The sequence below is a fragment of the Phalaenopsis equestris genome, unplaced genomic scaffold, assembly GCF_001263595.1.
Source record: "Phalaenopsis equestris unplaced genomic scaffold, ASM126359v1 Scaffold215229, whole genome shotgun sequence".
Taxonomy (NCBI): domain Eukaryota; kingdom Viridiplantae; phylum Streptophyta; class Magnoliopsida; order Asparagales; family Orchidaceae; genus Phalaenopsis; species Phalaenopsis equestris.
Genome location: NW_018233946.1, coordinates 248,445 through 320,533, shown reverse-complemented (window position 1 = coordinate 320,533; position 72,089 = coordinate 248,445). Strand labels below are relative to the sequence as shown.

General features: G+C 33.2%; 1 protein-coding gene across 1 annotated transcript; it reads right to left on the bottom strand.

Moving 5' to 3' along the window:
• Positions 1-39,120: 39,120 nt before the first annotated feature.
• LOC110037102 lies at positions 39,121-51,128 on the bottom strand. The gene is made up of 4 exons (XM_020741680.1): positions 50,932-51,128; positions 44,201-44,269; positions 41,234-44,097; positions 39,121-41,130 (listed from the first exon to the last, which is right to left on the bottom strand). Exons 2-4 carry the CDS (start codon positions 44,222-44,224, stop codon positions 39,867-39,869), a joined length of 4,152 nt encoding a protein of 1,383 aa, XP_020597339.1. The 5' UTR covers positions 44,225-44,269; positions 50,932-51,128; the 3' UTR covers positions 39,121-39,866.
• Between the last annotated feature and the right edge of the window lie 20,961 nt (positions 51,129-72,089).

Sequence of the window (72,089 nt, the reverse complement as noted above, 5' to 3'; positions counted from 1 at the left end):
TTTTGATTTTTAAATTTTTATTTATTTTTTTAATAATAATAATTAATTAATGGTATATATATTATCTCTAAATTTCCTAATTTATCAAAACTATGTAATTCAACCGTTACCTTCCCCGACAACAGTGCCAAAAACTTGATCCGATTTTTTGTTGCGATAGATTGTGTAAAATTTAATTAAATGTAATCAATTAATATTCGAATTCTATACAAATATATGTATTGTTATCAAGTAATAATGGAATTTCTATTTAAACCTCAAATATCGATCCTACAGGGAATGTTTAAATTAGAAATAACAAATTTGCTAGGAACTAAAAGTCAATTGAAATCACTGTCACTAATTTCAATTATTGAGATGTAATCAAAATTAAATTTCTAAACTATTATCAAATTTAAAACAGTAAATACTAATATATTAACTATGTTTATGTAATGGAGATTCTTATGCAAAAAAAAACATCCTTCCCACTACAATGAGGCTATGATAAAATGAGATGAGATAAATGTTCATAATATGTATTGCGCCAAATAAGAGCAATTTTAATTCTCTACCCTGATACAATGCATATAAAATCATTGGCTAATCTCAGTGTTTAGCCCCTAAATCCGTGGTTAGGCTAGGAGGATACCAGCTCTCACTCCAAAGCTCCCACTTCCCTTCACCTGAAGGTTAGCTCTCACTTTGGTTTTTAAACACCAAGACTGAATTGAAGATTTTAGTCTGTCACCCTAAAGGTTCTCTAGTTCTACACCCAACAAAGAATATTTCCCTATTTATTTGCACTTAATTCTATAAATGATATCTCCTTAAATGAATCAAATGTGATCCTTACTATGTAATAGAACTCATATTCCATTTCCTGGATCATATGTTTCACCACACATTTTAAAAATTCAATTGGTCATATCGAAATGTAAATTAAGTTCGGAGTTAAAAAATCATCACAATTTATTTTACAATTTATTATTGGCACATTCATATAATCTCTTCGTTTCACCATATCTCAGAGTAGGGAGAAAGATAGAGGGAACTACTCAGATTTCATGAGAAAGAAATAACAAAACACAAATTTCATATATAAAGGAAAATTTATACAACACTGATAAACAAAAAATACTTATCTGAAAACTCTTTCTCAAAGCAAATCCTTTGTAGCCTTTCCTTAGAAATAAAGGAAAAAGATATCTCTCACTTTTCTCCTTCTCTAACACTCTTACAGAAAGTTTCACAATAAATCTCACCATAAAAACTCTAAACTAAGAAAGAAAAATCATTAATTGACTCCAATATAGAAGTTGAATGGAATGATGTGGTGTGAAAAATGAAAGTAGAGGAGTGAAAAATGTAGAGGAGCCCTTTTCTGATGAAATTCGGCCCCAAATAGAGCCCAAGGTCGGTTCTCCAAGAGGTGCCTCCAAAAACTCTTCAAACAATCATCCAAATGCATCGAACCTTCTAGAAATGAGGTCTGCACTACCTTTGGCGCCATCAGTGCTGGTCTGACGCTGTCGGCGCTGAGTAAAAAATCATCACGTTAATTTGTTCTGGATTATCAGCACTGTCGGCGCTGAGCATTTCTTCAAAAACATCATTTTGACTCCAAATTTTATAATTTTTGCTTTCTTTTTTCTTTAAGCTCTAAAAATCAAAAACCTATAAGAAAACATCAAAATACCTTCCATTAAAGTGCAATATCATCAAAAATAGGTATGAAATATGGTTCTAAAAATACATATATTTTTGGTGTATCAATCTACAACTGTTCTCAATTCATGAAGTAGGCATCCACTAAGACACCGCTTATTATGCTCCTCCAAAGAAGATTGTCTTTTCCTGAGAAATTGTGCTAAATAAGATTGAAGATTCAAAGGGATCAAATGAACGAGATCAAGGCCAGGGATGTCAGAAAGGAAGAGCCAAAATGATTGTTGAATGGATGAGGCTGACCATCAACATCGACGTGGAAGGAAGCACTGATGAAGCTAGGTTTGATGAAGAAACAATGACAATAAATCAAAAGAATTTATAGTCGAGATCTTCTTGGAGGATATGGAGCAAAGTGAATATCAATCAATATATGATCAAATCAACTAATACGTGTAAGCCACGACCTAAACTGTGATTCACTCCCATAAGGTCGAGAGTTTAGAGGTCAAGGAAGTTCAGAGTGTTGGTTTGAAAAAGATCAAATTTTACCATGATTCTCCTCCTTCTAGTTCTGAAACTCATGTAAATTTAGAAGAGGATGATGCTAATGAATTAATAAAATTACCATTTAGATACTTTTCTCCATTTGTACCAAAATTAATTCTACAGCGTTATGTCTCAAAACAAATGTAAACTACAACTCTTTGAGAAGTTATATAACGTTAAAGGTTGAACTCTCAACTCGAAAGAGGGTCTCAGATTCAAAATTTTACATGGTTGTTACTAGCGGATTGGAAAAAGGATTGTCATGATGTGGAAGATGATTTTAAAGATTCTCCGATAGATGATACTACACTAGAGTTTGAAGAGGAAATTAAGTTGATAGTTGACGAATTAAAAGAAGTTAATCTCGGGACTGAGGAGCATCCCTGACCTAACTTCATAAGTTCTTTATTCAGCAAGAAAGATTCTATGGATTTGACTGAGTTACTGTCAGAATTCAAGGATTGCTTTGCTTGGAGCTATGACAAAATGTCAGGATTATCTTCAGAAGTTGTAGTTCACAAGCTTAGAGTGGACAAGAGTATGACTAAAGTGAAACAAGCTCCCAGAAGAATGTGCCTAAGAATGTGCCTCTCGAAATAGAACAACAAGTCATTATCGAGGTGAAGAAATTAATAGATGCTAACTTTAAGGGAGAAAAATAGTACCCCACATGGTTGGATAATGTTGTGCCACTTAAGAAGAAAAATGGACAAATTCAAGTGTGTGTCAGCTTCAGGGACTTTAATAAAGCATGTCCAAAGGATGAGTTCTCATTACCAATACCAGAGTTAATGGTGGACATTACATCGACACACAAGATTTTCTCTTTCATGCATGGATCATTCAGGTACAATAAGATTAAGATGGTTCTAAAAGATGCAACACTATTAGACTTCAAAACACCGATCATAATCTTCTACTAAACAGTAATGTCGTTTAGGTTGAAGAATGTCGGAGCAACTTACCAGGGATCCATGATGAAGATTTGTATGGCCTCATCCACAACCAGACCAGGGATCCATTATGAAGATTTGTGTGGCCTCATCCACAACCAAATGGAGTGCTACGTGGATGACTTGGTCATCAAAAGCAAACAGCGAAAAGACCACCTGTATGATTTGAGGATCGTGTTCAAGTGAATACGACAATATAATCTTAAGATGAACCCCTTAAAATGCACCTTCGGTGTTACCTCCAGAAAATTTCTAAGATTCATTGTCCATCATCGACCCATAGAAGATTAAAGCTAACTTAGAAATGCCACCTCCCATAGCCTTAAAGCAACTATGATCCTTTTAAGGTAAATTGATATACTTAAGACACTTTATATCTAATCTATCAGGAAAGTGTCAGTCCTTTTTGACTTTGTGCTAAAAGAATGTTACATTTTTTTGGGGAGTGCAGTGCAAACGAGATTTTAGAGAAATTAAGAAATACTTAATGACGCCTTCTGTTTTGATAGCCCCTATCCCAGGAAAAACTTTGATACTTTATACTGTGATATTAAACGACTCTCTTGGAGCCCTGTTAGCCCAATTCAATGACGAGGGTAAGGAAAATGCACTCTACTACTTGAGTTGACGTCTAATACTGGTGCAGGTAAAGTATCCTCCTATTGAGATGAATTGTCTAGCTTTAATTTTTGTTGCTTAGAAGCTTAAACATTACATGCTTTCTGATAAGGTTAGCCGCATTTCAAAAGTTAATCTGTTGTAATATTTGATGACTTGAACAACCCTTTCCAGACGCTTAGCGAGATGTTTAATAATCTTATTGCAATTCGAAATAACTTTCGTACCTCTTCGTGCTATCAAGGGACAAATTTTGGTAGATTTCCTTACAGTGCACTCACTAACAGTTGGGTCCCCTCTCAATGGCAACCTACTAAATGAACAAATACTACATGTGAAATTGTCATGTGCCATATGTTGGGAAATGTACTTTGATGGAGCTTCATCAGCTAGAAAAGATATAAGATCACAAACAGTTATACCAGACAAAGCAGGGATTTGTCTGATTTTTGTTACACCAGATTAGGAAATATTGAGATTCTTGTGTCACATAATAGAGTTGTGCACCAACAATGAGGCTGATTATGAAGTTCGATCACAGGACTAGAATCAGCAATACCAATGGACAAAACAGACATTGTCATATATGGTGACTCAAAACTTGTCATCCAGCAAGTTGTCGGATAGTACAAGATTTTTAAGCTGGGACTAGTCAAATATCACCAATACACAATGAAGTTGTTGGAGCCAATTACCAGTGTGATGTTGTACAGGATTCCTCGAAGAGACAATGACCATGTGGATGCTTTAGCCAGACTTGTTAAGGAATTGGCGTGTCCACTGAAGGATTCCATTAATATTGCGGTACACGGACATCAAGTTCTATCATAGATTGACCTTGACAGACTGCACAAGCTTGGAAAAGAAGAGATAACAGCTATGGTAACTAACGATACCGGAAATTGGTGCAAGCCTTTAATTGAATATTTTCAAGCGGGAAAGATACTAGGTAACAAGTTAGCAACACAACAAATAATGAAAAGAGCATTGTCATATGCTTTGATAGACATTGTCCTCTATAGAAGAACCTTCAATAAGATGTGGCTTAGATGTCTGAGTAGAGCAGAAGCACAAAATATTGTCGAAGAGTTACACGCCGGATTGTGTGGTGCTTACTAGTTAGAGCCAAAGATGAAGATGAAGATCAAAAGACTTGAATACTACTGATTGACAATGATGATAGACTATATGGAAATAGCTAAGAAGTGTCATCAGTGCCAAGTGCATGGAGTGGTCATGCACCAACCTCCAAATGCGCTACATCCGACGGTTGCGTCGTGGCCATTCGACTATTGCGGCACGGTTATAGTAGGACTTATAGACCTCCATCTTCTAAAGGACATAAATTTATTCTCACGACTGTGAATTACTTTTCTAAGTGGGTAGAAACAATGTCATTACGAGAAGTTATAGCGTATCATTTTCTTCAGTTTTTTAGAAATAAGATCTTTTACCATTTTGGTGTGTCACGTAGAATAATTTCAGATAATGGATCAGCCTTTAAGAGTACCAAGATTAATAATTTTGTCAGATGATATGGGATAGGTTGAAGGTATCTTACAATCTACTACCCTAGGGTGAACGACCTAGCCTAAGCTTTTAATAAGCACTCATGCAAATTTTATGGAAAACACTGGACGATAATAAAAAAGGATGGCACAAGAAATTGTTAGAGACTTTGTGGGCATACACGACAACGTTCAACAGTCCTATGTAGTCTACACCATACATGCTTATGTACGAGCCCGAGACATTACTTTCGTTATAGGTTCAACTACCTTCTCTCAGAATCGCCGTCGCTAACAAGATTACATCAGAATACAACGCCAAGCTCAGACTTGAAGAATTGGAGAATCTCAAAGGGAAGCGATTAATGACACAACAAAATTTGAAACTTTACCAGACAAAGATGATCCATGCCCGATGACATCCAAAGTTGGTGACCTCGTGCTTGTTCTAAGGAGACTTATTCTTGTACACTAAAAGATAGGTTGAAAGTTTGAATCAACTTAGGAGGGATCGTTCATGGTAGAGAAATATTACTCCGGAGGATCTTACCAGATAGTGAATTCTCAAGGTGAGAGGCCTATGTTGACAATCAATGGACAATATTTAAGGAAATACTACGCAGCTTAACATTATCCAAGAGGAACTCCGAAAGCAATACTTGTTCTAAGAATAACTAAGTGGCCAGTGTATGTGACTGGGTCCAAAGAAAATTTGTAATAAAATTTTGTAAAATAAGATAAATTTTAATGGAATAAAATTTGCACGTTTAAGTTCCCTAATTAAATTTTAAATTTTGCAAAATCAAATTAAATAAGATGCTTTCATATGAATAATTTAAAATCCACTTGCTAATAAACTGCTATTGTTCTTTTTCAGTTTGAGTTTCAACACATTGATATTTTTCTTGTCTTCTGTAGGAAAATGTTAAAACAAAAACTGATCTTCCCTTTTAAAAATGGCTTGAATCTCGTACTATATGAGAAGAAAGTGACACAGGGTGTCATTATATATTTCGACTTGGATTATGGACAAGTAAATGTGGCATACAAAGGTCCCTTAATGAGCATAGTCAGCCTCAGAGAAATAAAAGGGTTACAGTTGTTACTAAGAAAAAAAAGCTAAAGAAGTCTCATCACTGAAGAGAAAGAGGTCTGAAAAAGTTTTAGATACATAAGACCCGATGAAAAGGGTCAGTCATCTACAATACATGATTACGACACCGACAGGGGACTTGGTCGGTGCTACTTCAGATAGAGTCCCAGATGCTCCATTAAGACGGACAAAACGTAGAAAAGCTAATTTATGTAAACACCAGGCCTTGGATGGACAAGAGAGAAGTCCTGCCAAAGAGGCAACTAAGGGGCTCACTCTGATTCATGAAGAAGAAGTTCATGACTAGACTTTGAGAGAGACTTCTACTAGTCCCCCAGTTATAGAGGATAAGCTAGAGGTCTCCGTAGAGCCTACATCTTTGGAGATCCTCGAAGAATTTTGTGTAGATTCCTGACGTGCAACATAGAGATATTGAGGCAGACATCATCAGCAGGAGCATTCACAGAGTGCCTAGAGTAACATTCTCCACCTAGAGAGTTATGAGAATTTTGAGGAATATACAAAGACCTCCATGATGTTCAGAACTGTGGAACATCCAAATGTCGAGCCATAAATACCACAGTTTGTAGAGCCACAACAACCACGAATTGCTTCAAAAGATGAGTAAAAGGAACAACCTCAACAGTTGCAGAAGATTCCCAGGTATGAGCTGGATATGTTACACAGGGTTCAGAAATAAGAATTTGAGTATTATGTAGAAATCTAAGGAAATTTTGTGAATATCCTGGAAGGACTTGAGTTACACATCAAGGTATTTCAGAAAATGATGAGAAGAAGATTCTTGACTGTGTGTTCAATTTAATGGATAGATATTGAGCCAGATTATTAAAGAAAAAAATATATTCAGAGCCAAAAAAGAGTATGTGAGGAAAGGACAGGATAACCATCCAGCGTGGTTGTTATTACAATTTTGCAAAGGACAGGTAAGAGAACCTCTGGGGAGTTTGAAAAATGATGAGGTGGATCCCATGTCATCCATGATAAAGAGAATGATTAAGAGAAAGGTGGAATTACATATATTACCAACATATTGTATTCCAAACAGTTGCATCATCAATATTTATGAAGAAAGAGACTACATTCCTCCCCCACATTGATGATCATGACTTCATCAGGCCCTTTTGTACAGTTTCATTCATGAGCAAGAGCAACATTCTATTTTTGAAAGAGATACAGATCGTCGTCTCCAGGGAATTTTGAGGGCTTGTAGAGATTCTTTGGCTGGTGGGATCAATGTTAGTTTTAAAAGGAAATGGATCTGATCTGACGAAGCATTGCATCTCAAAAGTTCCACACAGAAGAGCTTCAATTACTCTCCAAAGGATGGATGATAGCAAGGTGTCATATGGATATCAACCTGACCTGGACTTAGACGGACTACATTCTCTCAAGCAGTTAGATAACTATGCCTCTAAGTATATGCAAGGGTACTTTAGTTCCGGATCATGACTTGGAAGGTTAGCTTGGTTACGAAATGATCTTAGAAGACAGGTAGATTTTTTTTCTCTCTACTTTTATACTGTGTCATAGCAGACAACATATGATATACAAGATTCTAGTTTCCACACAAAATGTACTTCTAATGTTTTGGATACATTTCAGTATATGATTAGTTGTACTCATGCTCAAAGCAGAATCAACAAAGTTTGTTTTGGATTTCAGCATGTGTTGTTGAATTGTCTTGTGCTCTTAAATTATAACAAACAAAGAATGATGCAAAGTAAGTCTGATGATAAATGAAATAAAAATTCAATGTTAAAAGAGAATTAAAGAAGATTAAATTTTGAAAATATCCTGATAAAAAGAGAAAGTGATAAAAACGATATAATGAATCTACTCGAAACTCCACACTCTTCATGACACAAACTCCACATGCTTCACAAAATTTTTCACAACTTTCACTCTCACAATATTTCACACTCTACACAAGATTCCACAAGTTCTCTACACTCACATTTTTCTCGGCGTTAGTACTTAACTTCTGATTCCCATCCTTTCTAAGCTTGGCACCTAAATTTTGATCTAGTTCCGGGGTTGGCACCTAAATTCTAATTCCCATATCGAGGTTAGTACCTAAATTTTGATTCCCATCATTTCTGAGGTTGGTACCTAAATTTTGATTCTCATTCCGAGGTTGGTATCTAAATTTCAATTCCCATCTCGAAGTCAGTACCTAAATTCTGATTCTCATTTTTTCTGAGGATGATACCAAAATTTTGATTCTCATTCTGGGGTTAGTACCTAAATTCCAATTCCCATCTTGGGGTAAGTACCAAAATTCTGATTCCCATCCTTTCCGAGGTCGGTACTTAAATTTTGATTCTCATTTCGGGGTTGGTAGCAAAATTTTAGTTCCCATCTCGGGGTCAGCACCTAAATTTTGATTCTCTCAGTTACCTCTTAGGTTGGATGTGAGTCCCTAAGCTTTCCTTTTATGTAGCAAAATTTCAAATCCTTAGGGAAAAATACCCATCTCGGGGTCAGCACCTAAATTTCTGATTCCCATCCTGGGAACAATACTTAAATTTTGATTCTTTTCCCTTTGAGATTGGTGTGAGTCCCCCTTTAATGGAGCAAGGCTTCTGATTCTCTTCATAACACTTTGATATAGGTGTGAGACCTCCTTAAATAGAGCAAGACATCTTATTCTCATCTTTTTATGCTTTTGTTACCTCTTGGATTAAATGTGAGTCCCTCCGCTTTCCTTCCCAATGTAGCACTCCTTTTCCTTGATCGGTATTTTGAGTTAGATGTGACTCCATGTGCTTTCCATATCAAGCTGGTCTCTTTGCTCATTCTTAGTTCCCAAAGTTTTCTTGAAGTAGAAATCAAAATTAAAATTTTAGCTAAAATCAAATCAAAATTAAACAACAAAACAAATCAAATCTTCACCACGACCGTCAGTTTCTCTGATGGATGTCTCTGTAAATTCATAAAATAGCTCTTTTTAAGGGTTAACAAACACAAAATCACTACAAAAATATAAAATTCACTTTTGAGGTTGACGATTTAAAGGTACACTCGCTAATCCCTGGCGAGAGTTCTGGAATCCCCACAAGAAACCCTCTTCACTCTTTCTCCATTCTGCTCTGAGCATGTTGGCTTGGGCGGTTGTGTTGGTTTTTTTGATCTCTTTGGTCAACTCCAATATGTGTGGTGTGCTCGTCCGACGTACCACACCTATTGGCGGTCCGTTTGTTGAACTCACTTTTGTTGAGGTCTAGTCTTTCTTCCTTAGAAGCCTAAGATCAAGCTATAAGACTTTCTTGATTGATTATCTTAGAGCACTAGTGATGGAACACTACGTTATTAGAAATTCTAAACACTTCTTTACTTTTCTTGGAGTTTCACTTGTTTGGTTCTAACTTCTAGCACTTAGTAGGATGAAGCCAAGCATGGGGGAGCTCAAGAAGAGTCCCCATAGGACTGCTTGGCCTTAACGTTAGCTCTGAGAGGTGTGGCCTTAGTCTGTCTTGCACACACACACTTGAACCCCTCACCTTCACTCACAAACTGAACTCTAAACCAAACATGATTAGCCTGGTTCCAGATTATTTTGGAAACTCGTGTGGGTGGTCCCCCAAACTCTTAGCCTCTAGTTAGGATGGCTAGGAACAACACATGGAGGATCCAAAATGTAGGATTTCCTTGGTCTCATGGCTATAAATGGGTAATTTTGTGATTAGCCTCCTCATTAAACCTCAATTTTTCACAAATACCCAATTTTGACTTTTTTCCCTCAAACCTCCAAATTATCAAAATACCCCTGAAACCCTAATTTTTCCAAAATTGCCCAAAATCTCAAATTTTTTTCAAAAATCATCTCAAACCATTTTCAAACCACACGAATTGACCAAAACACCACAAAATTCTTAAAATTACCAAAATACCCTGAAAAATTACCAAACTACCCCCTCATGCCTCAAAATTCCCCAAAATTTTCAAATCCACCCTAAATCTCCCCAATATCAATCTTAACCATTCATTGACCCCAAGTGTCCCCAAATTCACCAGATTTGTCCAAAATTCTCAAATTGCCCCTAAATGGTTAAGGTTATCAAATCAACTTCAATTTCCACAAAACAATTTCCACTCAATTTCCACAAAATTCATTTCAATCTCACCCAATTTCAATTCCAAACTTAATTTCAACATTCCAATCCCAACCTATTCTAGTTTAGAGCCTAAATGAACCAATCTCCAAACCTAGATTTCAATTTTGGGCCAAAATCCCCAATTTGACCATACTCTCATAATTCCACCAAATTGAACCTCATAGCCAATCCAATTTCCCTAATTTTGAATCCTAAAGTCTTTATAACACTCGCTTAGACCAATTTGAACCCTTAACTGACCTAGACCCAAAGTCAAACCTAACCCAAATTCAATCTAAACCAAAACCCCCAAATTTACTCAAAACTCCAAATTCCTCCAAATTGAACTCCATAACCTCTCAATTTCCGCTCAATTGACTTCCAAATCACTCATGAAAATATTCTACACCAAATTGAACTCTCAAGTGGTTTAGATCCAAACTCTAGCCAAGCCCAAACCCAAGTCCAAATATAAACCATGGTCTTGAACCTAAACCCTGAATTCACCTTAAGCCATTTGGTCTAGCACAACCTTATTCACCACAGCCACATTTTGGACCGTAAAAGCCAGCTTAGGTCCACCTAGCCCACCCTAGTGGTGCCATGGACCAAGGATCCATTGAATTAGGGGATTTCTTCCATCTTCCAAAAATTGGCTAAACCAATGGGATCCTTCCCACCAGCCTTCCAAGCTTGAAAGGTTGTCACCATTAACTACACTGAGCTCCCTTACTCAGCTAGCCACTAGCTTGGCCTTGGTCGGTCAACCTTGTGGCCGAAAATCACCATGCCTGAGAGGTCCCAAATGGATCAAAATAAAAATTGGGACTCCCTGTGCTGACTCACTACCATTGGCCAATTGTGTCATTTATCCCTCCACATATGCGCTCTCTCTGCCCCCTGGCTTGTCCTGGTGGCAGTCATGGCTCCCTCTATAAAATGAGCACCCCTCTTGACCAAAGGGAGAGATCATCCAATTCTTTAGGGAGACTCTGTCAAAATCCTTCTGAAGCTTCTTCAAACCGTTTTGAGTTCAATCCCACTATTTTCAGCTATTTATCCCCCCTGCTTGAGCTCAAACCTTTGAAATTAACTTGCTTTTGAGTAAACTTTACATGCATGAAAAATAAATTAAAAATTAAAACATCTAAAGTTTCACGGTTAATCACTTGAATCTAGGTAGGATTGCCCTCTGTAGATTATCAGATTGGTAGCTGACCTGACCCGCAATTATGTAGATATTTATGCTCTCTAATATGCCAAAAACTTGACCCAAATTATATTTAGAGGCTAGTGAGAACAAATGTAATATGATTTAGAAAATATTTTTCTCACTAGTGGTGCTACGCAAGTATATGTATTGTTTCAAGTAATATAAACTTTTCCTTAAAAACTCCAGTATCGATCCCACGAGGAAGTCGAAAATAAGTAAACAATAAAATGAAATACAAGAATTTTGACTTTAAGAAAACTTTACTTAAGATTGCAGCAACTATATAAAGATGAAAATTAAGTTTACTAAATTCTATTATATTCAAGTAAAAGTAAATGTCATGACTTAAACAATATATAAAAAGAGACTTTATGTTTTCCAATAATTCATAATCAGTGTAGGATTTCAAAATTTATTTAGAAACTTAAATGTGATATTGTGACAAATAAGAGCATACTTCTTTCTTTACTTTCGTTCAAATTATGCAAAGAACATCGACAAATCTAAAGTTGGTGTCAACATGAATAGTAGTGTTGGGTAGGTTCTAGTCTCTCACCTATAGATTACCCATTGTACCCTCTCTATAGGACTTACCAGTGACCCTTAGTTCCAATCTCTAGACCTAATTGATAAAAGAATCTAGCATGTCACTCTAGAAACATAAATTTTGCACCCTTTAAATCTTATCTCCCTATCTATTTGCACCCCCTTTAAACAATCACGACTGCTCTTTCCAAGTTAGAATGTGATACTTACAAGTCAAGAAATCTTAGCTCTCTCGGGTCTATAAGTTCCTCAACATGTTTTAACAATATAAGTGGCTAATTTGTAAAGTAAATGAATGACTAGTAAAAATATCATCACAACTTTTAGGAATAAAAGAAGAATAAAAGAAGTTCTAATCAAAATCACATACTAATTTACTTGATATTGCAATGATAAAGAGAAGAAAACTACTCACAAAGTATAGGGATAATAAAACAAAACATATTTATAAAACTCCAATCCAAAGTAAAAAAATTAAGTACAAAGATACAAATACTTATCTGGAATGTTCCCCAAGCACTCCTTTGAAGTTCACTGACTTCTCTAATTCCAACAGCACTTACAAGACTCACAAACTCCAGAAATAACAAAGACTCACAAAGAAAACTTTTCACACACTTAATACACTAGCACACTATGAGATACTATAAATACGATCCCCTAGCCTCTTAGAATTAATCTATATTTACAGAGCTTTAAAAATGACCAAGGGTTGCTTCAGACATCTCTTCAAAATTTGTCCTCATTCAATGAATTTTCTAGAAGATAAGTGATGGTGGGTTTTTGTGTATGCAATGTAAATATCTTTCAATACTACAACACACACACGACAACCCAATTAGTAAATATGCAGATCCATCACAATAATAATCACTTCATTATAAATAATTTTATAATTAAAAATCTTTAAGCTGCCAAGTCTAATAATTATGCAAGTATACATGTCACTCAAGTAATAAATGACTCTAATGGAGTCCTAAGTATCAATCCCATAGGAAGAAGGAAATTCTTATGTTTATAATGTAAAACCCAATATTCAAACTATAAAAACTTAAGTAAGAAAAAAAAAATCTAAAGTAAATTTAATGTATGTTAAATGAAATGTAGATAAATGAACTAAGTTAATTAAGCTATTATATAAACTTCAAAGTTAAACTTACTAAGAATAAACAAAGTTTTGCTACGAATAGTTCAAATTTAAGAAAGCATCATTCCTCTTTACAATGAGTTTATGGTTAGTGAAGTAATTAAAATCATTTAAAATTATATATATAATTATATTGTGCTAAATAGGAGCAATCCTATTCTTTACCATCTGTGGAGTGCATAAAGAACATTGGTCAATTGATCTCGACTTTTACGATATTCCTAAGGTGTATGTGTGGTTATATTCTTAATTTTCTTTATTTATATTTTTTTCTTTACAACGGTTCCAAAAACTTGACTCTGAAGCAAATAAGAGTGCAACAAATATATTTAAATATTGGGACGCTACACAAGTATACGTATCAATATCAATTAATATAGGAATTTTTATTAAGCCTCGAATATCGAACCCATAGAGAGTACTACAAATTTTTAAGAAGAAATTAGATAACAAATTTTACTTTGAAAAATATTTTTACTCAAATTATAAAAGCTATAATAGGAATGGAAGTTCAATTGTTTTTGTTAATTTTTGATAATTAAACATAAAGTAAAGAACTAACTAAATTTAACAAGATTTTTGTAAGATGAAAGCAATATAAATAAAATATCTTTTTCCTTAACATGAATCTGTAACAAGTATATGAATTCTATTGTGGAAGTATTTAATTTGTGTTGTGCGAAAAAGGAGCAATATTATTCTCTACCCTTACTAGAGATGTTATAAAGAACATTGGCTAATTTAAAGTTTGAATAGTCCTGACGATGGGCTAGGTAGGGAAGATGCTAGCTCTCACTCTAGAGTTCTCTCTTCTCCCTCTACCTAAGGGCAAACATCTCATATCAAGACCTAAAATAATAAATTGAATTGGGGGCTTTAACATGTCATCTAAAGTCATTTAACGCTACACCCTTCAAATTTTATTTATCTATTTATTTGCACTCAACCATATGAATTACATTCTCATCCATACAATCTCATGTGATTCTTATCATTAGTTGACTGAGAAAATACCATCTTGGATCTTGCATGTTCTAAAAAAATATTGACATCTTAATTGGTTAAATTGAGAAGTAAATGAAGTAAAAGGATTAAATCATCACAACTTATTCTAGCATTAAAAATTACTACTTCATACAACTTCCATCCAACACTTAATTACTTATCATTTTATGGAAAAATATCAAGAAAAATACTCACAATTCATGTAGAAAATACAACAACACTTAAGTTTAAAAGTAGAAATCATGTAAACACACAAGAAGCCTCAAATTCCTCTCCACCAAACTTTGAAAGTTCCTTTGCATCTCTTCCTTTCTCTTACAATGCTCTCTACTAACAAAACTACAACTCCTTTTCTTCTCTCTAAAAGTATTCTAATTTTTCTATGATGAGATTGACGATAGAAAAAAGTCTCAAGGAGAGAGGGGGCATGGAGGGGCTTTCAATTCAATCTAATTACTTTTATAATTTTTCAAAGAGTGCTTAGATGTCTCATAAAAAATGTGTCCACATTCAATGAATCTTCCAAGAGTTGCCTCCTTTCAATTCCCATTTAAATTTATTTTCATGACCATTAACTATAATCCATGTTTTCACCAAGATTTGCTTCAAACACCCCTTCAAAATTCATCAATATTCATTGAATTTTCAAATAAATACCTCTAGCGTGTAAATGTGAGGTATTCAATACTTAGGTGTGACCTTCTCTGTTCTCCTAGCAATTGAGCGTCAGTCCTGGGCACTTAAGCACCATAGTTCATTTTCACACCTTCTTCATTTTGCCTCCAAATTTGATCCTTTTTACTCTTTTCACCATATTTCATCCATATAAGTGTATTTTAAAAAAAAACACACAAATATCTTCCATTAAATCACAACATCCTTAAAAATAGGTATAAAAATATGTAAATAAATGCTATATTTTTTAGGTGTATCACTAATCCATAGTTTGGTCTCTAAACTCATGGTTAGGTTGAGAGGATACTGGCTCCCACTCCAAAGCTCACACTTCTCCCTCCCCCGAGGCCTAACAATCTCACTTTAGTTTCCAAGCAACTGACCAAATTGAGGATTTTAGACTGTCACCCTAAAATCTCCAATTCTACGCCTATTAAAATATATTTCTCTATTTATTTTCACTCACCCCCATGGACTACATTCTCACCCATGAAATTGAATGTGACTCTTACCTTATTGTAGAAAGCATAGCCCTTTTGAATTTTATGTTTCTCAATAAATTTTAACATTTCAATTGGCTAGATCAAAAAGTAAATGAAGATCAAATTTTGAATCATCACAATTTATTGACATTTAAAACCTTGCACAATAATATTAATTATTCACAAAACTATATCTTATTGTAGGGAGAAGGATAAAAAGCATTACTCAGAATTCATGAGAAGGATACAAAAAAAACATGGATTTTATATATCAAAATAGGTTTACAAAATGAAGAAAGGAATGAACACAACCTATCTCACACTCCTCCTTAAGCAAGTTCATTGAAGTTCCCTTTAAGCACTTTATCTCTTTACATCTTTACAATCACACTTTTTACAATCACACTTAATTCTCTCTTAGAAATACAATGAAGAAGAAATCTCTCACCTTCCCTCTCCTCTTACAACTTTAGAAGAAAATCCTCTCTAAAACCTAACTCTTCTTCAAGACTTCTCATGCCACCACCTTTATAAAACTTCCTCCTCCAAGACTTTTTACTTGAGGCACCTACCTATTGTCTAAAGAAATTCAAAATTCCCTCCTTTTTCTCAAGAGGCACACCTCTTCACATCAAGAGATAAATCCCTTCATCCAAGAGATATCTCTTCATTCAAGAGCCTTCCCAAAGTGTATAGATGCATTGAACTACTCCATGGGGCATTTGAATTACTTGGAGCCTTCTAGATCCTCTAAAAATAGTCAATAATTGTCACAATTCATCTTAATTTGTCTCTAGCGACTCTGATGTATGTTTACTGTAGTTCCATGCTCTTCTTTGGATTTTGGCACCTCTTCTCTGTAAAATTGTGCCTTTGGCGCAGTATGTTGAAAAACTACATTTTGACTCCAAATTTCTTCCTTTTTTGCTCCAAATACCTAAAATCAATATACTTGCAACAAAACATAAAAATACCCTTCTTTAAAGTGCAATATAACCAAATTTAAGCATCAAATGTATACATAAAATTGCACATTTTTTTAGTGTTTCAAAATCCCCCAAACTTAAATATTAATTGTCCTCAAGTGACTCTTTTACTACATAAGAATATGACTTATGGTAGAAATTAACTTATATATTTCTATAATTTGGTTTAATAAATATAATAGTATAACTTAAGAAAAAAATTTAATAACTTAGATCAAAATTAAAAGTATACGAACACATAGGAGTCAAATCAAAGATTTTTGAGTCTCTATTCATTTCAAGAAGAACTATAGTTTGTCATATAAAAAATATTTAGAATGTCCATATGAAAATGAATTTCATGAGAACTTTATTAGTAAGGATGCTAATACTCAAATACAAGTTCAGGAAATGTAATAAAGCCTTTTTCCTAAAGTTGATTAAAGTGAAGTTAATTTTTTATTAGGCATCTCCTCAAGCTTCTTTTCGCATATTTTTCTTTTCTTTTTATTTTCTTCTCTTTTATTTTATTTTCTTTGGGATCAATTTCAATCCTTTCTTTTCTTTTCTTTTTCATGTGAGGATTACTATATATGGATAGCCTTTAATAATTTTGAACTTCATTATCCTTATCTTGAAGTTAAAAACTTCTTACCTTCATTAACTTTATAAATTCATATTAGCTTAAAAAAATTTTCATAGAGGCTCATTCTATTCTTCTTATATGAAACTATAAGATTCTTAATATTTTAATTATACAATTTTCTTACTTTAGATAGAAAAAAGCATAGTCTTATCCTTTCATACTAAATATCTTAATTCTATAATTAACCTTCATTATTAAAGCTTTTTTGCTTAAATTTACTATAATTTTTAAAAACAAAAATATAGTTATCTTAAGTGAGCCCCTAATACCAAGGTCATATTAAATTAATTTTCTAGAAATACAGCTAATTGAGGGAAAATAAAATTTAGTTTGCTTCTTTTTTAAAAAATTTTTTCTTCCCCCAAACCTTGATTTTCTTAATTATAAGTAAATCATTCAGTACAAAAAAAAACGGAAAGAAAATAGTAAATGCATACAAGTAAGACTAACTTGTAGAGGGTTATGAACATGAAACTTGGCTTTGACACATTGCAGGTACTAATTTGGCTTTGACACATTGGACACATTGCAGGTACTAATTTAAAAAGCACAGGCTTTAAAGCATTAAATGAAACATAATATATAAATATGATTTGCTAAGAAAATTTGAATTAAAAACATAAGCAGTAAATAAAAGAAATAAATAATACTGAAATAAAAATCTACAATTTACATCTATACACACAAACAAGTATACACACAAACATACACACAAACAAGTTTAATAATACCACTTACAAAACACATAAATGTCCAAATCATAACAACAACAATAAACCATATCAAACTGCAATGAATGAAAACAGATAATACCCCAATATTTCATCATTCATCATCTTCCTCCTCTTCTTCTTCCTCTTATTATTCTTCTTCTTCTTCAAAATATTCAATTTTTTCTTGAAATAAGGCATAAAATTGGGGCATGTAGGAAATTCTACAGTATGATCACCTCTAAGACATCTAACCATAGCCTCTTGATATGCAATATCATGTCAAACTCTTTTCTGCTAATAATCATCATTATGAGCATTCCTTGATTCGAAACCACATATTTTATTTTGCAATGCTACTATATCTGATTGTTGAATCATTAATTGTTCCTCAATATTTTCAGGTGAAATAGTATTGGAAGTAGATGGTCCTACAGATGATGTAGAAGGTCTATCACTACTTACAGATCTAGATCCAACAAATGATTCAAATTTATGAATTTTGGGTTTTCCAATGGGTTTAAGTGGCTGTAACATTTCTTCATCCTTATCAAACTCAACTCTTGATTGTTCACGTAAGATGAAAATCAGAACAAAATAACCTAAACCACCAGTGGTTCCACTTCTAGCAATACTCTGAGCTTTATGAAGAATGAGAGCACCAATAAAGTAATTCCATGCTTTATATTGCACATTTAACATGGAAGTGAAGAAATTTACCTTGTGATTATTCTTAATTTTCCATAACTCCCTTCCATAAGTAAGATAGGAAATTACCTCATCAAGCGACAAATCAAAAATCATAAATGTAGAATACTCACAATGAAATTTGTTCTGAAACCTATATAGTGCATAAATCCTTTCTTGAGTAAATTCAACATTCCTCCCTCTAAGATAAACATGCTCATCAGAAGTCACCAGAAGATTGACATAAAATTCTTGAATGATAGCAACAATTGTTACTACAGTGAAGTAGCAGAAACTTTCCCAATTCTGAGCAATGATTAGCCTTTCAATAGAACCTCCCAGGTTTTCTAAACTCAAATACACTCTTGATGTGACCAATATAAACCAAATCCAACCTCAATTGGTACATGATTTGAATTTAGATCAAAACCCTAATTTTTGGCCCCATGACTTGGTTCCACCAAATTGAACCCATAGCCCACCCATAGCCCACTAGAACCCATAGCCCACTAAATTGGCCACAATTTGTATTGAAGAACATTCATAACATCCCCATACATCAAAATTGACCTTCAATGGCATTGGTGTGGTCTTCATTTGATTTCAACCTAAGTCCAAAAAGCCCCAAATTTGCCCCAAATTGGCCATGTCTCAAAATCTCACCAAATTAATGGCCTTAGCCCCAAAATTTCCACTTCGGCCCTTCATGAAAAATCTTCACAACATCTCCCTTGATCATTTGAACCATTTAATTTGGACTTAGCCTAAGGCTAGCCCAACGTAGACCATTGTCTAGCCCAACATGCCCAAATTGACTAAATTTCAAAAATTCTTCAAATTGACCGTCCAATTGAACTCAAAATCACTTCAACCCTTCACCAAAAATCTTCATAACAATCATTTACACAATGTTGATCAATCAATTAGGACAATTGACATGGCTAGCCTAGCCCAAACCCAAGCTTTGATCACTTGAACCCTTATTGAACCCATGCACTAAAGATGGCCTAACTACCAAAAAGTCGCCAAATTAATGACTCCACAGCCATTAGTTGGACCCTAGTGACCAACCTAAACCCCATGAAACCACCTAAGTTAAGTCATGGACCAAAGGTCCCCTAAATTAAGGGATTTAATTCCATATTTGATTAAGCCTTGGATATTTTTGCCAAAACAAAGCCTAAACACATTAAATTGCTATGACATATTCCCCCGACTCACCTGACCTCCCTAGCCACCTCCCTTGGCCAGTCGGCCCAGCCTAGCGGCCAGAAAATGACCAAACCAAGAGCCACCCCTATGGGATTAAACCCAATTCAAACCTAGAGGCCACCTCATCCAAATTAAAGTATAGAGCCTCTCTGCTCTCCACCTAGGCATCACATTTCACCCCCCAATTGGCCACGGCAGCAAGCCTAAGGCCATTTTTATAAAAAGCTCCCCTCTAGGGCCATGGGGAGAGAGCTGAAAATTCCTCTAAGTGACTTCCCTAAATTGATCCCAAAGCCTCTTTGAGACCTCCTCAGTGCAACCTAACCACCACATTGCCCTGAATCCTCTTGGTGGAGCCCAATTTTTTAGCTCAAAACCTTGTCGGAGACAGGACAAAGCTTTCCACACCTCTAAACTCCACCAAACTCAAATTAAACTCACCCACACCTTCACAACATTGAAAGAAGCCAAAGCCCCATCGAATCCCCCTTCCATAGAACCTCTAATATAAACTTTGATCAACATCTGAAATCGTCCTTGGTCGAATTATGGTCCAGGGATTTCACCATAGCAAGAGGATTAATCCCTAGCTTCTTTGGACCCCAACGAATGTGTCGAGACTCTCTTATCGAAGCTTCCCTTCTCAAAGACAAGGTATTGAACCTCTCCTCCTCCCGAGCCTACTTGGATTCTCCATTTAATTAGACTTAATTTAATTGCAAGATTACCGTATGAATATGTTCATCTTACTTAGACGAGTCCATAAGATCCAACCCAAAGTGATTTGGTTGAGTTTAGGCTGAGATCTTAGGGTTTTAGTGTGGACGGTCACGAGATCACTCTATGGGGGACGATGATGGGGAGCCGTCCGATCGCACGTGTATAGAATAAACGGAGAAGATCAAGCTGGACATCGTTTCCTTTCATGAACCGCGGGTCGAGTCAGCGACTACATGGATGGTAGCGTCCAACCAGAGCGTGCCACGCGTGCTTTCGGAGCTGCCTAGGGTACAGTCAGCGCCACATGTTTAAATGATCACCGCACGTTTAAATAGATAATAGGGAATTTAAAAAAATCAGAAAATGATCTCTAGCTTTAAAAATTTATATCTTGGTGTAGAAAATCATAAAAATAAAATAAAAATATCATCTTGCACAGTGAACAGAGGAGAACAATGTGGAAATGATTTGGAGTACATTTGATGCATATTTTATTTTTAATTAAATACTAATTTAGATGTTTTAATTCTACATGAATGTAGTAATATCACCATGGCTTGAAATTTTAGTATGTTGTTACCCCTATCTTAGGGAAGATTTCCTGATTTTTCCAAAGTCAGAGGAGGTCTTTAGACAAAGAATCATATTTTTTAAGTTTATGTGCATTATTTTCTTAAATTAATCATGAAAATAAGCATGTTGCTTATAAAAATCCAAGAAAATTTTGAAAGGTTTATGATGACCAGAGAGCCTTTAAGAAAATCTCTCATGAGCCAAGTCATTCAAAATACAACTAATCTTTACAAACTCTAAATCACTAAGATAATTAGTTTTGAGAAATACAAATGACAAAATTACATGATTGTTTATCTCCACTGTTGTTTAGGATCCAAAGAGCTCACCATAAAAATTTTCAAAATATTTGGAGTTCATCTAATAATTTGGAAATTTTCAAAATATTTGGAGTTCATCTAATATCTCAAATTGATTTTTCAAGTTAATTAACATTTTTGGCACTAAAATGATTTTTAATAATTAAAATATAACTTGAAAAAATATAAAGCTTAGTTTTTTAAGTTTTCTGTGATCAGAGGTATTTTCTAAAAATAAAATGGTATTTAAAATAAAAACTTCATTTTTAGCCTATTTTAAATATTTAAATAATTAAAAATCCATAAAAGTCACAAAAATAATAAAATTCATGGAAATTTTCTAAATCACTTCTTAAGCACTTAGAAATAATTAGGAGATTTTTTTTATTTTCTGAAAAAAGATACTGAATTTTAAAGCTTAAAAACAATTTTTTAAAGGCTAAAATGGATTTTCACTAAAAATAATTCAAATAAATCAAATAAAACTCAAAAAATATAAAATTTTCTCCTTTAGGTTTTTTGATCTTAGGATAATTTTTCAAAAATACAAAACTTAATTTTCCCCATTTAAAATATTTTATATTTATTTAAAATATTTTATATTTAGTTTATATTTAGTAAATACCCTAGAAATTAAAATAATTCTTAAAATTCAAATGAAATTTAAAAAATCTTGAAATTTGGTCCAAGTGCTTCTATGGTCTAGATCTACCTCTAGTAAAAATTTCAATAGATTAGGATTTACCTTAATCAAGTTAGGAATTTTCTTTGAAAAACCCTATTTTTGCATGAAAAAAAGTATATAAATTAAATTTAATTTTCAAAAATCACATTTTCTCCTCTGTTGTCTTAATTGACCCATGATCTGATGTCTAAATTGACCCATGAATGAGGTAGAATAAAAATTTTAGAGTCATTTGGATTAAATTTGATAAATTATGAAGTGTTAGAGCCTTAGGGGCAAATGTGTAATTTTGGAAACTTAGCCTTAATTTACAGTTAGGCTTAATTCAAGGAGGGAAATGGGCAACCTCTGATCTTAATTTAGATGTTTGAAACATAAGAGGTTAATTGGTAGAAACCAATCTCACTTTCTTTACTAAAAAGATAAGTTAATAAATTTCTAAATTATTAAAATTTGGAAGTTTATTAAAATAAAATGAACCTAGGACTTAGGGGTATGACCTTTGAAGTCAATAATTAATCAATTTAATACCCCCATTTGATTTTCAAATGAAATTCAAATAATGAATCATGACCATCAAAAGCTGAACCTTTTCAAAACTAATTAATACACTCACCTAGGTCGTAAGGGTTTAGAAGTGACTTAGGATAAATCAAGTTTCATTTAAATAAGGATTAGAAAAGTAAATATCATTGAAAATTAGAACATCTTTCAAACAGTACAAGCCCAATTAGGACAAAAATTTGTCTAAGTGTTCCAATAACACTAACTTCCCTCTTTAAGGGTCTTCACCCACATAATATTCAAATTAAATTACAAATGATAATTACCTTACTCTTAGGGATAATTGAGACATCAATGCTCACTGAGCACTAAGGGTATTTACAGGATGAATTATTAAGCAACATAATAAGTTTAAAAGAACTCAAAATTTTCCACCAAGCAGCGAGAGAGTAGCACGGACCTGCTTCTTTCTTTAGATCTGTTGGATACCTCGGAGATCTACTAAAATTAATATGTTTTGCTTGACAAATCTCATCCTTAATCAAATTAATAAGGACCCACCAAGATATGGTCTAGGGTTAGGTAGGTTGTTAAAAATTTACTTCCCCATTGCATATAAACTGCCTTACATGCCTTTTGAGTTTTAGGTGGTGGAACGAGAAGACTCGCCAGATACGCTTTTATAGTTTTTTTAGCGTTGTTTTTCTTGTTCTTTCATACTGTACTTTTAGACTAGCAAATTTACATGTTGAACAACGACGCCACCCTGCATGAAAACTAAAACTATCAGGATAGCCACAAAACCAAAACTAAAACTAAAATCAACCAAGATAAAATTCACCTCCACAACATTCAAAACATAAAACAACTCAGAATTTAATCACAAACATGACACAAAACTACAATTGCAACTAAATTAAGATGTCTCTATCGGATGATCGGGAATCCCTCGGAGGAGGTAACCTACGATTAATAATCAGGCTTCCCACGGTCTAAATGAAATTGTGGAACTCATTAAGTTGAGTTTAGTAAATTCATTTGGACTAAGTGAATACAAAATAAAATAGTAGTGTTGGAATGAGGGAACCGTGGGATCCTAACCGGTGTTGCTCTAATCAACTTTAACATGCCCCCATAAAGTTTAAAGATTCAACCATAGGGTTCAACCATAGGGTCACCTAATTTGACATTATAACTTGACACACTAGAAAACTCAAACTCGTCGAGGCAAGGAGCTTGGATCTAGCATGATGGGCAGCACGGTCATCTTCAACAACAAAACCTGTCTTCCCCAACTAAACCAATCTTCCTTCCTAAGATATAAACAACAAATCCATATGACCTCGAGGTTGCTTGTTTATGCAACGTAAATCCTCATCTTATCTTTAGGCCTTTGTACAACCCTACTATTCAATATAAGCTCTAACTTGTCTTAGGATTCCGAGGTTGTTGTCTGTCATGAACTAAATCCTCACATCTTCCAGGCTCTTTGTGTGATAGTTTCACACGAATGTAAGCCCTAACTATTAAATTCGGTAGGATGAAACTCCTAAATATTTCTCCTCAGAAATAAAGCAAAACATTAGGATAGCTTGGGAAGTCACCAGGGTTCTCCTTTGGATCCATGACATCCCCTAGTTCTTCCTCCTTTGGACTCTACAACAAAATATTCCAAATTTGAACCAATCCCCTTTTCACACCTCTATGTCTGATCTCATTGAAAAGTCCTACCCTTTAAAACTCCTTGAAGATAGTATTTTTTGATTTTTATCGAGAGTCTTCTTAGGTGACTTTGGTCATTTAAGATGTAATTAACTATAGGGGCTTGCCCTTATAGAAAGCATGTCTGAACCCAGCTTAATATAAACCCTATTTAATTCTTTATATTAAATAGGAGAACTTGTGGGCAAATAAAATAATTTCGCGGACCAAACAGATGTTATATATTCTTTAGTTTATTTGATCGAGCCTCATCCCCAAGTCTTATGTTTATACTTCGGGATAGATACAGGATTTGAGGTACAATGCTCTTTCATTTAAACTATGAAAAATATGGGGACACTTTGATTTCATATTTTTCTAAAACTAAATATATATGTAAATTGAAACGTCCTTCCAAAGCGGGCGACGAGATTTCGATGTCGGTGACCGACAGCTTCTTACGGGCAACTCCTCTAACCAAAAATAGCGCCGACAGTTTTCTTTAAGTTTGAGCTAGATTAGAGTTAAATTAATCCTTGATTTATATTAGGTTAAGGCTTCGATCAAATTTAAAGCAGAATCTCAAATTAGATTAATTCAACTAGGGTTAGGCTAACCCAAAGATTGAGATAACCTAAGTTGGATTAGGTTAACTCAATGGTTTAGTTAATTTATTCTAGATCCAAGTTAAATTAGAATTAGTACAAACCCAAAGTAATTCTAGGTTAGGTTAGATCTAGATTATGCTAGATCTAATAGAAATTCAATTTGAACAAAGTCTAAACTTGATTAGACTTAGGTTAGGTCTAGATTGAACTAGACCCAAAGAAGGTTCAAGTTGAATTATGTCTAAATTAATTTTACTTAGGGCTTAAGCTAAAAGTTAGGCTCAATTTGGGTACCCAAGGATTAGTTTAACTTAGGTTCAATTTGGGTTGAACTTAAGTTTAAGTTGATTTAAGTTCAATTTGGGTTGAACACAAAATTTGGGTTGACTTAAGTTCAATTTAGGTTGAACTTAAGTTTTTAGTTGACTTAGGATTGATTTAGGTTAAACCTAAGGCTTAGGTTGACTAAGGTTCAACTTTGGTTGAACCTAAGGTTTAGTTTGACTTTGGTCCAATTTGTGTTGAACCTAAGGTTTATCTTGATTTAGGTTCACTTTGGGTTGAACCTAAATTTAGGTTGGTTTAGGTTCCATTTTGGGTTTAACCTAAGTTTAGGTTTGTTTAGGTTTAATTTGAGTTGATCCTAAGTTTCAGGTTGAATTAGTTTCAATTTGGGTTGAACCTAAGGTATATGTTGACTTAATTTCAAATACCTTAAACAAGGTTAAAGATTGATCAAGCCTAATTTAAGAAAAACTTAATAGGTTAGTTTGGTCAAACATAGGTCTATAGGTTAATTAAGTCTAGTTTAAGTATAAATTAATTGGTTAATTAGGTCTAATTTAGACTAAACCTAGTTAGGGTTAAGATTTATTAAGTCTAATTTAAGTAAGACTTAAAAGATTAATCAGGTCTAATATAGCTTAAACCTAATTAAGTTTAAGGTTTATTAAGTCTAATTTAAGTAAGATTTAGTAGGTTAATTAGTTCTAAGATAGGTTAGTCCTAATTTGGGTTTCATGGTTAATTAAGCCTAATTTGGGTAAAACTTAAAAGAATAATTAGGTCTAAGATGGATTAGACCTAATTAGGGTTTGAAAGTTAATTAACCCTAATTTGGGTAAGGCTTAATTGATTAGTTAAGTCTAAGATGGATTAGACCTAATTAGGGTTTGAAAGTTAATTAAGCCTAATTTGGGTAAGGCTAATTATGATTAATTTAGGTAAGGCTTAATAGTTTAGGTCTAAGTTGGATTGGACTTAATTATTTAAGAGCTAATTAAGCCTAATTTAGGTAAGGCTTGGTAGATTAATTAGGTCTAAAATAAATTAGACCTAATTAGGGTTTAAAGGTTAACTAAGCCTAATTTAAGTAAGGCTTAATAAATTAATTAAGCCTAAAATGGATTAGACCTAATTATTATTTATCAGTTAATTAAGCCTAATTTAGGTAAGGTATAATACATTAATCAGGTCGATGGATTAGTCCTAATTATGGTTTAAAATTTAATTGATATACCAAAAAAAATGTGTAATTTTATATATACATTTTATACTTACATTTGGTGATATTGCACTTTAAAGAAAGATATTTTCATGTTTTGTTGTAGGTATATCAATTTTAAGAATTTTGAGCAAAAAGGAGCAAAAAAGAGGAAACTTGGAGTCAAAATGGAGCTTCTTAGCATCTTGACATCAGAGGAACCATTATACAGAGAGTTGGCACCAGAGGCACTAGAAACTGGCACCAGAGGCGCCATTTTACAGAGAAGCGGTGCTAGAAGAGTCAGAATTGGCGCTAGAGGCACCATAATCTAGAGAATGGCACGAAACTTCAATACATTGGCTCTAGAGGCACCATAGACGAATTAAGACTGAAAAAGGCAATTAATGACTATTTTTGAGCGGTTTTAAAATGCTCCAATCAATTCGAACACCCCATTGAGTGATTTAATGCATCTAGACACTTTGAAAGGGCTCTTGAATGAAGAGATATGTCTATTGGATGAAGGGACTTGTCTCTTGGTGCGAAGAGGTGTGCCTTTTAGGAAAAAAAGCTAGAATTTTGAATTCTTTTTGAAAGAAAGGTTTCCCCTAATTAAAAGGAGAGTCTAGAGAGTAAAGAAAAAAGAGGGGGGAGAAGATTTGAAGAGGAGAAGACAAAGGTGGCGTGAGAGATAGTCTTCGAGGAAGGGTTGGGTTTTTCGTCTAGAGTTGTAAGAGGACAGTGAAGGTGAGAGATTTCTTTTTCATTACATTTCTAAGAGAGAATTGAGTGTGATTGTAAATAAAGAAAGTTCTTAAAGGGAACTTCAAGGGATTTGCTTGAGAAGTAGTGTGAGTACGTTGTGTTCTTTCCTTTATTTGTTAATGTTTTAGTGTATTTTTCAAAAGAATTTTGAGTAATCTTCTTTATCATTCTCCCTACAATGAGATATGGTTTTCTGAAGAATTAATTTTTTTATGAAAGGCTTTAAATGTCAATAAATTGTGATGATTTGAACTCTGATATTCAATTACTTTTTGATCTAGCCGATTGAAATGTTAAAATTTGTTGAGAAACATAAGATCCAAAATGGCTATGCTTTCTACAACAAGATAAGAGTCACATTCAATTTCATGGGTGAGAATGTAGTCTTTGGAGTTGAGTGCAAATAAATAAGGAAATATACTTTGATGGGCGCATAATTGATAATTTTAGGGTGATAGAATAAATCCCCAATTTAATCCAGTTGCTTGGAAACTAAAGTAAGATTGTTAGCCCTCGGGGAAGGGAGATGTGAGAGTTCTAGAGTGGCTAGAGTGACAGCCAGTATCCTCTCAACCTAATCACGGATTTAAGGATCAAACTCTGGATTAGTAAATATTCTTTATGCACTCTCAGAGGGTAAAGAATAGGATTGCTCCTATTTGACACAATACAATTTTATATATAATTTTAAATAATTTTAATTACTTCACAATCCATAAACTCATTGTAAAGGGGAAGAATGTTTTCTTAAATTTGAACTCTTTGTTACAAAACTTTATTTAGTCTTAATAAGTTTACTTTTGAAGTATTGCAAATAGGTTAGTTAACCTAACTTTTTTAACTGCATTTCATTTAACATGTAGTAAATTTACTTTAGATTTATTTTGCGAACTTAAGTTTTATAGTTTGAATATTGTGTTTTACATTATAACCATAAGAATTTTCAACTCACTCTAGAATCGATACTAAGGACTTCATTAGAGCCCTTTATTTCTTGAGCGATACGTATGCTTGCGTTATTATTATGGTTTGGCGGCTTAAAGTTTTTAAAATATAAAACTATTTATACTGAATTTATTTTTATTAAGATTAAACTGCATATTTACTATTCACATTATCATGTGTGTATTGTAGTATTGAAAGATATTTACAAAGCACCAGAAAAATCGCGCATCAAGTTTTTGGCACCGTTGTTGAGGATCAACGGTAAAATACTTTATAATTTAAAATACTTTGTTTGAAATCAAAAACTTATTATTATTTAATTTAATATTTTAGTGTGTTATTTTAATTGTGTATTGTGTTTGCGTATATATAGTTTAAGATCGGTAGGTTTAGTACCTTACAATTCAGAGTTAGAAAGAACTATTAGAAAAATTCAAAAACAACAAAAAGTGTAAGATAATTTGAACAAAATGGCTACAAGCTTAAATAATTCTGGAATTAAAAATGAACATCATAAAAATGAACATCATAAGAAATGAACATCATAAGAGACCTTTAAGAGATTATGATAATCCTACAGCATATGAAATTCATTTGAGTATACAAAACCTTTTTGTAGTTACTAATTCATTTGAGCTTAAACCTGCTATTATCTAAATGATACAAAATATTCAGTCTAGAGGAAAATCAACTGAATATCCTAACTTACATCTTACTAGTTTTCTAGAATTGTGTGTTACATTTAAATATGATGGAGTGTCGAATGATGTTGTCAGACTTAGAATTTTTCCTTTTTCATTAAGGGATAAAGCTAGATGTGGTTAAACTCATTAGCACCTGGATCTATCAGAACTTGGGGAGACTTATCAAAAAAAATTTTATCTAAATATTTCCCACCATCAAAAAATGCTAAGTTTAGAAATGATATTATATATTTTAGTCAGTTTGAAGGTGAATCAATTTATGAAGTTTGGGAAAGATTTAAAGATCTCCTTAGGAAGTGTCCAAATCATGTGTTACTAGATTGATTAATAATTCAAACTTTTTATAATTTATTGGTTTGATCTCTTAGACTATAATTGATGCTGCTACTGGTAGATCATTAATGTCAAAACCATTCGATGAAGCATATTCTTTAATTGAAAAGATTTCTACTAATAATTTTCAATGGCCCTTTAAAGTGGTAATTACAAAAAAAAGTAGCTAGAATTCATGATTTTTATGCAATATATATTTTAGCTGCTCAAATTGCTACAATATTAAAGAAGATATATCAATATGAAATGAATTATTCTCAGTCACCTCATATGCTTGAGGAAAATTCATTAGGACAAATGATAGATTCTTAATCTTCATATAAAACTTTAAATGCAATAAAAAACCAATCTAATAATCCTTATTTCAATTATTATAATCCCGGTTGGAAAAATCACCCTAATTTTAGTTATAATAACAATAACTCTAATGTTGTAAATCCACAATGGGGGAACAATGCTGCAAACCCATTGGGAAACTCCAACAATCACAGAAATTCTAACTATAAACCTTATTACCCTCAAGATTTCAATAGCAATTCGCAGAGTAAGAAGAAGAAATTGTCAATCGAAGAATTAATATTACAAATGGGAGAACAATTACAAAGTCAAGGAGCACAGTTACAAAGTCAAGGAGCACAATTAAAATGTCAAGGAGCTGTAATTAAAAACATGAAAAATTCAGTTGAGATGTATTGTTAGTACACTTAGTAATATACCTTTAGGAACTTTGCCTAGTAATGTTAAAGATAATCTTAAAAATCATAACAAAGAGCAAATTGAGGCTATTCAACTGAGAAGTGAAAAAGAATTAGAAATAAAGTTCAAAAAGAAATTGAAATGGAAGTTGAGAAAGAAGGGGTGGAAAATGATACTGAAGATTTTCATTTTGAGTCAAATAATCTTATTAAACCAATGAAAATTACTGTAGAAAGACCGTTACCTACATTTCCTCAGAGATTGATGCAGGATAATAGAGATAACCAAGTTACAAAATTTTTGGAAATATTGAGGAAATTGACAATAAACATTCCATTTGTTAAAGCCCCAGAACAAATGCCAAGCACGTGAAGTTTATGACGGATATACTTAATAAAAAAAGGAAGTTTACAAATAATGATACTATTACACTTAGTGAGGAGTGTAACACTATAATTCAGAAAAAAAAATTCCTGAAAAACTTAAAGATCCTTGTAGTTTTACTATTCCTTGTGCTATTGTCGAAAGATTTTTGGAAAAACTTTATGTGATTTGGGAGCCAATATTAAACTTATTCCTCTATCGATTTTTAGAAGTTTGGGTTTAGGAGAAATTTCACCTACTACTGTAACTCTTCAGTTAGTTGGTCATTCAATTACCTATCCTAAAGGAGTTATAGAAGATGTTTTGGTGAAGGTTGATAAATTTATCTTTTCTATGGATTTTATTGTGTTAGATATGGAGGAAGATAAAAAAATTCCTATTATTTTAGGAAGATTTAGGAAGACGTTTTCTTGCCACTAGAAGACCTTTGATAGATGTGCAGAAAGGAGAATTAACAATAAGAGTCAGCGATCAAGAAGTTAAATTTAATATTGCAAAGTCAATGAGATACCCAGCAAAAGGAAGAGATGATGAACACTTCAGAAGAAAGATTAACCATTATTAAAGAAATGAATATTTCACAAATACAATTAAAAAGAAAATTGTAGACGAACATTTAGAGTACGAGGATGAGAATATAATTTAAGATAAATTTATGGAAGTGAATAATGAAGAATTGAATTATGTTACGGAACAATTTAAACTGTTAGATCCTACAAATAATAATGAAATTTTGATTTCGTTGATTATAAAACCTCCTAAACTAGAAATGAAACCACTTCCTACACATTTAAAATATAAATTTTTAGAAGATTTATCCACATTAGTTGGTATTGCATCCTCATAATTAACTGAAGCACAAGAACAAAAGTTGTTGGAAACTTTGAGAAGATATAAGAAAGCTTTTGGATGGACGTTAGCTGATATTAAGGAAATCAATCCTTTAATTTGTATAGATAAAATTTTATTGGAAGAACATCATGAACCAAACACTGATCCTCAAAGTAGATTAAACCCTATGATGAAAGAAGTTGTTAAGAAAGAGATTTTAAAATGATTAGATGATTTTAAAGATTTTAAAATGATTAGATGCTGGAATAATATATCATATTTCAAACAGTGCTTGGGTGAGTCCAATTCACTGTTTTCTTAAGAATGGTTGTGACGAATGAAAAAAATGAATTAATACAAACAAGACAAGTCACTGGTTGGCGAATCTGCATTGATTATAAACATTAAATTTGACCACCAGGTCCTTTACCCTTTTTGAACCAAATTTTAGATAGGCTAACTAGGCATAAATATTTTTGCTTTTTAGATGGATATATTGGCTATCATCAAATATCGATTGCTCCGGAGGATCAAGAGAATACAACATTTACTAGTCCTTATGGCACTTTTGATTTTCAATGAATGTCCTTTAGTTTATGTAATTTACCTACGATATTTCAAAGATGTATGATGTCAGGTTTCAGTGATTTAATTGAAAAAGGGATAGAAATCATTATGGATGATTTTTTAGTGTTTGGAGCTTGACTTGAAATATGTTTAAATCATTTATAGAATGTTCTAAAATGATGTGAAAAGACCAATTTCATGGTTGCAGGAGGAGTTGTACTCGCGCATAAAATTTTAGAAAATGACATGGAAGTAGATCCAACAAAAATTCAAGTTATAGTTAAGCTACCTCCACCTACTACTATACGTGGAGTTAGAAGTTTTTTAGGACATGCTGGTTCTTACAGACAGTATATTAAAGATTTTTCAAAAATTACAAAACCTTTATGTGATCTTTTGAAAAAAAAGATATAAAATTTGATTTTGATCAAGAGTGACTTAATGCCTTTAAAACATTGAAAGAAAATTTGATCACTGCTCATATAATTGTTTCATCTGATTGAAAGAAACCATTTGAACTACTGTGTGATGCAAGTGATTATGCAATTGAAGCTATTTTCGGGCAGTGATATGACAAAAGTTTTAAAGTTATATAATATGCTAATAAAATTCTAAATGATGCTCAAATTAATTATACAACTACTGAAATAGAGTTACTAGTTATTGTTTATGATTTTGATAAGTTTAGGTCATGTCTGTTTAGAGCTAAATGTGTTGTGCATACAAACCACTCTGCTATAAAATATTTGATGCAAAAGAAGGATTTAAAACCAAGATCAGATAGATGGGAACTTCTGATGCAAGAATTCAATTTTGTGGTGGTATATAGGAAATGATATGATAATCAAATAGTTGATCATTTATCTTGGCTTGAACAAGAAGACACATTTGATCTTGAAAGAGAAATTAATGAAACTTTTCCTGATGAACAACTTTATACTGTTAAAAAATGAGAAATGTTGTGGTATGCTGATATTGTAAACTATATTGTTAGCAGTGTTTTACCATATGATTGACAAAACAACAAGAGAAGAAATTTATTCACGATGCAAAATTTTACTTTTGGGATGACCCATATTTTTACAAACAATATAAAGATTTAGTAATGTGGAGATGTGTGCCTTATAAAAAAATTGAAGAAATTATATAAAAATATCATGATTCGGAATTTGAGGGTCATTTTGGAATTGATAGAGCTGTTCACAAAATTTAATAATATAGATTTTATTGGCTTACTCTATTTAGAGATGTTAATATTTATATAAAAACATGTGATCGATGTCAGTGAGTATGCAATAATTCAAAAAGAAACGAAATGCTCATAAATTTTACTTTGGAAGTTGAAATTTTTTTATGTTTGAGGATTAGATTTTATGAGATCATTTATACCTTCATTTGGAAATGTATATATATTAATTACAGTGGACTATGTATCAAAGTGGATTGAAGCAATAGCTTTACCTTGATGTGATGTTCATCTAAATTTTTAATTAAAAATATTTTTACAAGATATGAAATGCCGAGAGTAATCATTACTAATGGAGGATCTCACTTTAGGAACAAACAAATTGAAAAGTTAGTTGAAAAATATGATATTATACATAGGATTGTTACTGCTTATCATCCCCAGACTAGTGGTCTAGTTGAAGTATCTAATCATGAAATTAAAAGAATTTTGGAAAGAACTGTAAATCCTAATAAAATGGATTGGTCTGCTAAATTAGATACTGCATTATGGGCTTATAGGACAGCTTATAAGACGCTCATAGGAATGTCCCCATATAGATTAATCTTTGGGAAGACTTGTCACATACCAGTAGAATTAGAACATAAAGCTTAGTGGCTATTAAAGAGGTTAATTTTAATTTAAAAGATGTTGGTGAGAAAAAATTGATGCAACTGAATGAACTTAAAGAAATTAGGAATGAATATTATGATAATGCATAGCCAACCACATTTGAGGTGTGAAGTATTAATTAATGAAATTTCTACCTCACATAAGTAATTTGAGGTGAATTGTATAGATTTAGTATTAATGTCGACATATCATGATATTAGGGGGTTGTTGTGAGAATTCTACTTAAAAGAGGGACCTTAGTACCTTGATCTAAATAACTATTGAATTAAATTAAAAAGCAATAAAATTCTTGATCTAAATCTACCCTAACATTTATTAAGTTCTAATATAAGATTTTGAAATTAGTGGAGGGCAATTAATATTTAAATTTGGAGGTATTTAATGTGTATCAAATTTGCATACTAATTCAATATGATTTTTTTATGTTATTTGTGTCATTTTATGCTTCTCCATGGTATATATGATTTTTATGCATGATACTTGTAATTAGAAATTTAGGGAGCTAAGTAGTAACTTGGGGAACAAAGGAGTTGCTTGGAGCAAAGGATTATTTAAAGAGTCTGACACCCAGACACAATTGTTGGGCGCACAAGCGCCTGACTCCAGAGATCCTAACGCATAGGTGCCACTCTGGGGTGCCTAAGCGCCTCAGTGACCTAGACACATAAATAAAGAGAGCCTGATGCCCAATCACCATATTGGGCACCTAGGTGCCCCAGTGACGCAGTCACCACTGGCCGCCCGGATACAGAGAGCCTGACACCTATGCATCACCTCTGATATGTATAGGATCTAGTACCCATGGGATTCATTTCATCATTTCATTTGAAGGCATGAAAGATGAAAAGGAATTAAGGAAGAGGTTTGGAAGATATGTCATGCTTACATAGACTCAATTCAGAATTTACCCCTTCGCTGATTGTCTTTGCTATTCGTCTTTGGTGCTTTAAGTGTGTGAAGTAGTGAGGTTGTGTGAGAAGAGTTTTGTGGTGTTTTAATTTAGTTTATGTGATTTTCTTGTGATGAGAACAAGGAAAGATCCAATTGGAGCAATGCACTTAATCAATTCTTTTATTCAAAATTTTGTATTTACTACATTTTGTTAGATAAATTGTTGATTTATGTTAAACAAAGAATGAGTAGTGAGAAGAAACCTTTTTCTCATAGTCAAGGTATTCTATGTTTAATGTGTAGAATGTGATCCTATTGAAACTTCATGGAAGTGATAGATTAACCTTTTAAACTTATTGACATTAAATTTGACCAATTATTATGTTAAAATTTTTTGTGAACTTGTTATGTTGGAGCAAGCTAATGGAACATATTAGGTTAACTTACAATCACTTGGGAGAATAAGAATATTGCTTTTAGGTTAGTGTGACCGTGTAGAGAAATACGAGATCTTGGGATAATCACTTGATTTAGGAGACTAAACATATTTGATTTCCAATGTTTCTTAGACACTCGGGAAGGGATAAGGAGTATTTTTGTTTCTGGATGCCACTCACTCGTATTTGATCACATAGTTAAACCAAAATTTCTAAGATCCAGTTTAGGGGAATCTTTCACTAGATAGAAAACCATGCAAATTCTAATAGAGTAACTTAGAATTTTAGTTTTGTGAAAATTAGGAGTAGAAACTCTTAAAGATTCTAACTATTCAAAAATTTTAAGCTAGACTAAAAACTAGTAGATCGAAGTTTTTCCAAATCTGATAGTTAACTCGTTCTTTGTAGGATTGATGTGCAGGCTTACAATCCGTATATTACTTGATCAACATGTATACTTGTGTGGTTGTCATTACTTCATAACATTTCAGGTGTATCATGTCACATAAGAAAACTTAGGTTTTTGGTGTTTGGTAGTTCCTACCAATGATGGTAATGCCTAGCAATCAGTGATGGTAGAGGAGATGGCCAATATTAGTGATGACATTAATAGTGGCAATACTATTGAAGGTGGTGATTGGTGGTTGTTGGAAGCGATGGCAACGGCTGATGGAGACAACAAGAAAATATAATTATTGAAAATACACAATGGTTAATTGCAGTGGCTAGTGATAATTGATGATGACCAACAACTATTGACAATGGCTGATAAATTCTAATCGATTATCCAATATAATTTTTATTTAAAAAAACCTTATAGTATTTTAAGCATTTCTAAAAATAACTTGACTTATATTAAAAGAAAAACAAACAGCTAAAATATTATTTTTAAAAATAAAAATAGAAAAAAAATTTAAGTAAGCCTTAAAATAGTATCTAGAAAAACTAAGGGGCATTAAAATACATAGCACTCAATTATTTTGCATTTACATATCTTACTCCTAAATTTTCATATTTACACACACAGCACTCAAATAGATAATATTATATAAACAAAAACACAATTTCTACTTTTTAAAAGTGAAACACAAATATTCATCCATAGGGTTAAAACACTAAAGTACTATATATGTAAATATGAAAATTTAGGTGTGAGATATGTAAATAAATAATAATTGTGTGCCACGTATGTACAATTTTCAAAAAATTATTATTGATTGATCTAGATTGGAATTAACACACTTGATCTAGCATATTCATGGCATTATGAGTGCCATAGTAATACTAAATACCAAGTTCAAAAATTTATAATCGCTTTAATTAGTACAAAATACAATTTTATTCAAATCATCTTTCTTCACCTTCATCTAATGATATAAGACCCCGAGCCTATCTTTGAGAAAATATATGAACCTTCAAGTTAATCAAACATATTCTTTATTTTAGTTATTCGTGTATATCTCTTCACAATCTAGAGTTAAATTTACAATTTATGATAATATATAATAACTTTAGGTATTCATACAATCTGTCGAACTTCTTCACATACAATCATGCCAATCTATCAATCTAATTTTTTCTATCTTACAAATAAAATTTGTGTACATTTGGATGACTAGATTTACAAAATCTAACTACAGAGCATTGGTCCTAATCATGATCTAACAACCTTCATTATTAAGAAAATACAAAAACCCAGTGGTCAAGACCTAGTGGTTATATGTTATCCAAATCAATTTTCATTTAATTAAAAATATACTCCTAAAGTTATTTTAATTAATTTGATTTATATTAGAAAAACCAAAGTAAATATGATTTTTAAGAATAAAAATAGAAAAGGGTTCCAAATAATCCCTAAGGTAAAATCTATTAAAAAATAATTATCAATTGATCTATATAGGAGTTAACACGCTTGATCTAGCATATCCATGAACACCATGAGTGCATTAGTCATACTCAATAACAACACATGGAATTTGCAATGGCTTCAAATAGTAATAAATATAATTTTATTCACATCAACCTTATTTATTTTCATCTATTGATACAAGATCTCAAGTTCAACTTTGAGAAAATATATGTGCCTTCTGATTAACTAAGCATATATACTTTAGGCAAAAAAAAAAGCTCCCCAGTTATAATAAAGCCACCAATATTTGTATAAACCTTTCAAACTTTCATCTATTTATTGTTGAAATATTATAATGAATTTTAATATGATATTTAATCCAGACTGTACTACTCTACATAATTTAAAGATAAACTTATAATTTATGATCACATACAATCACCTTAGGTATTCTATACATAATAATATTCTTCTCAACATATAATCATGCTAACCTGTTAATTAAATGTCCCTCACAAATAAAAATTATGTATACTTGGATCAATTGATTTAGAGAACCTAGCTACACATCATTACCTTTCATCTTGATTTAAAAAGCACTTATTATAATATTTGTTATGATCTCTTCTAATTTCTAATCCACAATAAAGGTTTCAATAAACTACTAGGCTACATTATTTATGCTATTTAACAAGATTTACACAAGGATATAAGCTACCAAAACATTAACTTTAAAGCATTGAAAATCAAATGCCTCCTAAGATGAACAATATTACTTGATTAGCTTCAAGAAGAATATCAGTGGCTAATCACAATTTCATTATCATTTATATTTATTTATATTATTTCCTTTTGACTTGCTATGAGTATTTTTTATTAATTTTTATGAACTATTTAAGTCCTCTCCTATACAATAGGCTAAACAACCCTTTTAAGAAAAATAAGACTTCTACATCAACTACTCCCATGACTTCTAATTCTAATGTCTCTATCTCCTAAATTTATAAAATCTTAAACATAATCAGCCCATCACTTTTATAAATTTTTTTTTTTTTACATTTATTACAGTATTAGTGTCAAGACTAATGCCGATGTTCAACATTTTTCTAAATTAAAATGTATTTGCCTTTATCAATTAGTATACATCTCATAGTTAACAATAAATATATATTATGTTTAAGTATTTGATACAAGCATAATAACAATTAGCTTTATATTATATGTAATATGTTTTTTTAATAATATAGCTTTATTTATTTTGATGCAGAGCATATAACAAAATCATTCCACGGAAGCATCACTAAGAGCTTAGAAACCCTTAACCTCATAAATAAATATCAAGATCAATACCAACACTAGGCACTCTTTCAATTTTTAAGAATCTATCTCCATATATGTTTTTTACTTAAATAGCATGATATTTAAAGTCAAACAAGTGATGAAACATTTATCTATGTAAGCCCTTTTACACAAATTTTGAATTATACTCCTATGCACTTTAAATATTGAAAAACTAATAAGCCATATCATTTAGGTAGTTACTTTCACCATTCAAATATTTACACTCTAATTTTATGACGGCTTGGTACTTGTTTAACGCATGCATGCTTCTTAGCCATTAGGGCTATTTAAAAAGAAATTTGTTCGCGAACAACTCTTGTTCGGCTCCATAAGCAGCTCATCTTTGGCTCGTTCGTTAAATAAATGAGTCGAACACAAACAAACTTTTTAAGCTATAATTATTAACAAACCGAACACGAACAATTTTTTGTTCACTCCTTTCGGCTTATTTTAGCTCGAAATAAAAAAAAATCATATATTTATTATAATAATTTTTTTTAATTAATTAGAGAGGCCTTTTGATTTGTTTCGATCGAATCATGTTATGTGACCTGGGCCAAAATGTGGCTTGTCGGGAGACGTTAAACAATCATATCCATTATGATCCGATTGAAAGGAATCAAAAGACTCTAAAATTCCATCTTCCAAAACCAATATTGAGTGGATATCCAAAATGAGGGATCCATCCACAAGTTGTTTCTTCTCGTTCCACAGATACAACACTCCAAATGCGCATTCAGCTTCTCAAGTCATACATAGAGAAAATATTAAAAGAAATTAAGAAGTTTGTCTCAAAAAGATGATGATAATAATTCATACATATAGCCGTGATGCAAACTAGATGCGATCCTCTGTAATTACAGTAGTAATTTGACGGGATCAAACATTTTTATTCTAAAAAACTATTCATTATCCTAGGAAGAGGAAGGCCAACTGATTGTGGCTTCAGTCATAAATAAAAGATACTAGTTTATATTAAAACCAATGACAGCTCAAGTGGAACACTCGAATCAAATCCAAAACCCTAACCTACCTTGATGAAAGTTCTATGACGTGACTCTCAAACTAAGCACAAACTTACAGTCCAAAAGTTGTTTTATACCCCTTCAACAGTTTAGCCACTTAGCATGCCCATTGCTGCATTTGGACTCATGTTGGTCGAGCCCATCCAAAAAGAAAATTCTAGTAACTCTGTTGTCCATCATACAAAATTTATTGAACTTTATTCTTATCCAGCAACTGCAAGCAAAGAGCCAAAAAACATCAATTTTGCTTTCTTCCAAAAGAAAAACGCTGACCAATTGCATTCTTTATATCTAGAATGTGAAAGAAAGAGATACAGGACTTATCGAGCTTCATTCCCATAGTTCCAAGCCAACGATATTGCAAGTTTTGGTGCTTATGAAGGATGAGTCTACAAACCAACTGTTGTTCTTCGGCTAATAGGTTTAAGAAATAAAAGGTACCCAGAAAAATTCTGTAACAAGAATAATTTTTTTTTTGCAAAGTGAAATAAATAAAGCATGAATCATTTACCCCGCAAACCAACTGTTGTTCCACAATCATCCTAGACTTGTGAGTTGCTAGTCAATTGGCTGTAGCTGCAGTGTCAAAAATTGCCAATATGACGGTAACTTGAGAGAAGAAATTTACAGTATCAGGCAACTTAGGAAGATGACTGTAGATCCGTTTGGCGCAAAAAATAAAAAGAAAAATGTCAACCAGAATGCCCAAGGCAAAATTCATTCCTTGACCTTCTACTAGATCTTGGGCACAATAACTTTGATAATCAGTAGAAGCTACTATTCGCAAGGGTATATTGGATAATTACTATTCATGATGTTGTTATTGCATTCTAGTTATTTTACAAATGGAACAGCCAATCAGTTGTGACGAAACACTGCTCTAGGATATAACTCTAGTATCTCCTCCTCTTTGGTCTGATATTATTAAAACCTGAATCATTCCATCCCTGCCCTTCTTGATGCCTAAAGCCATCTTCATGCTGCTGCTGTTCCTCAATGTGTCTATACCTTCTTGATGTATTACCTAATCTATTTTTAAAGCGCCCTTCAAATTCCCTTGAATTTCCACCTTCATTAAATCCTTCATTGCCTTCAGCATGATACCTGTAGGGCCTAGGGGGACTCTCTTCACCATGAAAGGAGAAATTTTCAACATCATCATCTAAAATACAGTGTTCCCTATATCGAGCTGGCGCATGCATCTCATTGCATCTCCTTCCAACAGCATATTCACCATCCACACCAAGTTCATGAATTTGACCGTGACCAAATGGCATGCGGTAGCATTCACCTGGAACCTGCCTAGGGTCATTCATATCCAGCCTCTGAATTTTTCGAGGAAACTCCCTCCCAGACCTAGAAAAATTATGTTCTCTTGAAGATATAGCTTCCATCATACCATCAGGTAATCTATCCCCATAAGCAGATCCTCGCCTTCTGGCCATAATTTCTTCTGCATAATGTTGCCCATTAAACCCTTCAGAAGGACTGTGGGGTGACCAATGGGAAGGTGACATATCTTGAGACCTAGGTGAACGCATGGAAGGAAGCTGTGGAGGACCTCTGCGATGCACAGGCGAAAGGCTTACTCTTTCACGATGGGATGTAATCCGATCAGTACGTTCAAATTGGGAATGTGGGCGTGGTCTAAGTGTATCCAACATTTCACCTGGCACTGGTCTGTTCATTTTTTCTTGAGTAACATACAAAAGATCATGTGCATCTCTCTGCAAGCGTCTGCTAGGGTTAACTTCAGATGCAGGATGTCGCATAACTTGGATTTCTTCTGGGACTGCAGGAGAGTGCCTTCTGCAAGCCATTTGACCACGAGTTTGTAGCTCACTCGTAATCTTCCTTGAAATCCTACCAACAGAAGGAGCTGAAGCATCTGATCCAGAGGCCATAGAAATTGCAGCCGAATTAATGGCTCTCGAATATCGAAAATCACTATGACCATTGATTTGTTCCTGCATATAGTTGGGGTCGCAGTTCCGATCAACGAACTGGTTTGACCGCTGTTTATCTCTAAACTTCAAGGGTGAATAATCTGATCCACCTCTCACCCTAGAGTGTATTGAACCTGATCCGCGGTTCCCACAAGCCAGTCCCCTTCTCTCATTTTCAGTTTTACGAAACTTTTCACTATGGTTTTCATCCCTGTAATAAAATAAATAACAATGGGCATAAAAGCATGAAAAGAAGCAAATACTTAGTTAAAAAGGAGAGATTTAGGAATAGATCTCCAGGCTTAAGGAATGACCTGATGTGACCAGGATGATAATTTTCCCTTTTGAAAAATTTTTCAGCAGGGTTTCCTCTCTTAACTCTTGATGAAAGTGGCCTTTCATGAATAGGTTTCATCTTTCTAGATGAAGCTGAATTTAAGTTTATTATCCGCCCAGTACGAACCCTATCAATTGCTTCCTCAATGGTTTCATTGGCTGAAGGAGAAACAAAAGATTTAGCACGGCCTCCAGCATTCTCTATTACACCACTGCCATCAGCTTTTTTTTCAATACCGACAACTCTTAGAGTAGGATCTCTGTCAGATCTAGTTTTACGCTCTGAAATCTTATCCCTCTTCAAGGAATCTCGTGGTGTCTTCCTAGTCGTCCTGCTTGTTCTCATTTTATCAGAATCACCTGTCACTGATGAAGACTCCTGCAGATCTGCTGCAAGAGCAGGATCAATAGTACTAGCAATGTCCACAGTTCTAGGATCCTTGGGCATCATGCAAGTTTCTGTTATAGAATGCTTCACAAGTTCGTGTGGTGATGACATTGCCACAGGAATGTCAACAATACCTCTTGGACAAGAAGCTTCACCCTGTTTGATCTTTACTGTGAAAGAAGAATCCACATTAGCACAAAGCAATGCTCCATCTTTTACCTCACCATCCTCATAACCATGATCATCAATTCCACCTTTTTCATGAGCTTCTTGCATAACCACATCTAAAACATGTGGACTGCCAGCCTTACATTCATTATCGACCTGCTCTTCCACCATGCAAATGGATGGAGTCTGAGATTGATTAGATTCAAGAACATCACAATTAGCACGTGTTTCTACCACAGTTACAGTTTTTGAATCAGTTTCACTAAAGCTCACATGAGAATCAATTTTGGCCTTTTGATCAATAGAACTCTCTTTTAAAGTACCAGCATTGAATGATTCACGCAGTGATTCTGCTGCTATGTGAGGTTGTTGACATGCTTCACTCACTAAATTCATAATCTGACCCTCTATTTCACATGTAATGAGCAAGTCAGCATTTTCAGTGCCTTCATTAGATGCTTGTTTTGAGGAAATCAACTCCCGGCCTTCATAAACTAAAGATTCCACAACCGAACTTATTGTCTCACAGAAAACTCCCTTTTCAGATTGGGCAGTGCTAGCAGCAGCAGACATGGTCCTGTGGCATACTTTATCATTACTATGAACCTCATCTGGCTCTATCTCGGTAAAGCCAACCGCCTCATATTTATGCAGATGAGAATAATCTCCAGGTATCTGCATAATAGCATCCTTAATTAATGAATCAGATTTAGTATTTAAAGCAATGGTGCCAGTACCAACAGCCTCCAAAGGCGTATTAGCACTTTGAAGCAAGCTGTGATCATGTGCACTTGTATGGGGCAATCTTGTTTCCTTAGCTGAAACAGAGTCTTGGGATTCGTCTTCTACGGTTTCCGGTTTCATAGCCGCATCAGAAGCAGAATTAACAACTCCAGAAATTGTTATCCTGGAGGCTCCTCCAATTTCACATGGTTCTGATTTGATGGGTTTTAGGCCAAAAGCTCCTGATCCAGCAATTTCAGTTTTCATCTCCTCTAGCTCAATGCTTTCATGATAAGGCTCAGGTTTCACAGCTCCACATAAAGAAAATTTTGAGTCAGCAAAAGAAGATAAAGGCATCGTGGATAAACCAAGAAATTGAGTTTCTTTTAAAGAATCAAAATTTCCTAAAGTGAAAGTGGTTTCACGAGTGGTGTATGATTCAGACATGAATGATGGTTTAAGGTGCAAATCTAGGCATGCCTCGGTGTCAAAGTTATAACAAGCACCTCCAGATTTTGATGAGGTGCAAAGGCTCCGGAAGCAATTACTACTCAAACTCCTAGGCCCACAAATCCTTGGAGGGGATGCATTAGGTTTTTTATTTGTTGCACTTGCACCCAAAAGGTTTGGCTGTGGTCCTCTGCCAAGCAAACTCCTGTCTTCCCCATCACCTGCATTGTTTGGTTCCAAGTCATTCATGGATCCTTCCCAAGCATCCATGGTCATATTCAAGTCCCAGTTTGATCTATCCAAACAACTCTGAGCAGAATCAGTGTTGGGCCCAGATGTGAAAATTTTCTTCTGAGGATCATGCGCATATGTCTCCTTCCAAGAACTTGGATCTTGCAGCTCCAACTGTGCTTGTCTAACAGAAGGTGAATCGCTGATCTGCACATTCTCAAATGCTTCATTGCAGTGCAGTTCAGTATTTCCAGAAATTTGTTGTGCTGCAGATGTCTGATTTGGCACATTCTCAAATGTTTCATTGCAGTGCAGTTCAGTATTTAAAGAAATTTGTTGTGCTGCAGATGTCTGATTTGGCACATTCTCAAAAGTTCCATTGCAGCGCAGTTCAGTATTTCCAGAAATTTCTTGTGCTGCAGATGCCTGATTTGGCACGCCAACATGATCGACAGGTGCTAAATGCTGGTCAATTACTTTCAGGGAGAAAAGTTCATCATTAGAAACAGTATCTTTCAATCCATTTTCTCCTTGAACAACAATGGTTTCCATACTTTGTAACTTCTCATAACAGTCATGCTCAATAGAGTCTGGATGTTTAGAAACTGCACTTATGTCTCCACTAACCAAATTTTTGAATCCAGATTCAACAGATGAACCTTCATCTCGTGAGGCAGCTAAACTAGTAGGAATATCACTAGCTTCCAAGGAAGGAACTTGCACTAAAGAAAAACTTCTATTTTGTGTTGTGTTACATTCTACTGTTGGTGAAGATTGTGTCTCTGGAGGAGGTGAAGGAGACCTGGGAAAAATGAAACGTCTTTTCTTGATTGGTATGGCTGAAATGGTTAGAAAGTGTGTAGCATGATGTTTAAGTCCAAGCTGTTCATTTTAAGAGGAAGAAAATGATCAATAGCAATTAATTATTCAAAACAAAAACATGACTCAAAAAGCATTAAAAAAAATTGTTAGTTGAAAAGAGCACCTTATCGTGATCAGGACCAGCCATCTTCAAGAAAAATAATTTATCTTCTTAATACTTGCTTCAGATGAACTGCAAAGAAACTCTTATCAACATCAGAAAAACCATCACTTCGAAATTAGAGTTCAACTGTTCATGTAAGCTTCCACAAAAAATAGAGGATCCAACTTAAAGAATCATGCATTTAAGACATGTTGTATATCTTAAGAGAAATGCAAGTAAGGGTGTGAATTTAGGCAGTTAAATTAAAAAAAACGTAACTAGAAATTATTTGAATGCTAAAGCCACTAATGGATATTAATACGCAGCTGCTGGTACAATGAAATGGGTTTTCCAATTCTATCCAAACGAAACAAACAAGAGAAAAGGTAAACCATGAATATCGCCAAAGCCAAATTGAAACACAATCTCCTTACCAGCTTACTCATTTGTCAATGGCACAAAAAAGGTTTTGTTAATATCCACGAAACCCTATTTGAAGTATAACAGTGACACAATTTTAATGGAAAATAATAGCATATACCACTAAAAGAGTCTCCTCGTGAATAATGCTAAGAAGACAAAAGAGCAATTAAGGAAAAAAGGACAAAATTGCTGTTTTGAACTAGTGGGGAAATTTTTGTTCACCAACACCATGGTGTCTTTCAGTAGACATTCTATCCAGATGATCGGGCACGGCATTCCGCCGAATAATGTCATCCAGATATAAGAGAATATTACCTTAGAAATGGACCTAACCACCCAAATGAAGAAAGTCTTCTTTCGATCTACGGAACTAGGGTTTTTTTCCTTACCTCACAAGTGTAAGATAAGGTTTATTTTAATTTTGGGTCCTTGCTTCCTACAACGGCACGTCCTCGTAGTTAATTACATCTTTAAGGTCAGGAACCCTAAAGAAAACTCTGGATTAATATAATAAGTTGAATTATGAAGTGATTAAAAGAATTTGAGCTCAAATGTCAAGAAAACTGATTACCAGTAACGTAGGTTTAATATTCGGGAGATGGTTTTGAAAGGATTTGAAATGCTCTTTGAACGGATTAGATAGGGTTTACAAGGTGAGTTGGTGATATTTAAAATGATCGACATGAATTGATCAGAACCCCTATACTATAGAGTAAGGTAGGAAAGGTTTCTAGATAGAAAGTTAAACCTAAACTCTATAAAAAAGCCTAATAGGTGGACTAAACTAGACACTAGGAAAGATTTACCCAATTAAAATGCACATGGCTTTCCGTCGTCTCGAAAAAATTGATATCTTTCAACTATAACCAGCCTCATAACCAGGAATCCCTTTTAAATGTCGTAATTCAAGAGATTCATAGTCTCGAGGAGGTTTGAAATACCTTCGTCAGTAATCATAGGTTACATCCCTCTAAAGTACTCCCTTTAATCTCAAGGGGTAGGTTTAGGTTTTTTTATATCTTAGTCCTTAATTCTAGCTAGATACCTAAACTAACCTAGGCTTCTATACTCAAATTAACCTAGGATAAGTGTATGGCCTTGAGTTATGGTGGCTACATTAGCTAACTCAGGATTCAAGTTGGATCAGCATGAGTTCTATTTCAGTTCATCATGGTATATTTTAATTGTAATTTGAAGTTCAATATTCAATTAATCATTTGTTTCAATTCCTAAATCTTGTCAGTCATGTTGGATAATCAAGGTTTTTTATGTTTGAAGGTTTTTTAATTTTATATTTTTGTTTGAGAAGAAAACCACCTTGAGAGGGGCATCCATCTTTGTTTTTGTTTATTTATCTACTTTTTTTTTTTTTGCTTTTTGTTTGGTTTTAAACATGAAAGACGTAACGAAACAAGCATAACTAGGAATATATGATAAAACATACATAAAACATGGAAACATGCATAAAATGACCTAATTATAGCGTTGAATTAAACTTGGGTTGATTCAGGGTAGTTCAGCTTTAAATTGGATCGACTTGGGTTGACCTAAGTTAGTTGTGGGTGAGTTTAGAATTAACCTAGGTCAAGCTGGATTGACTTGGGTAGGTTAGGATTTGATTTGGGATGACCCGGGTTGACTTGGGTTAACCTGAATAGGTTAGGTTTGACTTGGGTTGACCCGAGTTGACTTGGTAGGGTTTGATTTGTGTTGACCCGAGTTAAGCTGGGTTAACCTAGGCTGGCTTGGGTTTGGTTTGATTTAGGGTTTGGCCTATGTTGAATCAGGTTTGAGTTAGTTCAGGTCTGGGTGGGGTCAGGTCTGGGTTGGGTTTAGGGTCTGATTTGGGTTAGGTTTAAGGTTTGAGCTAGGTTGGGTCAAGTCTAGTTTGGGTCAGACCTGGTTTAGGTTTAGGTTTAGGGTTCAGGTTATGTTGGGTCAGGTCGAGGTTGGGTAAGACCTCGTTTAGGTTTAGGTTTAGGGTTTAGGCTAGCTTGGGCTAGACCTGAGCTGGGTAAAGTCTAGGTTGGGTCAGGTCTGGGTTGGTTCAGTCACGTTAGGTTGAGGTAGACATTAGCAAGGTCGGGTCTAGGTTGGGTCAAACCTGGATTAGGTTTGGGTTAAACCATTTTAGGAATTAGGTCGGGTTCGAGTCTGCCTGAGCTGAACCCAAACCCAAGCCTAATCCAAGGCTAGACCTGAGCTGGGTAAAGTCTAGGTTGGGTCAGGTCTGGGTTGGTTCAGTCACGTTAGGTTGAGGTAGACATTAGCAAGGTCGGGTCTAGGTTGGGTCAAACCTAGATTAGGTTTGGGTTAAACCATTTTAGGGATTAGGTCGGATTCGAGTCTGTCTGAGCTGAACTGAAACCCAAGTCTAATCCAAGGCTACTGAATTAACCTAACCTACTATTAAACTTAAACACTTAAAACGTAAGCTTAGCTTAAAATACTTAAGTGGAGAAGAAAGGCTTACAAAGGAGACGGCTCAACAGAGGAGAAGAAAGTTCACCGGAGAAACCTGGAGGAAGACACTCTGAGTTAGAAGTGTTCAGGATACTTCGAGGCACACTTCGACTTAATTTCAGATCCCCTCTTGGAGACACAAACAACCGCCTTTTACAGGAGGCGGCGACGGCTGTCCTGGGCCTTCAATCAGATGGGAGGTCAACGGCCCGGATTACTCTGACGATTTCCACAACCGTTGACGGTTGTCGGATGTTTTCAATCGTCCGATCAAATGGACAGTCGGAATGAGGATACGTGGACAAATGTTACAAATCAGTGACATAGCCATTGGGAGATGACCAAGCCAGCAGAATTGAGGGCGTAACCATGCCACGCCCCAGACAAGCGTGCTCACGCCCCATACAGGTGTGACCACGCCTGGGAGTGGTCACGCCCCAGGCCTGGCGTGATCACTCCAGGCCAGAAAGGGGCACAGTGCTTTTTTCTTAGGGTTCAAAGGCACCGGGACTTTTCCGGAAGCTCCATACGACTCCCAAAGCCGCATGTGACCCAAAAATGAGGTCAACATGAACTAGCAAGACAAAACATAATTATAAAATTGGATTCAAAATAGAGCTTAGCAGTATTGAACATCTCAATAGAAGTGAATCAAGTCGGCTTCGCAAGATTGTTCAAAAATACCATCTTGTACCGGTCATGATAGTCAATGATCCAATAACTCTGTGTAGATGTATCCCTCACCGCAGAGTCACTAATATTTGTTCTCCCATAATATGGCAGGTGTAAATCAGTTAACAGGCTGATGAAAAGTGAAACAGTGGGGAAGTTATGGAATTTGTGAATAATTGAAGGAAAAAGATAAATGGGAAGAATAGAAAAGGAACTGGCATTGATTCATTCAATTCAGTAGTTTGACAATTGCATGACCCTTGGATCTTTATTTGTAATAAAGATCCTGCTAAAAAAAAATTTATCATTACAATTTATCCTAAATTGATAAATTAGTTAACTGCCCACGATACTTAGAATAGTCACTACAAGTAAACTAATAACAAAGTGCAACGCAACAAAAATACTAAGCCATGACACACGGCCCATTTTTTCTCCTGCATCAATCTTTCCACGAGCAAAGAAACTTTACTCCAAGTAATTTGATAGTTGCTAGCAGAAGAACTGAAAATTTTCTACTGTAAGTAATAAAATTTATCCCATTAAAAACAAATCCCCATAAAGAAGAAATGAATGGGAACACAAAGCATAAAAAAGAGACAGGTGGGCAAACTATCATAAAGAGAGAAGAAAGGGACAAACATCATGCTAGAAAATGATCTCCTTATTCAAAAATTTGTTAAATACAACTGCATGAACTTCGAGGAATTTATTTTGAAGTAGAACCAATGGGTAGATTGAGAAGATCCATGTAACTTTATTCTTATAATTTTTTCCCACGCATCTAAATTTAGGGTTTAGGCCTCCCAAGATTTGTGGATGAAAGCCTGCACAAGATTCACGAGTGAAATGCTTGAGGTAGCAGGTGAATCATGGATGATACAAAGTGGACAATCATGAGCACGTTGCTCATAAATCATTCAAATGAACATGGAGAAGGGACCGTGAATTGCAAGGCAGGATGATGGTGTTGCAATGGGTGGGTAAAGGAGTTGTGATGGGCGGTGCTAGCGAGAGAATACAAGTTATATGGAGATTTATACTAAGCATCATGACATCACACATACTGCTAAGTACAAGCATTCATTGAGAGATCTGATAAATGATGTGTTAGGAATTCATGCTACGCATGGGATCAATGATTCACAAGATATGTTGAACAGGATGCACAGATTCACAGCGGCATGTGCATGCAATGTGGGGATTGCAAGAAAGTGAAATGTCAATAAATAGTATGCAGATTTGAATGGCTTGAACCGCATGAAAGGTTACAACCGAAGTGCCAGAGACATGAAAAGCAAGAAAGTGCAAGGGGATGCAATGACGCACGAAATGTGAGGCAGTTAGCGGTGCAAACTACAATTGGATGTGCATAGCAACGTGATTAGCAAAGCTGAAAGGATTTTTCAATAAGTGAAAATTGAGAAAGGTGGTCATAAAAGTTGTGCAAAGTTTGTGTGCAACAAGGCGAAGTGTCGAAGGACGACCAACAACAAAAACATCGGGTTGATTTGAAAAATCAAAGATGTAAAACTGAACTGCTTGATGAGGGAGAAGAGACTTGAAGCTAGAGAGGATCATGAAAGCTTCTTTGCAGAGATCTCCTTGAAGCTTCAGTTATGATATCAATTGATGTAGAGTAAAAAAAAATGAGACAGTTGTAAAGGCATTACAAAATGCAGTAAAAAGATATAAGAGAACGGAAGAAGGAAAACAAGAGAAGAATCAGGCACACAACCTAATAGGGGAAAAGAACATGTCATGCAACATTTCATTCAACATCATAATTTGACCATTACATTACATTGGATCCCTATTTATAACTATATATGTAATCATTCAAACTTGGTATTATCACATATGATTATAAGAATAGAACAATTATGAAAATCCAATAAAATCCGACATGACATGCAATTGAAGACACCATAACATACTCTCTTTCCCAAAAGTGCATTCACAACCAAAACCAAGTTATTATAGGATGGAAATTAAGCCACTTCACACTTTTGCCCATTGATTCTATACATAATATTGAGTCACAAATTAAGATGTTATAAAAGATGCTAGTAAAAAATTTTGCTATCGTAGAATGAAAGAATGTTAGCCAAAAAGTTTCTAGAATGAAAGTTGCAGCATGTAACCATCAAACTTGAAATGCACATGGGGTTTAACATAGAACCTGAGGAGCAGAAGGCATGAACACAAAATAACCTGAACATTATTGATTAAAGTCATCAAGTCATCTTGAGTGAAAATAAAATGGCTTATCCATAACTATTTGACTAACATTCCCACGCAAAAAAAAAAAGTTACCAAATTGTAATAGGTATGCCATAAGATAATTCAACCAAGGGAAAACCCAAGGAATTTACATAGTGCACAGAAATCAATCCCAAGCTTCAGTTCATAGTTAACCTTACAGATCATGCAAACTGATGCAGAAAATTAGCAAAGAAAGAGATCACAAGATTCCTTTCCATGGCATTCCAAAAAATTGCCCTTCAATGGGTGGTAAATAGAAGTTGATTCAATATCATCAATAAATATCATCAATAGCTTAACATGTAGCTTAACATGAAAAAAAAAAAATTATAGCCCAGTTGACCATGTCAAATAATTAACTCCGTCAAAAGAAACCCATAACCAACAGCAACCTAAACGGAGGCTTCCATAGCCTGTCAACAACCAATACTATCTTACAGTTCCGTTGCACATACTCTAGGGTTCCAGAAAAATCCAGTAGAAAAGCAAAATGAACATAAAATCACACCGGTGATATAAAAGGAAAAAGCTTTTCCTCCATATACTCAGGCATGCCATACGATGCTTGAAAAAAATTCATCAATCTGATCCAAAACTTGAAGACTTTTCTCCAAGAACCAAAACCAAGAATCACGAAACAAATTTCGAAGGGTAACCTAGAAAAAGCAGATCAGTCCACAACAACGACATCACCAAACCCGATAGATCCTCTCGAATAGCGTCTGCAACCATAAATCCAAAACATAATCCGAATGATATTTTCAGCCAGCTATCTCTCCAGAACGCAGAGCAAACAAAAACAAAACAAAAAAAAAGAATTTTCTAAAATCATTTGGATTTCGCAGAATAAACGAAAAAATCCAAGAAAACAGAGATAGAAGGATCCCGGCAATTGCTTAGACGGAAGAAGACCTGCGCAGAGGGTTTACCTAATCCGCTCAAAACCGATCGAGGGCTTTGCTAAAAGGCAGAGCGATTGTATGCAGATCGTCCTCGGAGAAAACGTTAATAAAGGGGGGAGGGACGAATGGAGAAGTGAGATGCTTGACCTCCAGGGTGGAAATTACCGCCGATGTGGGGCCCACTGCGTTCTCCCGTTCGTCGAAATTCCGGGCATTGCTTCTCACTTGGGAAAATTTCACAGGCAATGCTTCACCGCTCGGTGAGCCTATATGCAAAACATGCGGTTGCAACGATTTCCGCGTGTTGATCGGCTGATAAGGCGGGATTAGGTGCTTTCACCGCTTGTCCGATTATTTGTATCTAAGTAGGGGGTGTAAGCTAATTGGGCCCGAATGGAAAGTACTCGTGTATGTATTTAGTTCTTTTGAAATTAATTTTATTTGAAATAGGCTTCCTTAAAATTGTTGGTTAAAAGTGTTTTTCGTGATCTGTTTGATTTATTCGAAATATATGAATTGTTCAAATTATTTAAATGGTTCAAAATGTTTGAATTGTTTGAATTATTTGAATTATTTAAGATTGTTTGCATATTTGAATTGCTAAAATATTATAATATTTATATTAATATAACTCATACTAATATATTATTATTGTTATTAATAATTTATCATATATTATAATTTATAGGATTTAATTATTTAAAATATGATAAATTTTTATAATAAATAATTATTTTTAAAATATCTTAAATTTTTTATATATAACTATTTTAAATTATTTTATATTTTGAATAATAACGAATCGAACATGAACGAACACATCATTGTTCGTGTTTGGTTCGTTTAACAAATCGAACGAAAAAAATTGTTCGTGTTCGTCTCGTTTGCTTATTGAACGAATCGAACACGAACTCTCTCGCAAACCAAACATAAATTGTTCGCAAACAATGATTTTTTTTGACAGCACTAGTCTCAAGGTTAAAGAAAATATAGGTATTTATAACAATATGGGTATATATATATATAGTGTGGTGTGCCCCGATCTGTTGGTTGGCATCCACGATATAAGAACCCTCAGGTCGGGGGGTTCAAATCCTCTCTGGCACATTTGGCCTTAATGAGATGGTACTCGAACTGTTAGGCATATTAGGGGTGGTTGGAGGCTAGTATAATAGCCTATGACCATTTCTTTTCAACAATAAAAAAATATATATATATTTTTTGGATCCTAAGTAGTTAGTGATCTCATACCACATAAGAGAAGAGAAGAGTAATAGAATAAAGTATTAATAAGAGGATGAATATAGAATAAGGAATGCTCTGTGCTACCCCTTCCTCCATAAATTACCTCACTTTGGTTTCAATGGCATATTCAGATCTATCCTAGCCTTCAAATAAGCACTTCTAGAGTGCAAGCTTGTCTCTCCATATCTCTAAGAAAACACCCCAAAATCATTATTTCATCTTGAGCTTAAATGAAATAAAAATAAATTATTTTGTGTAATTATACACTCATTAGGGTTGAAGATGATTACATGGGGCTCACTAAAAAATAATCTTAATTATCATTTATTATCATCAAAAGTGAGCTCAATAATAATTTTAAAAATAATTAACATAATGATTCCAACATTTTTTTAGGATCCTAAACGCTACCATTGACTATTTTGATCATTTTTAAAATTTTAGATTTAAGTATATTTTAAAACTATTTAAATAAATACAAAATTTATAACATTTTTGTTAATTCAAAGTCATCTCAAATTTTTATGGGAGGTTTTTAAGTCACATGTGACTCAATAAAAAAACATTCATAAGCCTTAAATATTATTTTAATATTTAAAAAAGAAATAAATATCATATAAAAAATAATTTAAATAAATAAAATAAATAATTATTTTGAAAAATAAACATTATATAAAAATAATTTAAATAAATCTAAAAAAGTTTCACAGGGTTCCAATTGTCTTCTCAAACTTTAAGAAAATTAACAAATTTAAAAAAAAATGTGTAGTATTTAAAATTTTAATTCTAGCAAGCAATTAATTAAAATTTAATTAAAAACTATAATTAATTTAAGTAGTCCTAAAGTTTTTCTATACATTTCTTCTTTGGTCATCAATAGCCACACATAAAATTTCCTTAATTTTTGGCAATTATTTTAATAATTATTTAATTTTTTTTATTTTAAATTAATTTAAATTTAATTAACTGATAATAATAGTACGAGTTAACTTTTAAACTCATATGATCTATCCTTAAAGTCATTCTTAACTAATTGGATCATTCTCATGTACGTTTGAAGATTAATTGACTCAAAATAAATAAACATTAAAATTATGATAAACATTACATATAAATTAAAACTAAATTAAAATAAAATTAACTAAAATTAAATTAAATCAAGTAACAAAATTAAGGCACTTACACCTACTTATTTAACATTTTAAGTGACTCCTTGCCTCTTGGATGAGGTGTCCATCATATTAGGGCTAGGGTGTTAGGAGTGATAGCACCCTCTTTAGGTGGCTCCCATTAGCCCCAATGCTCTTCAGAATCTTTAATATATTTCAAATTTAAATCAATTTAAAACTTAAAACTCGCTCTTAAATTAACTTCAACATAAATGACACAAATAAAAATCTTATAAAAATTAAATTAAATTAAAACATTAAATCAATTAAAGGCATACCCTACAAGCGTTACACACTATAATGTTTACTAGTCCATTAGCCTAAATTTAGGCTAGAGTGGTAACAATTGTTTATTATGATTGATTATTGTGAATATTTATTTGTGACATGATATTTTGCTCGCTAAATTGGATGGTAGGTCCATTGATTGGTTGATATACTACACGTTAATGTGACTTTTATGATAATTTGAACTATAGTCTTATGTAAGTGGTTGTGCTTAGTGAGACAAGCTAAATAATAAAGTAACTTAAAATTAAAACAATTTGATTTTAGATGTTGATCCATGCATATGCCTTTGAGTATGACCTAATAGGACATTCAACATTGCTTCTACTAATGCTAAGTTGTATAAGTGATTATACATTCTTGCTTATATGGTTTGCTTATTAATATCTATTTTACAAGTTTCGTAAGTTTTTCTTCAAGAATTTAAAAATATATATATTTTTTGAATTAAACATAGGCATAAGGCTCAGGGGACTTAAGAGGAGCAGCGATAAACTACATGGTTTAGTGATGTCTCATATAGCCTGAAAGTTTTACATCGAGATAATTCTAAGACATAAGATAAATTGATGAAGGAGAACAAAGATGACTCACATGTCATTCTAATTTCTAGAATTAGGTTGACTAAAATAAAATTCAATTGCATTTTACTTTTCAATGGTGTACTGCGATACCAAGCTGCATTAACCTTTTTTTTATTATTTTCTAATATGATTATTTCTTCTCTGTTTACATTTTTACACATTAAAACTAATATTCATAGGATTTTTTAAGTTTGCTTGTGCTTATGATAAAGCCTATTTTTAAATGTTAGGCTATTAGGACAAAATAAATATTCCACCTTACTTAAAAATTGAAATAAAAAAAATTAATAATTTGAAATAAGTCAAACTAAATCCCTAATAAAAAAAACCAATAAAATGAACTAAAATTTTAGAAATAATTAACCCGTTATGTTTGCATATCATTTCATTTACATAATAGGCTTTTCACCTAAAACATATAAGGGGGTATCTAGGTTGTGAGAATGATCACCTTAGATCACACACATACACACACACACACACACACACACACACACACACATGTGCAAGTGTGTACGTGGTTGGGTGTGGTTTTTTATGTTTTAAAATTCAAGACATATATTTTATGTAATATACTTCACACACTAAATCCTAAATCAAATAAGTGTTAGTTAAATGAACATTTAAAAGGCATAAAATATTGCAATAGTTAAATTTATATCACATTTGGGCTATTTGATCTAAAATATCAACTTGTAATTTCCCCTCAATCCTTTTACTTTTGTGTATCAAACCCTCCCCTATCTCACTTGCATGCAACCAAACTCATTTATTAAAATATAAATGGCATAGTTGGCTACTATTTTTTGGCAGATTTTGTGTTCTCAAGAGTTGATCAGTTCCACTCCACTGCATAGAAGTCCAATGAATCTCTACATCTTAAGTGAATTAAAATTTGATCAATTAAATTTTTACTCATATTTTTAATTTTGTACTTCATATTTAGGGTATATTATTTTTACTTTTTTTTTCCTAACAGTTTTCATTCCTGCCTATGTAATTATCTAATGCTAAACTTGTTTTATTCTATTAAAAATTTAAGTTTGGGGGAGAGATGAAAAATTTTCTAAAAACTTGAAATTTATTTGTTCTTACATGTTTTTCAAATAAATTTGATTTTGATTTGAAGAAAAATGATCATGTATATGAAGTTATGATAAGGAAGTAAAATTTTGAAAATAGAAATGAGTAAAAGAATTTAGTTAAAATTTAGTTAAAATTTATAGTAATGAAAAAAACTTAAACTTAAAAATTTTTAGTGTGGAAAATGCTAAGTATTTAGTATGAGAAATTGTATTTTTGAAAAATTTGAAAATTAGATTTTTATTTTCAAAACTTAAATTTCTTTTATTAAAATTAATTTTGAAAAACTATTATTATGTTTTCAAGTAAAGTAAATATTTCAACTCTTTGCTTTAGGAAAGTAAGAATGAAATTCAAAATCATTAAGACTTATCAAGATAAAGTAATCATTGCCTAAAAAAGAAAAAAAAGAGAGAAAAAGAAAAAGAAGAAAAGAAGAAAAAGAAAAAGAAGAAAAAGAAAAAGAGAAAAAGAAAAGAAAAGAAAAGTTGAAAAAGGGAGGAGAAGCTTGAGGATTAGTGCCTAATTAAAAATTGGTTCCACATCTGATTTTTTAAATTATAAAACTTGACAAACTCTTAAGCTTAAGGATATAATATGGTAGGTAAGATTATGATTAATAAAAAATTTTAAGTAGAGATTATAGAATGCCTAAATTCTATATTTGGAGAATCCAAAATATTTCTGAACTAGATAGAAACTCATATTTTTATATTTCTTAACATTAAAAATTTCTAAATTCTAAGTTGGTCTCATTTATTAATATTTTTCTAAATTGGACTACTATATTTCTACATCAAAATTTTAGTAACTCCTAAAGAAACTCATATACATCATCTACTTATTTAGTTTTTAAAAGATTGAAGTGTCACTTGAGAACAAGTAACATTTTAAGTTTGAGAGATTTTGATACACCTAAAATATATTGTATTTTTATACACATTTTTATACCTATTTTTGAGATATTGCGCTTTAATGAAAGATATTTGTGTGTTTTTCTTTCAAGTATAATCAAATGAATGAAAAATGCTAAAAGGAGTAAAAAAAGTTTGATGTGACTTTTTTGTATGTCATGCTTCATGAAGTTGACACCACTACTTGAAGATTTTAATCCCCGACAACGGCGCCAAAAACTTGATGTGACTTTTTTATATGGTATGCTTCATGAAGTTGACACCACTACTTGGAGATTTTAATCCCCCGCAACAACGCCAAAAACTTAATGAGGACTTTATTATTATTTTTTATTAATTTTATCTATTATATATAGTCACAATGATATAAACGCAAGTATACATATCGCTCAGGTAATACAGGGCTCTAATGGAGTCTCATTTATCGATCCCACAGGAAAGCGAGGTAAGAGGTCCTTAGTCAAAGTTCTAATCTACTATTATCAGGTCTTATATTGGAATGTCGATTAAAATGGTGTTTTATCTAACAACTACTCCTAAATGCAAATGTTAAATATAATGATAATAACTATTTCTAAATGTAAATGTTAATTCTAAAGATAACCCCTTTTTGGATGAATTGGTTTGGAGAATTTAGAGATGTTAAAAACTATTATTCTTATGTACTGACTTGGATAATTTTAAGGAATGAGATGCACTAAATATTATATGTGTCAACTAGGAACAATCATATTCTTTACCTTCTTCTGAGTGCTATAAAGAACATTGGATAATATAAAGAACATTGGATAATCTATAAAGAACATTGGATAATCCTAAGTTTATTCCCTAAATCAGTGGTTAGGCTGGGAGGATACTGGCTCTCACACCAGAGCTTCCACTTCCCTTCGCTTAAAGGAAAATTCTCGCTTTAGTTTCCAAACGATAGAACCAAATTGAGCATTTTAGTCTGTCACCCTAAAATCTCCAATTCTACGCCCATCAAAGTATATTTCCCTATTTATTTGCATCCAAACCCCATGAACTTCACCATCCATGGAATTTGAATGTGGTTCCATTTTATTGAAAAATAACACCATTCTCTTGGGTCTTAATGCAATTACAACAAATTTTAACACTACAACAGACCTTTATTGTAATATAAATGAAGTGCAAGTAAAAACCATCACATTTATAGTTAAAACTTCTTCTAGCATGCATCCCAAAAACTTAAACATTAATCCTCTTCCCAAAATCCTAAACATGAATCTTGCTCATTGTAAAAGAGAAGTAAGAGGAAAACAATGGCATAATTCTCTCATGCCACTATTTCTTAATAATAATAAAAAGTAAGAAAAACACATCACAAAGCAAGAAAAAAACACAACGGAAAACTTCATTTCATCAAAGTAAATCCACTAAATAAGCGTTTACAAAATAATAAGATAATGAAGAACATAATACTTACTTTTTTCCCCTTGAAAGAAAGATGAAAATCTCTCCCACAAAGTTGGTCGCTGATCCATACAATCATAGAACATTCCTTTATAGATTCCCTCAAAATCCCCTCACCAATCTCTCCAAAAAAGGTAGAAATCTACATTTCTACTTCTATTCTAAGATCTCTAAACATTCTCCATGTTTTTCCACTCACACACTCCACTTTTTCTGACATAAAAGCACTCTATTATAGTGTAAGGATGAATTTCCTAAGATATGCCTCAAGCAACCTTCCAAAAAGCATCCAAATACATTGAATCTTCTAGAAATTTGCCCAGCATCGCGTCCAAACTGTCTCGGGCACCGTTGGTGCCGTTTTTGGTGCCATCGACGCCATTTTCACGTTGCTCTCTGCACTCTGGTACCATCGACGCCCACCCAACGTAGCTCTACCATTTTGCTTCGTTTGGCTCCGTTTTAGCTCTGTTTCACCCTGTTTTAGTTGTGTTGCATTCCTAAGAGATAGATCTACAAAATAAGAATAAAAACAACCTTCCTTTAAATTTTAATTTCATTCAAAAATATTGAGAAGTGTAAAAGAGATTAAGCATAGAAAGACATATCGAAATGAGTCAGGACAGAATTTTCTTTCTTGCTCGTTTTTGCTCCAAATTGCTCGTTTTTGCTCCAAATTGTTTGCTCCAAATTGCATTATTTTTGCTTCTTTTTCTCCAAAACTCCATTTCTTGCACTTGTAATAAAAAATATACAAAATACCTTCTTTAAAGTGCAATATCATTGAAAATCACCAAATATATACATTAAAAGTATATGAAAAATTGAACATATTTTAGCCGTATCAAAATTCCCCAAACTTAATTATTACTTGTCCTCAAGTAACACTATAATTTTAAAAACAAAATTAATTGATTTGAGGTAGTGGATTTCAGTAGATTTTCCTATAATTTTGTCTTAAAAAATGGTATAGTGTAACTTAAGAGAAATTTTAGCAAATCAACCTAGGACTAGAGTGTGAGAATATCTCATATTCAACTTAGGAATCTTGATTTTTTATTTAGATCAAATGTTATTGAAGCTTATCAAAATAAAGATTCAAAGAAAATATAAAAACAGAATTTAAGCACGTTATCTATACCAATTTTACCAATACCTTTTTTTTTTGAAATAAGAATAAGCGTAGGTTTGTTTTTAAGTCTTTTCATTTAAAAAGATTCAAGTGAAACTAATTTTTTATTAGGCTTTTCCTCAAGCTTCTCCTCACATATTTTCTTTTGACTTTTTTTTTTTCTTTTTCTTTATGGATTTTTTTTTAATCCTTTCTTTCCTTTTTCTTTCAGGATCATTTTAATTCTTACTCTTTTTTTCTCTTTTTTTTTATGTCAGGATTACTATATCCGGATAGGCCTTTAACAATTTTGAATTTAACTATCTTCTTTGTAAAGTTCAAACCTCAAAAACTTTCCCTCACTTTTTAAAAGTGTAAGTATTAGTTAAAAAAAGGTTTTAATAAAGGCTCAATTCTCAATAAGTATAAATCTAAGAATCATAGTTTTTCAAATATTCAACTCCTTTCTACCATAAATAGCAAAATAATTTTCCCAATGTTTCCTACAAAATATCTTAACTCTAGAACAGTTTCTTCACATAGGATTTCAACTAAGTTAATTTTCTAATATTCCTAAAATCAAAGTTATAGTAACCTAAATATAACACATACCACAAGTCATTTTAAAAGTAATATCAAACTAAATATGGGCTACTGAGGACAAATAAAATTAAGTTTTTTTTTTTTTTTTCTTCCCCCCAAACTTAAATTTTTAAATATTTTGTAATCAAATTCGTAAAATGTAGTAGGAAGAAAAAATGAAAGTTGAATCTACTAACTACTTCAACATCCTTTTAAATTCATATACATTCATAATCAGGATAGAATGACTGCAAGAGAAAGTAAATTTAGCTTAAAAGATGCATGCAATAATACTAAACTAAAAGGAAGTATACTCACTTTAAATTTTTATTTTTCTTCCTAACCCCAAACTTGATTTTTAATATGTATAGCATTTAGTGTAGAAAATATAAGTAGGAAGAAAAACAGTTTAGAAATTCTATCTACCACAAATTTCTACCAAAAACATATACAATTACTTACCAGGATAAAAAATATGTAGTAGAAAGTAAATCTAAACTAAACATGCCAGAATGAAATTAACTAAATAAAAGTTTAACTAACATAACATGTATCAGCATTGGAATATAAAAATGTTCTTCAAGTCTTATAAAATTGTAACACAAACACAAACAAACAAACAAACAAGATAAATGAGGTCAATTCTTCCTTCATCTCATCACATCTCACTAACTTACTTCTAATTTCTAACAGAATCACTACACAGATAAATAAGGTACATTTCAAATGATTTTATAGAGTCTAATCCCAAAGATAAGATTATCCCTGATATATTGGCTTTTTTTAATTAAGCACCTCTAACAGTTTTAAGGATAATGTAAGATCATCTGTAAGATCATCCACATATTATTTATTCATCGAATAGGTTCATGACTCCTACCAAATGAAAATAAAGTCAGAAAAAAACGAAGTAACAAAATTGAGATGAAACTGTCACTGTTCAAATACAAGATGTCTCTTATAAAACTTAAGTCCGTGTGAGACCTGAGTCATAGTGGACTTGTCAATCCAACTACTACAAGAGAATAGAAGTCTAGCCATAATAAGATGTTAAGGAATCACCTAAGAAGTTAAGGAATCATCTCAATCATCTCCCTCATGACACAAACAAAGATCAAATCAAAGCACTGAAAATCTAAACATCCACTAATCATCAATCAAAATATCAATCCACTCTAAAGCAAATACAATACAACACTAACAATCATGACTCTTAAGCATACTAAATCAAACCACACTGATAACTATGGGTTACCTTCCATAAAGCTCTTGATTTAACGCTGCTAGCCCGACAAATGATTCCACCTGGATCAAAATTGGATCAAAATTCTTCTTGATCAATTACCCAATCTTTTCCAGATCCAGGGATTCCTACAAAGTCCTTGAATTTAAAATTTTCTTTCAGCTCTTCCTTTTCAGATTGATTCATAACTTATTCCACATATTTTCTTCTAGATCCAATATTCTTCTATTAATTTTCTCAATTTTCATATTAATATTCTTAAAATTTATTAGAAATGGATCTCTATAAGATAATTCAAGATTTTCTAAATTTTGAATCAGATTCTCTTTAGATAACTCAGATTCTGGATCAAATTCTACTAGATTACTCTTCTATTTCAAGTTATCTTCTAATTCTTCCCCTTGGTACTGAGTAAATGGTGGATGTGGTATTTATATATTTATTTTAGTTAAGGAAATAAGTTTTTTCTAATTCCTTAGGAAATTCTTCTATTGGTCTTTCAATCTCCTTATCCTTATCTCTCAACTTGAAGCTCTTTTGAAACATATCTTCAAATTCTCTTCTAAATATTTGTTCGATAACTTTATATTGCCCACCATTCATCTGCTTAGGATTTATCTGAAGGTCACCAAGTAAAATCATTGGGGCGTAATTGTTAATTGCATTAATAATATTCTCCAGCATCAGAATCTCATTCATTTTGTCTGTATACCACAAAATATGTCAATCACTGATTTTGAATAACTCTTCCATAGGAGATCTTTCACCGATTTCATCATTCAATCCAGGTTCATCTTGTGATTGAGTTGAATATGAGGATATAAAAACTGGTGGTGTAGATGAATTCTCTAAATTGGTAGGCTTTAAAATTATATGGGGTATATTCATTTTAAGTAAGTTCATGAGATCAAAAGATGGAATTAAAAGTTTATTATTTTTGGTAATGTCCATCATTTTGCACCTCTCCTGAACATACATACAGTCTTCTTTAAGAAACATTTTAGGCTCATCATGAAAGCCCATTTCGATCTCATCTGTTAACTTACTCTCAAAAATTTTTTGGAAATGATCTTTACTTAGATAATCAATTTCATCTATCCAAAAACAATCATCATCTTTTCTCTCAGCTAGATATTTCATAGTCTTTAACACATCAAAATTGACTTCCTGGTCATTAATATTATAGTCAACTCTCTTTTTTGCACATCTATCATAGCTTGTCCAGAAATAAGAAAAGGACTCCCAAAATAATGGAGATATTCTTTATCTTCCTCCATATCTAATACAATAAAGTCCATAGGAAAGATAAATTTATCCACTTTAACAAGCACGTCTTCTATAACCCCTTTTGAATAAATGATATATTGATCAGCTAACTGAAGGGTTACAGTAGTGGGATAAATATCAGTTAAACCTAAACTTCTAAATATAGATAGAGGCATCACATTAATGCTTGCTCCTAAATCACATAAAAATTTTCCACATAATCTTTCTCCAATTGCATAAGGAATTGTATAGCTATAAGAATAAGGATCTATAAGTTTTTGCTGCAGCTTTTTCTAAAGTATAGAGTTGCACTCCTCACTTAGTGCAACTGTCTCCTAATCCCCGAATTTTTTTTTTATTTAATATCTCCTTCATAAACTTTGCATAACTTGGCATCTATTCCAAAGCTTCAGTGAAAGAAATATTTATCGTTAACTTCTTAAGTACTTCCATGAACTTTTAAAATTGTTTATCTAACTCATAATGCCAAAGTCTTTGAGGAAATGAAGGTGGTAGTCTTTCTAAATTGATTTTAGTTGGAGATATTAATTTTTCCAAACCCTTAGAAACATGTTCTTTAGGTATTTTAGTTTCATTTGTTTCTCTCATAATTAGAAACATGTTCTTTAGGTCTTTTAGTTTCATTTGTTTCTCTCACAATTTCTTTCTCTTTTCTAACGACATCCTCTATCTCTCTTCCACTTCTTAATTGGACAGCTTCTACCTGTTCATTGTTGTTCTCTTTAAGGTTGATCTCAGTGTTTCTATGAAGTGTTCCTTGGGGAATATTTCTAAATGAAATAGTAATTTGTCCCAGTTGATTCTCTATGTTTCTAATCACAGCATTTTGACTGTGCAACTGGTTTCCCGTTTTTAATACCACATTATCTATAAAGATCTTCTTATCCTCAATTTGTCAATCATTGTTAGATTCTAATGAATATGAATGTCTATAATTTGTGTTCCTCTATTTATTCCAACTTCCATTAAGTTTTGCATGATTATTTTCTCATTGTTGGTTTCCACCCGAAGTAGTGTGATTCCAGTTAAAATTAGGATGGTTCTTCCAACCTAGGTTGTAAAAGTTAGAATATGAGTTGTTTATGGTATTTAAAGTGTCATATGATAAGTTAAAATCAATCATATGCCCTAATGAACTTTCCTCACTTCATTCCAAATTAGTCCAACTTCCTTAATATTGCAACAACCTGAGATGTAAGAATTACAATCGCATCTGTATCATGAACACCATCTATCTTTTCAGGATTTACTCTAGTAGATGGCCATTGAAATTCATTTGTAGCCATTAATTAAATTAATGCTTATGTTTCATCAAATGGTTTTGACATTAATGATCCACCAGCGGCAACGTCAACTTTGGACCTAAGGGATCCTATTAACTCATTGTAAAAAGTTTGAATGATTAACCAATCAGGCAGAGCATGGTGTGGACACTTTCTTAGGAGTTCCATAAATCTTTCTCAGGCTTCGTATATTGATTCCTCTTTATACTGACAAAATGAGATAATATCATTTTTAAGTTTAGTAGTCCTTGAAGGTGGAAAATACTTAGTTAGGAATTTTTGAGTTAACTCCTCCCAATTTTTAATAGAGCTAGGTGCTAATGAGTATAACCACATTTTAGTCTTATCCCTTATGAGAAAGGAAAAAGCCTTAGTCTAACAACATCATCTGACATGTAATTATAATAAAATGTAGCACAAAGTTCTAGAAAACTAGATAAGTGTAAATAGGGATCCTCCGAAGAAGTTCCCCCAAACAAGTTATTCTGCGCCAGTTGGAAAATTTTTGGATTTATTTCAAATGTTCAGCTTCTACGACAGGGGTTTATATACTTGAGCGAATTTCATCTGTCATAGGATTTATATAATCCCTCAAAGATTTATGATGGTTTTCCAAGTTATTGTTTGAATGTTTTCCTTTTCTATTTCTAGTTTTTCAAGTCCTTTCTATTTTTTGAATTTTTTCTTTTTTCCAACACGGGATCATAAGGCACAAACCCTACAAATCCATTATTTCTCATATGCAACACAACAAATAATACATTAATAATTAAATAAATAAATCAAAAGATATATTCAAGACAAAATATTTTCACAAACACCTTATTTTTGACACAAATAGTTTTTTCAGAACACTTTTTCATACAAAAAAAACTTCACACACAAAAATAGTTTTTACAACACTACAATTTTCCAAGTCTAAGTCTAATTACTTCAAATAAAATTCTCCTAAAGTTCTTATCGAAGCTTCCCCGGCAACGACACCAAAAATTTGATGCGACTTTTTTATATGTTATGCTTCATGAAGTTGACACCACTATTTGAAGATTTTAATCCCAGGCAACGACGCCAAAAACTTGATGAATATTTTTTTTGATTAATTTTATATAAAAGTCACAATGATATAAACGCAAGTATATGTATCGCTCAAATAATATAGGACTTTCGGATTAAGCCCCGAATATCGATCCCACGAGGAAGCGAGGAAAGATGTTCTTAGTCAAATTCCAGTCTACTACTATTAGTCCTTAGTTTGGAATGTCGATTAAAATGGTATTTTATCTAGAAACTACTCCTAAATGCAAATGTTAAATGTAATGATAATAACTATTCTCAAATGCAACTGTGAATCCTAAAGATAACCCCTTTTTGGATGAATTGGTTTGGAGAATTTATAGATGTTAAAAACTACTATTTTTATGTACTGAATTGGATAATTTAAAGGAATGAGATGCACTAAATATTGTATGTGCCAACTAGGAGCAATCATATTTTTACCTTCTTCTGAGTGACTTCTTCTGAGTGCTATAAAGAACATTGGATAATCCTAAGTTTATTCCCTAAATCAGTGGTTGGGCTGGGTGGATATTGGCTCTCACTCTAGAGCTCCCACTTCCCTTCGCTTGAAGGCAAACTCTCACTTTAGCTTCCGAACTATAGGACCAAATTGGGGATTTTAGTCTATCACTCTAAAATCTCAAATTCTAAGCCCATCAAAGTATTATTCCCTATTTATTTGCATCCAACCCCCATGAACTTCACCATCCATGAAATTTGAATGTGGTTCCACTTTATTGAGAATTACACCATTCTCTTGGGTCTTAATGCAATTATAACAAATGTTCACACTACAACAGACCTTTATTGTAATATAAATGAAGTGCAAGTAAAAAACATCAAATTTATAGTTAAAACTTCTTCTAGCATGCATCCCAAAATCTTAAACATTAATCCTCACTGCAAAAGTAAAAGAAAAATAATGGCATTATTCTCTTAAGCCACTATTTCCTAATAAGAAGAAAGAGTAAGAAAAACACATCACAAAGCACAAAGAAAACACAACGGAAAACATCATTTCATTAAAGCAAATCCACTAGATAAGTGTTTACAAAATCATAAGATAAAAAAAACACAATACTTAGCTTTCTCCCCTTGTAAGAAAGATGAAAATCTCTCCCACAAAGTCTCCCGCTGATCCATGCAATGCTAGAACATTGCCTTACAGATTCTCTCAAAATCCCCTCACCAATCTCTTCGAAAAGGTAGAAATCTATATTTCTGCTCCTATTCTAAGATCTCTAAACATTCTCCATGTTTTTCCACTCACACACTCCACTTTTTCTTACATAAAAGTACTTTATTATAGTGTAGGGGCAAATTTCCCCAGAGATGCCTCATGCAACCTTCCAAAAAGCATCCAAATGCATTGGTTCTTCTAGAAATTTGCCCAGCATCGCGTCCAAACTGTCTCGGGTGCTTTCGACGCCATTTTGGGCTCCGTCAGCGCCATTTTCACATTGATCTCTGCACTCTAGGGCCGTCAGCGCTGGCTTTGGTGCCATCGGCGCCCACCCTACGCAACTGCACCATTTTGCTTCGTTTGGCTCCGTTTTAGCTCTGTTTCGCCCCGTTTCGGTTGTCTTGCGTTCCTAACAGATAGACCTACAAAATAAGTATTAAAAACCTTCTTTTAAAATGTAATTTCATTCAAAAATATGTGAAAAGTATAAAAGAAATTAAGCATAGAAACACATATCCAAACGAGTCAGGATATAATTTGTTTTCTTACTTGTTTTTGCTCAAAATTGTACCTTTTTTTGCTTCTTTTTCTCCAAGAATCCATGTCTTGTACCTGAAGCCAAAAATATAAAAAATACCTTCCTTTAAAGTGTAATATCATTGAAAATCACCAAATATAGACATTAAAATTATATGAAAAATTGAACATATTTTAGCCGTATCAAAGGGTCAAATTTGGAGCAAAAATGTTGAAGGTGCAAAAATGAACTGGGGCGCCTAAGCGCCAGTTATTCAGAGAGAGTCACACCTAAGCTTCAGGTACCCTAAGCTTAAGTACTAAAAGTAGTTATTTGATAATTCATTAAATTTTGATGAATTTTTGAAGAAGTGTTTGAAGCAACCCTTGGTAAAAAAGTGGGAAATAGCCCATGGACACAAAAATTCATTCAATTGGCTTTTGAATGGAGGTAACTTCTAGAAGATTCATTGAATGGAGACATATTTTGAAGAGACACCAAGGTACCCTTTGGAATTTTTTTAAAGAAGACTTGGATCATCAAAGAAAGGGGCCAGCCATTAGATTTTCATAGCCACCATTCAACTTAGTAATCACCGCAGCCACTGCCAGCCACTTTTCTTTTTATTTTGAGTGTTAGTTTATATTGTGAGTTATTGTGAGTGAAGGAAGTTGTGAGTGAAGGAAGAGAAGTCAAAGGAACTTCAAGACATTTGGTGGAGATGATTTGAGATAAGTGTTTATCTTTGTGACCAAATTTTGTTTTAATTTTGATTTCTTATTTATGTGCATGATTTTTACTTTTAACCTCATGTGTAGTTGTATTTTTTCCATGGATTCTGAGTAGTTTTCTTTTTCTTTTTTCTTAAAATTATAAATGATTAAGTATTTAAAGGAAGTTGTGTGAAGTATTAGACTTCAATGTTGGAAGAAGTTGTGATGATTTAAAGTCTTGTACTTCATTTACTTCTTGATTTAACTAATTAAGATGTTAATACCTGTTGTGAGAATATGTAAGAACTGAGAAGATATTGTCTCAGTTAACAAATGGTTAGAATCACATATTAATTTCATGGATGAGAATGTAGTGAGAATGTAGTTCATAATGTAGTTCATGGGTTGAGTGCAAATAAATATGGAAATAAACTTTTCAAGGGTGTAGAAATAGATGACTTTAGAGTGACAGGCTAAAGCCCTCAATTTGATTTATAGTTTTAAGTTTTTCTACGAGATGTTAGCCCCCGGGTGGAGGGAGAAGAGGGAATTCTAGTGATAGAGCTAGTATCTTCCCTACCTAATCTGTCTTCAAGACTTTCAAGACTATTCTCAAGACTATTCAAACTATTGATTAACCAATGTTCTTTATAGCATCTCTAGTAAGGGTAAAGAATATTATTGCTCCCATTTGGCACAACACATATAGCATAATTACTTAATAGAATTTCTATACTTATTATCGATTCATGATAAGAAAAAATATATTTTACTTCTATTGTCTTCATCTTGCAAATATTTAGTTAAGTTAATTAGTTGCTTACTTTATTTTCATAAATCAAAAATTACAAAAGAATCAAATTTTCATTCCTATTATAACACCTTAAGTTTAAGTAAGAATGTTTTGCTAAGTAGATTTTTTGTAATCTAAACTTTATAGCTTTATAAAGGGCATATTGTCAGTTTCTCTGTGGGTTTGATATTCAAGGCTTAATCAAAAAGTCATATATTACTTCATAACAATACATATACTTGTTTAGTATCCCATATTTAAATATTATAACTGAATTCTTATTTGCTTCTTAGGGAAAAATTTACCTAGATTTTGTTTTGGATTAAGTTTTTTGCTTTTTTGCAAAATAGGAATCTCTATTAAGGAAACTAAGATTATAGTTCCATACATCACATTTTACATCTATATAGAAAGTTGGGATCAGTAGTCTACTTAGGTATTCTTTTGCAGATATCGATTTAAGGTGCTTCCTCCAATCTTATATGGGCGGACGCTCTTAACCTATCCTTACGAGGTTTATCACACGTAAGCTCTCCACGTTTTGTGTTTTCTTTTATTTGTCACTTTGCCATATGTCCTTCTTTTTCGGTACCTCTTTTCTTTAGACCGTTTATATGATCCAAAAGAGAGACTTATTCGGGAAAGGGAAGTATATGATGATCAACAGGCTGGCAACTCATTCTAATATAAAAGAAAGAAAAACAAACAAAATAGAATAGCGACTCCGCTAGGGTTGAGTCTCTCTCTCCATACTTGGAGTTTCGCTTCTAGGTTATAACCTCACTCTCTATACTAGGAGTTTCACTCATATTATTGTAACCTAATTTTCTCATTTTGAGTCACATTTGAGCTTTTTGTGAGACCTTGGTTTTTAATCCATGCGTCAGTTTCTAGGGGAAGCAACTCGACACATTCTGTCCCTTTTATTACCCTTGATAGTTCGGCTGTTGCATTATCACATGCATCGATGTCGTTGTACCCTGTGATTGATTTCATCAACTTTACCTGTTTCTAATCATTGTCCCTTTTTGTCCCTTGATGCGGATAAGTAAGAAGATGGACACGATCGATGCCATAGGGGAACCCTTTCCCTTCTCCTTGAGCGTTTTCTGTGCTTCCGAGGGTGTCATAACCTTTGGTTCCTTAGAGCAATTCTTTGAGATTACCTTATGTAATCCTACGCCCTCTGAGGTATTTGCTTCGTGTCCTCTCCCTTAAAATGGGAGACGTGCATATTGAGCCATTTCTAAGCCCTTTGAGGCATTTGCTCTGCACCATCACCCTAAAACGGAGAGTAGTGTATATTGAGTTATTTTTATTGCGGTGGCGCGTTGCGCCCGCTTCTTTGTAAAAAAGAGGTCGATGCTTCATAACACACACCATAGAACTTGACAGCCTTTTCCAGACATGTTCCTCCGTGTTCTCACTGATCTCCCTGCCATAGGCAGATGGGTCTTCAGTTAGTAGTATGTTTTTCACTAATGTCGTCCATGTGACTTCAATCTTGGTCCTCTCTCTGTCTGTTCTGGCTTTCTCTGACGATCCACCTGTCTCATGATTAGGCAGGAAGGCTAGGAGGACCAGGAATAGATTGTTGTGAATTCAGCATCTTGTCCTGCATCAAATTTATACCTATTTCAATTTCAGTTTAGGAGGTATCTTTGGCCTTTGAATTGATTTGTTGTGCTACTTTCCTTGGATTTACAGATCACATCCCTGTCAGACGTTTGTTGTGTGTTGTCCTATGAAAAGGAGCTATGCACTTGTCACTTTTTCTATTGTAGCAGCCCGTATTGATATTGTCATTCCCTCAAAGAAGATGTCAGTGCCCGACAGTGATGCGCTGAAATGCTCTTTTGAGTCTTCTAGCTTCTCTATTAGTACCTCTGTTTCTTTGAGGATTTTCAGTCCCTTGGATGTTGCACTATCTAGGAGCCCTATAGTTAACTTTTACGATACAATGTTCAGATATGTGGATTGGGTCTCCGCCATGGCTTGTTGCGATATCTGCCTGGGACGATGTCTAATCCCCGAGAATGGCCATCTACATCCTCTGGCGATGTGTACCACTTCCTCGCCATGACTTATTTTGACTCCAGCCTAGGAATTGCTTGAATCCCATCATTGAGACTCACCTCTTTGTTCTCTGGCGATTTGGATCACGTCCTGATCCCAATATTTTTTTATATGTAAGTATTTATGAAGTTGACACCACTACTTGAAGATTTTAATCCCCGGTAATGACACAAAAAACTTGATCCCAAGCAAAGTAAGATTTCAATTATATTTGTAGGGATTCTACACAAGTATACATATCATTATCAAGTAATATAAGGCTTTCTGATTAAGCCCCAAATATCGATCCCACGGAGATCGAGGTTAATCACGACAACTTTTAAGAGAAATTCTGGTCTAACATAACACGCCCTAGCTTGGCAGGTCAATAAAGGTTTGGTTTTGATTATATCCTACTCCTACAATTATCACTATAATATTATCACTATAATATTACTTCTAATCCTAAACTAAAATACTTATTGAAAATCAGAAAGTGGGGTTTAATATATTAAAAGTACTCTTCCTCATGCAATGAAATTAGTGACATGTGTAAAAGTAAAATATATAGTGAGAGATATTGTGATAAATAGGAGCAATTATATTCTTTACCCTTACTAGAGATGCTATAAATAACATTGGTTTATCTAAAGTTTGAATAATTCTTAAGACGGGCTAGGCAGGGACGATTCTAGCTCTCACTTTAGAGTTCCCTCTTATCCCTCCACCTCGAGGCTAACATCTCGCATCGAAACCTAAAATAATAGACAAAATTAGGGGGCTTTAGCCTGTCACTCTAAATTCCTCTAATTCTACACCCATTAAAGATTATTTTACTATTTTTTTGCACTCAACCATATGAAATACATTCTCATCCATATAATTTCATGTGATTCTACCACAATTGATTGAGACAACACCATCCTGGATCTTACATGTTTTCACAATAGATTTTAACATGCAAGTTGATCAAGTTTATATGTAAATGAAGAAAAAAGTAAAATCATCAAAATATATTCTCACTCTACTCAATTCTATATCCTACATATGTATACTAATTCATTATAAGAGGGAAAAGTAAAGAAAACTACTCACTACACATGGAGAAATAACATGAACTTTTCATTGAACAAGACTTTGAAAACATACAAACAAAGTACTAAATTCAAATCAAAATATAATGAAAATACGTATCTATAATGTAAATTAAACTCTCCTTTTAAATAAAAAACAATATCCTTACAATCCTCTCCAAGAACAAAGTGAAAAGAAAAGAAAAAATTCTCACTCTTTCTCTCTCACCTTGTCGCCCCACTTGGGGCTCACGCCCAAGCCTTTTTCTTCTTTTCCAAGCCTTCTTCTCGTCTTCTAATTAGTTCAAGGGTCCAAGAGTTCTTCTAAAATCATTTTCAAGCCTTATTTATAATTTCCCAAAAGATTCTTAAGTGTCTTTTCAAAACTGTCCATATTCATTAAATCTTTCAAATGGTGCCTGAAGTGCCTCTTCAAAACTCCTTCTAAAGATCTCAAATTCTTATTTAAAGTCCATTTTATCATTTCCAATGAATTTATCAAGAGATGCACAAAACAATGCTTCAAAAATTATCCAAATCCGATGTATATTCTAGAAGATATGTTAAAAATCGTCTTTGGCGCCTAAGCATCGTTTTTGGACGCTTCAGCGCCCCCCTCTATCTGGTTGGCACCTAAGCACCATTTTGGCAACTTAACAGTTGACTTTTGAATTCAAAAGAGTTGACTTTTGGAGGTGGGGGGGGCGATGAAAAGGACATGAAAGTGGTGGTGGCATGAAAGGCAAGGAGAGAGGAATAAGAGATTTTCTTCTAGAGTTGTAAGAAGAGAGGGAATGTGAGAGATTTCTTCTTCATTACACTTCTAAGAGAGATTTAATTGTGCTTGTAAAGAGAGAAATGCTTCGAGAGAACTTCTTTGGATTTGCTTAGGAAGGATTGTGAGATAAGTTGTGTCTTTATTTCTTTTATTTTATAAACTTATTTTTATATATGAAATCCATGTTTTTTCATATCCTTCTGATGAATTCTGAGTAGTCTTCTTTATCCTTCTCCCTACTTTGAGATATGGTTTTGTGAAGAATTGATTTTGTGTTCTATGGTTTTAAATGTCAATAATTTGTGATGATTTAAACTCCGATCTTCATTTACTTTTTCATCTAACCAATTAAAATGTTAAAACATGTTGAGAAACATATGTTCTCAAAAAGGCTATGATTTTTGCAATAGAGGGAGAAACACATTTGATTTCATGGGAGAGTATGTCATTGACCGATCTTTTTTTTGTAAATCGACAATTACAAGAATTTGATGACGCTACTAGAAGATTTAAATCCCTGACAATGGTGCCAAAATCTTGACTGTGACTTTTCATATATATGTGTTTGATTTAATAAATATGTATAGATTTAATATTTAATAATGTCAAAGTTGAATTTGTCAACGCAAGTATACGTATCGCTCAAGTAATATAGGGCTCTAATGAAGTCCTAGTTATCAATCTCACATGGAGAAATAAAATACTACGGACTAAGGCTTAATAAAAAGTAATACTTCAACTACAACCATGGCGTTCAATTTGCTTATCGTCACTAATAGACAATTGAAATAAGT

Excerpts from the sequence above, each read along its gene's own strand:
- LOC110037102 (XM_020741680.1), bottom strand. The coding sequence starts at position 44,224 with ATGGCTGGTCCTGATCACGATAAG. Across the intron at positions 44,098-44,200 it reads CTGGTCCTGATCACGATAAG|CTTGGACTTAAACATCATGC; the intron begins GTGCTCTTTTCA and ends TAAAATGAACAG. Across the intron at positions 41,131-41,233 it reads TATCATCCTGGTCACATCAG|GGATGAAAACCATAGTGAAA; the intron begins GTCATTCCTTAA and ends ATTTTATTACAG.